This window comes from Nothoprocta perdicaria, unplaced genomic scaffold (genome assembly GCF_003342845.1).
Source record: "Nothoprocta perdicaria isolate Ctin4 unplaced genomic scaffold, notPer1 scaffold_10, whole genome shotgun sequence".
In the NCBI taxonomy this organism is placed as follows: Eukaryota; Metazoa; Chordata; class Aves; order Tinamiformes; family Tinamidae; genus Nothoprocta; species Nothoprocta perdicaria.
The window spans coordinates 7,300,910-7,357,334 of NW_020454094.1; the positions used below are offsets into that span (position 1 = coordinate 7,300,910).

At 44.4% G+C, this 56,425-nt stretch overlaps 3 protein-coding genes across 6 annotated transcripts in view; 1 reads left to right on the forward strand and 2 right to left on the reverse strand.

Annotated features, from left to right (window-relative positions):
- Positions 1 to 94, reverse strand: part of UBAP2 (ubiquitin associated protein 2) — an 88,385-nt gene extending 88,291 nt beyond the window's left edge. For all 4 annotated transcript variants that reach the window (XM_026039681.1, XM_026039672.1, XM_026039666.1 and 1 more), the window contains exon 1: positions 59 to 94. The gene's annotated coding sequence lies outside the window, so the exon portion shown is untranslated. The remainder of the gene's footprint in view (positions 1 to 58) is intronic.
- A 16,000-nt stretch (positions 95 to 16,094) lies between these two features.
- On the reverse strand, positions 16,095 to 35,408 carry DCAF12 (DDB1 and CUL4 associated factor 12). Its single transcript, XM_026040217.1, has 8 exons — positions 35,159 to 35,408; positions 26,730 to 26,936; positions 25,414 to 25,474; positions 22,798 to 22,991; positions 21,663 to 21,728; positions 20,943 to 21,105; positions 18,051 to 18,235; positions 16,095 to 17,254 (listed from the first exon to the last, which is right to left on the reverse strand). The coding sequence occupies exons 1-8, from the start codon at positions 35,321 to 35,323 to the stop codon at positions 17,096 to 17,098; spliced, it is 1,200 nt and encodes a 399-aa protein (XP_025896002.1). The 5' UTR covers positions 35,324 to 35,408; the 3' UTR covers positions 16,095 to 17,095.
- Positions 35,409 to 45,563: 10,155 nt separating this feature from the next.
- UBAP1 (ubiquitin associated protein 1) overlaps positions 45,564 to 56,425 on the forward strand; it is a 22,712-nt gene continuing 11,850 nt past the window's right edge. The window contains exons 1-2 of the mRNA XM_026040054.1: positions 45,564 to 45,650; positions 52,639 to 52,679. Coding sequence (XP_025895839.1) covers positions 52,646 to 52,679 — 34 coding nt within the window. The 5' untranslated portion in view covers positions 45,564 to 45,650; positions 52,639 to 52,645. The remainder of the gene's footprint in view (positions 45,651 to 52,638; positions 52,680 to 56,425) is intronic.

The following is a 56,425-nucleotide window of genomic DNA, read 5'->3' on the forward strand; positions in this document are numbered from 1 at the left end:
CGCGCCCCCCTCCCGCTGGTCCCCCCGGCCCCCCCGCGCGCGCGGCCCCGCTCGGTACCTGCCCAATGTGCTCACAAAGCAGCAGCGGCGCCCACCAGCGTCACGTGACCGCCCCTCGCCTCCCGCTCCCCCTCCTCCTCCTCCTCCTCCACGCGCGCGCGAGGCCGCTCCCCCGCCACGTGACGCGACGTGACGCGACGCGCGCGCGCCCCGGCCCCGCCCCTGACGCACCGCCGGCGCGCGCGCGCGCGCGCTCCGCCCTTCCGCCCGCGTCACGTGAGCGGCCTCAGGCGGGAGGCCCGCCCCGGAGCGCGACACGTGGGGCCGCCCGCCACCGGGCGTGACGTCACGCGGCGGCGGCGCTGGGGGCGGGCGTCGCTTCCCGCTCTCCGCGGCGCCCGGTCCTGCCGAGGGCCCCGTTTGAGCCCCGTGTTTGTGCCCCCGTTTCACGTTCCCGGGGGCGTTTTTGTCTCCCCCACTCCGTTGTGTCCGGAGCCCCGGGCTCTCCGCAGCTCCCGGTTCCTCCGCGGGGTGCTGGGCTGTCACCCGCAGCCAGCCCAAACCCTCCCCGGCGCTGGAGCGCCCCGCGGCACCCCGGTGCCCACACCTTCCCCCGAGCAGCCAGGAAATAATTTTGTGCTTATGTGTTTATTTATTATTACTTATTAACTTACTTTCTTGGCGCGCCTTGGCCGGGCTGGGCGCCTCCCCGCGGGGCACGGGGCCAAGYGAGACCCGCAGGGCGGGAGGCAGCAGGACTGAGCTGGGACAGAGCAGGAGCTGCCTGGGCCTCCGAGGAGGCTCCGGGTCGGGCTGTGGTCTGGGGAAGAGGAAAGGGGGAAAAAAAATCATTTATTTATTTATTATTTATTTATTATTATATATTTATTTCCTCCTGTGTCCAAAAGCCCAGCTGTGCCCTCATGCACTCCTTCTCACAGACTCACAGAACGGTTGAGGTTGGAAGGGACCTCTAGAGCTCACCTAGTCCAACCCCCCYGCTCCAGCAGGGACACCCGGAGCACGGGGCACAGGGCGGCATCCAGGCCGGTTTGGGAGACCTCCGGAGAAGGAGACTCCACACCCTYTCTTGTGTGGGAGGCCTGGCACATTAAAGGTGTGGGGAGGCGCCTTAGGCCCTGCAGAGATCTGTCTCTGTGTAGCAATAATGGGCATGAGATTTTGGGAGRCCTGCTCATCCCCTGGCATTTCCAGGGATAAATGTGCTCTGGTTTTGTCCCTCCCTGTGGTCTTGTTTGCACTGCTGCTGTTGGTCCCCCTCTGCACCAAGCTGCCCGGGCGAGTAGAGCAGGACATCAAACCTCCTCTTACTCCAGTATCTGAAATATAGTCCGTGTTGCTTGCGACTGCTCCGCTTAGCCAGAACACATAGATCTACAAGACCCAATTCCTTGATTTCTGTTACACAGATGGGCAGGAGCCACCACAGCTCCCACTGTTTGGATGCAGCACGACCGCTCCATCCCCATCTTCTCCCAATGAAACAGAGGGGCCTGTAGGGAGAAGTGGAGCTGCTGCCCAAACATCATGCAGGTCAGCTTTTCTTGAGGCAGCTGTTGATATTTTGCTTCATTGCTATTGGGGGGAGGGAATTAATTACAGCTCTACACAAATTTTCACAAGCTCCGTGACAAACGTGTCTGCGGCTCCGTAATCCGTGCAGGTTTAGTCAGCAGTATTAGCATTCTTTCATCATGACTTGGCAATCCTGTGCTAATCGAYGTGGATGCTTGATGGGCAGCACACGATAACAAAGGCTGAGAGCTCTTGGGATGCTCTAGTCAGCCGGTGTGGTGCCAGCTGGAGGGTGTCACTGAATAGCACACAGAATCCAGCCTGGGAGCATTTGGAATAAAGAAATTAAACAAGGATACCAGGACAAAAAGCAGTGGGGACTTCTTTCTGCTCTACATGGAGTAAATACAAAGGGGAAAGCAGTTTATTCTGCTAATGGGGCTTCCAGAAGAGAGCTAGAGACATGAAATAAGGGAGGCTCAGGGATCCTCACCCTGCTCTGGATTGCATAACATCGACGTGTTAGAGGAGACCCACAACTAGACACAGCAAAAGTTTGACAAGGCCTGACAGCCAAATCCTAYTTATTAGCTCCTCATCCTCTTTCTCTGTGAAGATTTCAGCAGCCTTTACAAGGATCTGCAACCTTCTGAGTTTTCCAACTACTAAAAAATACTCCAGGGGAGGAGTAGATCCCACTGGGCTGTATTTTTAAGCTTCTTTCAGGCGTGCTTGTGTTAGTCACCTATTGCAGATTTCTTAAATAGTCTCAGTCTGTGTACCACAGGSTGAAAGCCACTGTTGTGGTGGGGTGGAAATCTGCTTGTCAGTCAAAGTTAGTTTAGCTGCCTTTTTCTTTTTCAGAAGAAGAAAAGCAAAAGTAACAGCCTCCTGTTTCAGAAATTTGATCTACTTCTGTGCTATAGACAGAAATGGTAAATTCAGAAATTGATAATGGTAAAACAGACAGAGAGCCATCACAGGCTTGGATAGTAGTGACTAGCTATCCCTCCTGTTGCTACTGGCCACTTCTTTCTTACTGCCACCTCTCAGACTGTCCAGACAATAAGTTCAGAGCAGGTTTTTCTCAATTTAGCCCAAAGTTTGTATATTCTTTATGTGCCCTCATTTTTTTTTTTTCCTCTACACAATATCACTTGGTCTAGCAAGGATATTACTCTTCTCTACAAATTGTTTATACCCTTAACCAATCACACCTGCATCAACAGCACTTCCTTCCTCCAAAAAGGTATTTTGTAGCCCCAGACAGCCAACCAAATCCACTTATTCCCTAAATAAGGGAATAAGTCCACAGACTCCCTAAAAAAGATGTTCCGTGCTAAAGAACCAAACTTGACATCAAGATTTTTAGTTGAGTTGGCAGGAATTTAGTTCTCTTTTGGTTATAGTGCAACAATTGAAAACCTTGGAAGTACGTCAAGAGATGTTACTATTGGGTGTACCAGGAATCACTGCTGCTTTAATATCTGGGATCGGGTTCCTAAAAATTCAGCCTAGAAATTGGTTTTAATGCATTTATGTTAATGCTCATGTTGAAGCTAGGCTTCATCAGTGTTTGTACTTGAAGGARTTGCCATTTCAGGTATGGAAGCAAGCTCTTCTACTATAGATGCTGTTCTCTGACTTGGAATATTAAATGGTAGAAAGGGTAATGATAGAGTTGCCTGATCTTCCTGTAGCCCCGGCCATTAAAATTCCTTACATCCAAGGGCTTCATTAGTCTCCTGTGTTTAAGCATCATCCTGGGAATTTGCATTGGGTTGCTTGTTCATTACAACCCTAAAATCCTTGCAGAATTGGTGCCTTCCCAAGGGCAGACCATAATCTGTAGGTGCAGCCTGCAGCGCCGGCTCCAAACTTTCTAACCTTGTCATTTGGCTGCATTAAAAAGATGATGCGTTTTCACGTGACCAGATTCTGAAATTGCTCTGTGCAACTTACTTATCCTCTGTGTTCTTTTCTATTCCTCCCAACTCCCCCACCTGGTGTGACTTTGGGTTTAGTTCCAGATCGCGGAAAGGACTGTTCAACACATGGAGACCTGGTGTGGATCCTGCCGAGCCTCATTAGAAACACCTGGTTCAGGCAGGATGTTGGCACTTCCTAATCCACAGGGCGTGTGCTCTGCTAATAATGAGCACTGCCTTGTTCCATCACACTCCCAGGTTTAATTCTGACATCTTTATCAGCCACATAATCTCTAGGAATTAAGCAGGCTTTATTTCACAACACCTGTTTTATACAGAGTCATGTTGCCAAGAAATAGCTGTAGTTGTAACCTTGAATTCTTTATTAACCAAATCCCCCGTCAGTTTTCCTTTTTTTTTTTTTTTGCTTGCCTGTTACATCAAGGAGAGCATCTGCAGGCATCTGGTCACCCCTCTGCACCCTGCTCAAACAGTGATGCACTTCCCATCTCTTGTAATTTCCAAAGATTACAATTATCCCCATCAAGCCAGAAATTTCCTTGGCCTTCAAGAGATCTTGTGTGCAAATACCCTAGGCGCAGTGCCAGAAAAGCATTTTCTTACTGCTAAATGTTACTCAGTATTAGTCAGACAATTGGTTAGTAAATATTTTTGTCCCCCTGTGACACTAGCATAGTATCCTGCTTCTCAATGGAACAGATCTTTTTGAAATGCTTCTGCTTTTACAGTCATCTGTTAATACTTTTAAAGCAGTCTCCTGATGGGTCAGCGTGATGGCTAGGAATTGCTCATTAAAAGAGCTAACAAGTTGTTGCAAGCAAATGCGTCGCTTTGCTAGTGTAGCTTCGAACAGTTCCCGTAGCAGACTAATGCAGAGGCATTTGCTCTGTTTCTCTTCTAATTTAGTTATGGGCCACTCATAGCTTCTCTCTGCAGCGTATCTCCCGTAGCAGACTAATGCAGAGGCATTTGCTCTGTTTCTCTTCTAATTTAGTTATGGGCCACTCATAGCTTCTCTCTGCAGCGTATCGCGGTTTCAGATCCTCCACGCAGACGCGCGCGTTGCCTTCACGCGGAGCTATCGCGCCGCAGGCTGGGCGAGTAGCTCAGCCCCACTCGTGCAAGGCTGTTTCAGTTACCTGCTCACACCGACACGAGCCAGGCCGCGGCAGAGTTGATGTGCAGCTTTGGCCTAATGTTGTGCCCCGTTAGAGAGTTTTAAGCCTCCCCGTCTCGTGCTCTCCAGTGCTTCTCCCAGTACTCACAGAGCACCTGCCTTTCTCAGCCAAGTTCTGATGTTCCTAGGGGAATCTCAATGCTCCCTTAATCCAGACAATGGACACACGCCTGTAATTCATTGGTAATAAGCTGGTAGTGGAGCTAGAAGCTCCATTATTTGCTCTTTTCCCTAAATTTCGGCTTAGGATAAATGACAGCCATTTTTATCCTGTAGTGTATTTTAGAGAATGTGTAGAATAGAATGTCCAAGGATATTTGCCAGCTATAGTTAAATGCCAGTCACCTGCTATAAATTATAAAAGGCCAGTTTGAAGATGCATGTGACAGTGGTGGGAACAAATCACTGAGCTTGACAAATCACTGAGCTTGAGAGCACGAGACTATAATAGAGATTGGTAAAAAGCTATATCTGAGTTCCTTAGTTAGCAAGAAAGACATGCTCCTAGAAGGGCAAAGAACAAGTGGCCCTTACCCTAGAATTTGATTCCTGGAAGGGAAAAAAGGTCTCAAGGAAATGGCTTTAGCGACAGCAAGATCAGATATAGTTGTAACTTGTCAGTGCTTTACCTGGCACTATAGTTTACCTGGCCCAGCTGCTGCGAGGTGGCCCACATGTCCCAGCTACCACAGCAAGTGAAGACATGGGTCACGCTTCCATTCCTTTGCTAGAAAGAGTCCAAGCCAAGTCACGTCGACGTTTTGACCACAGCTCTGTACCTAAGACTGAAACTGGGCTGAAACCCTCTCAATGTTGTTTCTTTCTTTTTTTTATTCCACATAAAGAGGTTGAGGGGAACTGAAGAGCTTGGGAGACAAAGCGCTGAGGTGCTCGTCTTCAGTTCACGGTGAACTTGCTCCCTTTCAGGGACCTGACAAACGCGCTGCGCGTGTCCCAAGACCACTGCAAGCACCGTGTTCCCAGCATCTCCTCACTTGTATATCCATTTACAGGGTGTATCCCCTTGAAAGCCCCTGTGCTGGGAGAGGTTATTCTGGTTTTCCATCKAGCAGGGGACAGGACGAGCACAGCTATGGTCAGGATGGAGGAGCTCTGCTGCGGGCTTTGGCTTCCTCGCTCTGCAGCAGCGATGCCACCAACTGGCAAGAGCCGAGATCCCAAGTCACAAAGGTGAGAAACAAAACAGAGCCAAGCAGGGAAGCGACGACAGCAGCGCAAACCTGCAGCAGCCGGGCCGGGAGGCAGAAGATGGAGCGCTGAAAGGGAGGGATAACGTGCGCTGCCACGCTGCTTGTGCTCTTCAGCGAAGGCACCATCCATAGCAGCCTGGAGCTGGCACGGGCTGYAGGCCAGGGAATGCAATGCGTCTCCTGGCAGGGCTGCAGCCAGGGACTGCGGTGGCCACAGGCACACGCGCCAAGCACAYGGTGTGAGAAAACGCTGGGGGAACYGGCACCAARAAGCTTAAGGAGCGAAGCCTGAGAAGACTTCAACCATAGAAGAGTTTAAAAACAAAGCAAGCAGAAGAAGCAAACTCTTCCCCAACACCACCTTCCCAAGTCCAGCCAGGGAAAAAGAGGCAGTGAAATAGGGCAGCTGTACAGAAAACCCCACTTCTGAGCAATGAGGAGATGGAGGAAGATCAAATGCTACAGATACACACTTCTGGTGCAGGAGATACCTCTGAAATCCTTAGAGTCCTGCACTTGCATTCTGTACTGTCCAATACCCAAGAGGTATTTCCTTCTTATGAAAATAAAATGGTCAAAAGGAAACCCTTACCTCAGCAGGAATGAGGTACTGAACAAGAGTACAGGAAGGGGATGCTTTGAGATCTTTGCCAAAGATATTCTGAAGAGCAAAACAGACCCAACCGTGTTGTTAGATCCATTTCCCATGGAAGACGAGTAGTATTACTGCAGCTATGCCGTGGACAGGACTGATACTGCAACTAAGAAAAAACAGGAACAAGCTGAGAACGAGCTCTTGGGATATCGGTTCCTTTCACTTCCTTTGCATCAGTCATCTAAGCACAAAGGCCAAACTATTACAGAAAGAAACCAAGGCTACTTTCTCTCAGCGTGCTCTGGATTTGCAAGTAAAGGAAACCATCAGCCAACACACTATACAAATACATTTTATTTAGAGATACCCATAATAAGATGCACAAATACTTTTTGTTCACCAATTTTCAGATCACACAACTTCAAGTAGTGGAAAAACAAACTGCAGTTAATTACAATTATTCTATATAACAGGGCAGTAGTAAAAGATCCATTTGTCAGACTACAGCATGGTTAACAATACTCAGGTGAGAATGTACAAGACCTAGGTATTTAAAAAGTGCATGGGTCATGGCCACACACACTAACATGCTTTTCCAAAGAGCAATATCTTTCTGGCATGTGAACACAGTAACCCGGTTAATGCAAGATGGAAAATCAGGCTCTTAATTTGATTTGGAAATGTATCTATTAACAGTGTCACCCCAAAGAGCAAATTAAGAGTTGTAATTGACACATGGATATCAATCTGTAAGATCACTGATACACYGTCCATGTAGTCAAGCAACACGTAGATGACCTAAATGAAGTTCCAGCCCACACCTTGACAGCTCTTCTACCACAGTCATCTTCATGAGAGTTCGAAGTAGTTGCACTGAGCAAGCTGACAAAAGAGCTGTAATTAGAGATCCAAACTTTTGCACCCACACCAAGTTCTTTCGTGCAGGAGAAATTGTCAGTCCTCAAATTTCCAAAAACCCCATGTTCCACCTGCAGGCACACTGACTGGATCACATATTGCTGCGTTTGCTTCTATATTCCCATCTAAATGGAGAAAAGGTAGAAAATGGTGCTGATCTGACAGTAGCTGCATTGCTTTAAAGTTAGATTTAACACACATGGAATCTGAACTCTTCTCTTGAGCGTCTCTCATGCCAAGGAAGTTCAGCAGGTTCCAGTGCTCAATGCAGTCCCTTGTTTTTTTTCCCTTGTTTTTTTTTTTTTTTTTTTTTTTTTTTTTTTTTTTTTTTTTTTTTTTTTTTTTTTTTGAAATAGGGAAACAGTGTTGTATGATGCGTGGGAAAGACCAGCAAGGACTGTTCTGTGGATGTCAACACATAAGAGCAAGAAACAAGAATTGTATCAGTCTTCAGTTGAACTTCTTGCGTTGCAAACACAAAGTGAGACAGAGACTGACTTTTGCATTATAGTTGAGAGGCACATTTTGCATTGATCAACAAAACCTCAGTACACRTTGCAACTTTTTGTTGATTAGAACAGACAAATCTGCAGCTAAAGCAATTAAAAAAAAATCCCAAAATTCAAGTTATTCTGTTCTAGCTAGAAAAAAACAATTCTTAAGCTGCTSCCTTACCTATTCTACCCAGTGATACCTTTCCAATGCTGTGAAGGCAGCTGCTTTCTCCATAAAGCTTGTTCATTTAAGAGATCCTTGYTTCCATGCACCTTGGAAGACAAGTCATTCTGAGGCCTCCCAGGGTGGACCTCTATACCATGTTCAGGAGAAAGTTGAGGAAAAAAAGCCAATAGTATTTTGTACATATGCAGCAAACCTCAGAATAAATAAGGAGAAAATAACAACAACCAAATTGAAATAGAAAGTAGTGCAGGAGCTAACTCCTCCATGGAGCAGGAAGGAGTTTGGAGCAAAGCCTTTTGGATTGATAGGAGATACCGCTTCAGAGAGAGATCCAGAGCTGGGTAAAACAAGCAGGGAGCCTGTAAGCAAGGCCCCAATTCACAAAGTTACTGCTGGGTACAGAAGTCTCATAAAATGCAGCTTAAACGTTTGCCCGCAGGCTTTGCAGAACTGGTATCTGAAGTTGTAAGTCAAGAGAGAACAGGGGATCTGCTCAAGCCCCGTGGGGTGGAAGGTGGCCAGGAGCGAGTGAGGCCGGGACAAGMGGCTGAATATGGAGACAGAGCATTCAAACACGAGGGACGGAGCCCCACGGAAGTGTTTTGGTTTTGTTTTTTATTCCAGACATTTCGGCAATGGTCCAGCAAKGGTTCAGCAATGCAGGAATCACCTGCATTGAGAGAGGTGCCTGCAGCAGTAAATCCCAGGTGGCATTTACACCTGCACGCAGAGCCAGTGCTAATTCACTAAACAGCCACGTGGAGGGAGCTACACACAAGGCCCTTCCGTTCCATCATCCCAGCAGGAAGGACATGGAGGGGGCTGGTGGCAGCAGTAAAGGACAGTGCTCCTAGGCAATGATGAAACCAAAAAGGAGAGACAAGGGCTCTGGGAACCTCGAGTGACAATCATGGAATCATAGACAAGAGGGACAGTGAGTGACTAAGCACTGAAGAAACTGGTTCTTCCCCACGCCATCGTCACACCTTCCATGGAAATACTCTAGACACAACCTGCAGTCACATACACAAGCAGAAGGCTTCGGGGAACAAAAGCTCAAGGCTTCCATTGCTCAAACATTCACGTATCAGCTCATCTCTGAACACATCCAGCTTAATATATTATTATATTACCACTGACCAAAGCCAATTACAGCATCTTTGGGCCCAGGGCCAGAGTTTAGCTATGATTAGTAGTTCCGTTTTCTCATATCCCATCAATTTAGGAAGTAAAACAAGTTCTGTGGAGAAAGCCTTCAGATGGGATCRAGAATGAGCAGAAAGTCATCAATGAGCCTTTTGCTTTTGCCCCCTATATGAGTCCTCAGTTATGACCTTGAGAAAGGGTCCAAGGACGCAAGTCTCTTGACTAGAGCACCACAGATCAACACACCAGATGCAGAACCCGGGCACCTCCGTTTCCTCACCGGCTGGCACGGAGGCAACAGGCCCGCAGCTTCGGCAGAGCTTGCAGCTGTGGGAGTCACCACCCGCGAGTCAGCTAGRCGGTAACTGAGGTTTACGGTAAAGAAACAAAGCGATTTTCTACGTGGGACACGTTTTCTTTTTATTATGACTTGGTATTTTTCAGACTAAGCAAACAGCCTCGGATTGATTCAAATTGAATCAATTATTAAAGGTAAACTAGGGAAAGGCAAATTGGAAAGAAGAAATGCTGAAGATTGCAAAATACGGTGAAACCAATCTGTTCTGCTCTAAAAAGTGACTGCGTATAAAGATGGGACTTGACTGAATTTTAACAAAAATTCAGCAGAAACTAAAAAAAAAAACCCAAAGAACTTCAGATTAAATCTGCAGTAGGATACAGAAAAATAGTTAGAACAGGAAATACACACACCAAAGCTCCTTGGCCAGTGGCTAATGGATGTCTAGTATATATAATATAGTGACTAATGGAATTGATGACTAATCATGTTGTTTTTAAGAAAAAGTATCCTGTTGGAAGATGGCTGTACCTAGTTGCAGTTATGTATACACATACCCATTTAAGGCCACAATTGAGGAAGTGTTCCTGTTTCACGTTCTCACAATCAGATTATATTTTGGACTGGGAAGGGGTATTTTATAGCAATCATAGCATCCTCTGCTAATAGCAAAAGAGGCAGAAACTTGGCCCAAATCCCAGATATCCCATTGAGTTTACAAGAACAAAAATGTCTCAAAAACAAAGCCAAATATGTAATGCCTTAAAAAAAGAAAGTCACTTTTCAAACAACAAAAAGCAATTTATAAAATAATGCTGACTGGAGCTGCACATGCACACAGGTTAGAGTTCCATACTATTTGCAATTTTCCACAGCTTCTTCTACAAACTGCATCAATAGTTTTAAACAGTTCTGCCTTACATATAGAAACATGCACTACATTTGAAGAGAGCTGTTACTATTCCACTTGGCAGCTTCTGTGATGGTTCTGGATCCCGTGCCATTTCTGCCACAGCTCATGGCAGAAAGAGCAAGCTGAGACAGGCTCTGATAGGAACTGCAAGAGTTAAATGTGAGACCTTGGATTCAGAATGAAAGCCAGCAAGCACCAGCAAGTTCTCATTTTTCTTTCTTCAAGGCTTTGAACCTTTAAGTATATTTGGAAAAAAAACAAAAACCAAACAGTTTACTGTAGAATGTCCTACCCTCAGACAAGTTGTGATCACGGCACATTTTAAAACGCCTCATGTAGGTTTGTGCATCATATGCAAGTACATCATAGGCAATGGGGAAGATCCAGCATTTGTGTACACGTTAATATACAGGCAAGCACTGAGAGATGTCACAGAAAAGACTGATCTCGAGACAAACCGGTGCATTTGGTTTGTGTCTTACACCACATCCTAAAGCAAATGAGTCACAATTAACTGTAAAAACCTGTTGCAACTTCAACRTGTAAATCTTAGAAAAAGACAACGCACGTAGCCAGCCCGAAGACAGTGACAAGTTTGTGAGATAACTTTACAAAGATCAAGGTACCGTAAGAGAAAGGCACATTAACCTCTGGTTGGTCCGTTCTGTTGTTATTTGGATGAGTCAGTGATTTATTTACCCTGAGACTGTGGGAGGCCTTGAAAGGGAAAGGAAACCAGGTGAATGGGCAAATAAAAAGTACAAGTTTAATGAGATGTAAGATTCAGCACCTGAATTTTCCCTGTTAATAAGGGAATCTARAAAAGCAGTTCCAAGAAAACAAAGCATTGACTTTTATTGGGGGGACAGGAGGTCAAAGAAAAAAAAAATCAACATCTAAGACTATAAAGACATAGCACACTGCTTTAAGTGTATTATACATCCCTCTTAATTCAAAGACCAGAATTTGCATGTAATTGTTTCACTGCTTTATTTGTTCTGGGGGTAAAGGGAGGGTCTAGAAGTGGTCACACAACCCAGACTTTCCCAGCTCCAACCAACCTGTCACTCTAGTTTAGATCTGTCTGCACTTCCTTAGACCAGAACAGACCCAGCACAATAGTTGAAGGAGAGGCTACTAGAAAATGGCACCCCATTTTAACTGGAAGATTCTTTTCTATCAAGAGCATTCCTTTAATTAGCTAAGTACCCCATTGTCTTGATGAAGAAACCCAGTACTTCAAGCAAAGAGAATGCTKCCTAATTTAAATCCTTGAAAATTACACATGGGAAAACAAGAACAAAAGGGCCATCTACCTGACCTCTCTGAAAGCAGATTTCAGGTTCAGTCCTTTCACAAAATACCTCCTGAGCAATGAGGAGGCATCCTGCTCTGCATCAACTCCTCTGGTGGCCCAAGAGAAACCCACTTCCTTTTACTGGCCTTCCTCTCTTTCCTTGCACCCTCTTGTCTAACCTTCCCACTGAAGAGGGCACTTGCAGAGCCAAGGAGCTCATGTGCAGGAGAACCCTTCCAGCAGGAGGTAGCTGTGTTCTCTTTTCCACTGCCCCAGGCCTACCGCATGGCCAAACTCTTAGTGTTTGTCCTTCAGAGACCTGTGCACCCTGACAATTGCTCTTTGAGTTGAGGTCACACCAAGGGCTGTGCTCGCTGGGGAATTTTCACCTGGTTTAAGCTAGAGAGCTTGTGTACGGCTGGCATCGTCCTCCAGGGCTCAGCATGGGCCAGGCGGCAGCTTGGATCTGCATTTCACACAGCTCTTCAGCAGCCTTCCCTGCTATTAGCTCCATTTACTTCAATAATCTAGTCATTGCAGTGATGATAGTCATAAGAATCAAAAAACATGGAAAAATGGGCTTAAAGGAAAATAGGGGTATCAGACTACGACAGATACYTTCAAGTACCCACCCTGATGCTGAAGATGCTGCTTCTTCGTGGAGATATAGTGCTGGACAACCCATCTGCTCTTGGTTTCTTGCAAATAAGACAGTTGCTTCCACAAACAGTCTAACCAAACCTGCTTTATTTCATGTCTGCACCAAGGGAGGGACATCCATTAAGAAGGTCAGCTAGTGCTTCTTTGCTGAGGAATAGAAATTAAGACACCGAACTCCACCACTTAACATAGCTAGAACATAACTTTAATCTTGGCCTCCGCAGCTATAAGCTTTGTACAAAGCAAGTGCTCAGATGACAGAAGAGGATGAAGTTTTAGAGAAAAGGAACTGATACRTGAGTTTCTTAATCATTAAGATATAAAAACTGCCAAAAATTTCACACAGAGGTGGCGAACATTGCCCCATACCTAAGCTCAGGGGTCTCCCTAACTAAGTCATAAGTCTCTCTCACAATGTAAGCTCAACCTTTGTGGAGAGACTAACCACAGCAAGAGCACTGGGCACTCCTGCAGCGTGCCCACAAGTGGATCTATGAGGAAAAGCAAAACCCACTGAAACTAGGAACAAGCTTCTATTTACTACCCTGCCATCATTTTCATCCTGGACACTAACCCCAGCAGACTGATGAGGAAACAAAACAGAAGTTCACTCACTTGTTCCTTAAAACAACTCCAGAAAGCACCTTGGTTAGAGCAGCAGTGATTCTCCTTGGCTGACATTACTGTTCAAGGAGAARGGCTGGAGGAATAAAGTATTCAGGGAAAGAGGGTCTGAGCTTCCCTCACTGCTGTGCTCAGGCTAACTCAGCAAAGCAGCTCTCYCCTCCTCAGGAATGTCCAGCACAAGATACCTGACATCTGTTGAGGGGCTGCTACCCAGTAACTCATGAGCTGGGTACTACTGAACTCCTAAGTTACTAACCTGATTGCATGTAATTATGAATATTGTGAGTGTAATATCCAGATATACCAAAAGAATTCCAAATTAACATGAGTCTAGTGAAAAGAACTGAGATGTAAAAGTTAACTGCTTGCTATGCTCAGCTACAGCACTTAAGACCCTGCATTACTTAGTCGAACAGCAAGGAAAAAAAAAGCTTGACAGTCTTTGATGGAGATTAAAGGAGGTCTCCCTTGCCCTTCAATCCCATCAGTCAGCTAGCATGAAAATGCTACCTGCCTAGGTTCTAGCTCCAGCCAGCCTTGAAGATCTGCTTGATTTTAAAACAAAGCAAACTGAAAGTCTCAAACATGGCTTGTCTTCATGCCAGCAGGGCCATTACTGTTGGACAGCGGTCACTGCTGTAAGTACAATATTGCTGCAAGAACGACTGGGATGATTTGGGAGCAAAGAGGCACCACAAAGAGATCATTCAAGGAGGGTAGAAAAAACTGAGGGAAATAAATCTTTAAGAAACACTGTAAAAATAAAGACAGTCTGAAAACTCAACCCCCACTGAGTCTCAGCACAGCACAGTGAGTTAAGCTAGTCAAGTGTAGTCAGACTAAATTCTCCCCATCGCAGGGGTGGACCTGCTGTTTGAGTGAGGTCTGCCTGTCTCCATGCAGAGCCCAGGGCCTCCTTCGACTACCTTCTCCACCTCATTTGGAAGCCCCTGCCTTTCTCATCCTGACCCTAGACAGCAGTTCTGACACCTAAATCAGAAGGGCAACACATGTGCATCAAGTGAGAGCGTCTGATTTCTTCTTCCGCTTCTTCTGCAGTTCACACTGGGAGAGCCAGCAGAGCATCTCCTTTCTCTGCCTCACTTTCTACCAGGGAATGGATTGAAAATGACTTGTGACTTCAGCGTGAAGGGCTAAAAAGATACCCAACACAAAATATTTTGAAACAAAACAAATGCATTGTTACAGGCATTTAAAAATCACTGAAACAATCTGGAAGTGAAGTTTTCTTTGCCTCAGATTCATTTGCCTGCTCAGCAGTTCTAAAGTTGTTTGCCTCTTGGCTTTTCCACCATGCAGCATGGATGGCTCCTTCCAGGGGAGGAGTTAGTTTGGAGGGGCACAGGGATACTCTCAAAGCAGAATACACAGAAGCCCATGAAACCCAAAGGGATTGTGTTGTCCAGACTGAAAACTGCTGTAAGCTTCCTATATAAAAAAAAAAAAAAAAAAAAAAAAAAAAAAAAAAAAAAAAAAAAGACAGTAGAAGAAAAGGAAGAAAAGAGCACTCAAACCATGAGTCTTCAGGATCACAAATGAAGGTACCTTGGGGAGATCAGTAACACAGAGTTTCCAGAGGGGCTGAGCTGTCCTCTGCAGTAAACTACAGGCCAGCTCATCAGTCTCCGAATTTGGATGCCAAAGCTCAGGCCATATAAACTCCCTCCTTAGCCCCCCTGGCCAGACCTTAAATGTTTTAATTTAATAAGTCTACATCAGGGCTAGGATTTCCAGACCAGGAGCTTCCTGTGACAAAGTATCTAATTATTAACTGCTGTTTCTGAAGACATGAAGGAGGCTGAGGGAGACTCAAGCGTCCACTTTCTCAAAAAGAAAAAAAACTCACAAATCAAGCCCAAATAAGAGCCAAGCAGAACATTTCTTGCAACAGAAGCAACCTTACAGAGCAGCTGAAGGAGTTATCCCAGCAGAAAAACACATCCTGCCATATTCAAAACTTGTTTTTTCCTGCCTTTCTGTTCTTCAAAACCTCTAAGCTAACCAAAGCAACACAAGGCAGTCACAGAACAACATAAATGGTGTTACCATATTATTTAAAAATTAATGAACAACTCTACACAGAATTAGGGCAAGCTCATTCACTGCACTGCRCTGTGGTTAACAGCCACTTTATGCAGCCCAAGCAGCCAAGCACAGAGGGCTGTGAGCCCACTCAAAGCAGCCAGCCCACAAGGAAAGCAGAATGACAAAATGCAGCAAAAATCTTTGTCAAGCACCGATGTCAGGGCTCAGTTTAAGTAAATGATATATCCGGAGCAGGTGCACATCTCTCTGCTTGCCCTGGTTTCCACACAAGTGGGAGAGAACTGCATTCCTCCCAGGATTTCCATCCAAGTCTCAACTGCACAACCAAGCAGAAAAGCAGCCAGAGCTTTTGCTCTGCTTGGCATTCCAKGAGATTCTGAGTAAAGACAAGGGGGCCTTTAAGGACACGGGCAGAAACGCTCCAGGAAGCCTGGCAGAACCTGCTGCAGGGATTCGTGCTGCTCTCCCATGGCAGCKGGACCCTCAGACAGCTGCCACAGGAGAACAGAGCTCCTCTCCCCACATCCTCCTCTTTCTCAGCTTCAACCAACTGCCCACGTGGCCCCGGAGCAGCCAAGGTACAGGCACCTTCTCTGCTCTGCCAGCAGCAGGGACAGGAGGACATTTGTCCCAGCAGATGATGGAAGCATCACTAAAACCCAGAGCTCTAAAAGAGCAGCCTGGAGCCTTGTGATTTAGCTGAGTATTGGTAAGATCATGCTCCTCCCCYGGGAGGGCACCCACCCCTTTCCTGCCCACCCACAATCCCAGATGAGGCTCTAAGGGGTCTGAATGTGGAATGAAGGCAGGGAACTCTTGGGAAAGGCTGTCTATCTCCCATAGCAAGCAGGATGGCAACAGATGCTAATGTGAACATGAGCTACCTGCAAGTTACCTTGCCAGCAGAAAGCACTGGGAAGGCTGAGACTTTTCAGCCTTCGGGAAAGAACAACTTCTTTTTCCATGGGTTTCTTGGAGGCACTGGATAAAAACTCTCTTAAGTAGCCAAAAGGCCTAAAGTAGAGTTCAGAAAGCTTCCTCTACCTATGAGAAAAACAAAAATCCTGGATTTTAAGCAATTATGAGGAACCTGTGAGCTACCACGGTCATGTACTTGAAAGCTTTAGCCCATGTGGAAAATGGTCRATGTTGGTTCACTTACTGATGAGACAACTCGTGCCCCTTGCCTCCTATTTCCCCTCTGCCCCTCCCTGAACCTCAAACCCTCAGTTTCGAGGTGATGTTGCCCTACAATCCCCTTGCTGCAGAACAGCCTACCCTGACACTCCAGTTGTACAAGACAATACCTGGGATAGATAGAAAACATCATGGTTTTGATCAAGTTTTGCTCCTGGCACTGCTAAAAACTATAATTCAAATACAAATAYGCTGTTGAGATACAATTCTGCAGGTTGGGCTTGATGGGAAAACCCCTGGGAAATCTGTCCCTGGGTTCTGGTGAGTACAGCTGAAATTTACTGTATTCCTCTATGTATAAACAGTGTCATTAGACTTGTACTTTTAAAAAATAAGATCAACTCAGGCCTGGGCCAGGCTCTGCAGATAAAGTAGTAGCTTATCTCTTATAAATATTTAATATTTTTTTTTTTAATTACAAGTAGTCCTCACTCCAGGTAATGTAAGTGACAAAGTACCTGCACACACACAGCCCCTTGACTTTCACAGAAAGCCCAGGAGCAACCACTCTATAAGAAAGGAATCCTACCTCACAGCAAAGTAGGGGAGGGGGCATATGGCCAAGATAGCCTAAATGTGGGGGAAGAGTCATTTGGAGTAAATACAATAAAAAGGGATTTCAAAAAACCCTTCATATAAAGGATCAAGGAGGTTAAAGCAAAAAAAAATGGTTCAAAAAGATGTACAAAACTGTTGGAGACCAACAGAAAACTCTGCCAAAAAATAACTTGCATTTAAATCAGAAATCAATGGCATCACACAATTTCTTTGTTAAAAAAGGAAAAGTGGAAATCTGTGTAAGATCAGCATTTGTAAAGAGTTATTAGCTCCAGAGACCAGCATAATTCCCATGAAGTCCTGATGGAAGGGGGCCTCCTGCCACAAAGAGTTTCGTTCCAGACGAGTCGTAGCAGTGGGTGTAAACAGCATTTGGGAAGAAATTAATGTCAGAAAAATAATTCCTCCAGGTTTCATCATGATTCTGTTAAAGGAAAGTTCAGATCGTTATTATTGCCACAAAGCCCAAACCAAAATGAAAAAAAAAATTTGGATTAATACATTCCAAACTTTCCAAATAGATACTTTGGAAGATACTTTCCAAAGCCTAAGAATTCTTCTCTATTAATATTCCTGAAATGTATTCTGAAGCTTTAGACAGAAGACTTTCAATTAGAAGATACCAGGCACTTTCCAATTCTTTGTCTATGCAGGTTTATGCCAGTTATTTTGGCCAAGGTGGGGAAAGGAAAAAGTATCAATTTTGGTTAGTTTTAAAAGCTATATCACAATGATAGAAAAGGGAGATAAGCTGGACAAAGCCACTAACTGCTTTAAGATACAGTGCATGTCACAGCACTGTTTCAAGCAGCTAAAATTTCTTAAACTGTACAATTACCTCCTTTACTTTGAGGACCATGTTAGATTAGTACCTCTTTTTGAAAAAAAAAAAATGTATTTTGTATATGAGGTATCAAAAGCTAGAAGCCAGATTACATTCAGAAACTATAAAGATAAAGATACTATTTAGTCCATGGATAAACTAGTGCAGGGGAAAAGCAGCCTTCATGCTTTAGCGTGAAGCACCCTTGCATACAGCTTTTGCAGAACACATTTCTGCTGAAGTTCTTTCTTTCCCTCATTACAGGTACCAGTTGGCCCCAGGACTGCTTTACTGGGACTCATTTCACACCATAGCTCCCATTACTGTAAAATGAAGAGGTGCTCAGGGCCCGCAGCCCTCTCGCATTAAGGGGCTCCTGCGGCTATGCGCTACTCACCAGCCAACCTTTCCCCGTGCTCAGCTTGAGGATTTCACTCCCTCCGAGCTTCTGCTTCTGCCCGTAGCAGGCACGTGGGGGCTTCTCGTCCAGGAACCGCTGGGCCCTGATATCATAGAACAGCAGAGAGCCCTGGCCCGTTCCCACCGTGATGATGTGCTCGTAGAAGCTCACGGATCGAATACCTGCAGGCAAGAAGGACATGCAGCTCAGACGCGTGCTCTGGCTGTGCAGCATTGCTGTGGGATGTCTAGTATTTTGCTTTAAACGGAACTACTGCTATTATTCATAGAATCACAGAATCCTTAAGGTTGGAAGGGACCTCAGATGACCTAGCCCAACCCCCCTGCACACACAGGGTCACCTGGAGCGAGTGGCAGAGGATTGTGTCCAAGCAGGTTTTGAAGAMCTCCAAAGAAGGAGACTCCACAACCTCCCTGGGCAGCCTGTTCACTCTCACTGTTAAGAAATTTTTTCTTAAGTTTCTAAGGAACTCTAAATCCGAATCCTCAGCTAGGCAAGGATCCCTCTAGAATAGTCTCAGGAGGATTCTGTAGGCAGGAATTTGATTTGCTAAAGGCCTTGTTATTTCTTCACTATGTGCTGTGCAAATGTTTGTCCTGTGTATACATGCTATAAAGCTGTTCTTTTCAACAGCCCTTCGCTTTCAGTGTTCCTGGTGAGCACACAACCTGGTACAGGGTTATGAAGGTTGGTGTTACTCTAAGTAAGGCTGAAATCCCACTGAAACCAAGATAAAGTAAGTGAAAAGGGGAATAGTGAAAATTCCCACACCAAGCTGAAGCCAAAAACCAATTGTCACTGTAATCAACCAGGTGGGATTAAAAGTCACAAAAAATATGAATTTATCCATCAGGGCAGGCAGATTGTGGATCTTTTTTCTAACTGAAAAGAATAACKGAGGGAATTAGTGGTACAGGCACTGCTAAGAGGATATTTAGAGAATGATTCAAAGATGTTCCTAAAGGGCTGCAGTATCTAGGATTAATCACTCACATCATCCTTAAAACACAACTTGTGCCTACAGATGACCAAATTAAACCCACCAACACACCGAGCACTGAGCTAGGTGAGACCAAGAATAACTGAAGTAGCAAATGGAGTCTCCCTCTTGAGGCCACACATTTCCCAGGAGGAAGAGGAGGTGCAGCAAGGTGGGTTCTGCCCATAGGGAAGGGTCGGTCTGTGCTGCACAGGCTTTACCCATCACGCAGCCTCACTGCCTTCAGGATAAAAGTCATCCCTGCAGGAGAAGACCCAAACCAGGCACCGCCGGCGCCGGGCACAGTGAGAGCTGCTGCACATGGAGATCTCAAGTTCAGAGCCCTGCGTTTTTCCCTACGCTGGCTAGAAAACACCACCACTTACAACAGACACCGAARACTGCATTTTTATTGTGCATAGAGCAGCTGGGGTTCCAGTGGGGAAATGCCAGTCCCAACTTAAATTGTAATAAATTAGAACCCTCCTCTGGCCTGTGTTTGTTACAAGGACATTAATGATCTGCACATAACATGSACTTGCCACATTCAGCAGGTGTATTTGGAAGAGCCAGAAGGCAACAATTTAGAGCACATAAAGGTCAACCTAGATTTAGTCCAAAAATCAACAGCCTATTTTCTAGAGGTGCTGCACTGCACCAAGTCCTAGGGGGATCAAAATAATTTGAAATACTTAGCATTTGGGGAAGTAATATTATTTAAGTGCCTGCACCACAGCACCAATAAGTGTTTGATGACTGCCTGCTACTCAGAACATGGACTGTCCAGAAAAGTGGCTTTCTCCACACATCAACTAGTGTCCTAGAGCTACTACTATCTATACATACATAATTTCCAGCACAAATAATGACATACTCAAGGCAGAATTAGCTACTAACAACCACTGGGCAACAGTCAAGGGTTATAGAAATTCCTCCCCATGATAGCAAAGAGTAGCAGGCTCCATAGCACCCTCACTGAGAGCAGTGCAGGGCAGACAKTTGCTGTTCAAGTGGTAAGTTTGTCAAGCACCAATTCTCACATTGTAGAAAAWCCTCCCACAAATGAAGGAACAGCCCCGACATCCATGTAGGCAGCACTGTTCAAACACCAGTAACCTTCCAAACACTTGTCTACATACACTGCATTTTGCTAAATTTCCTCTTGGAGAAAAAGAGAGGTGCTCAGAGCCGAGCTAAACAAGGTCTGCAACTCATCAGTCATGGATTAGGATGGATTAAGTAGCAGGCTGCACCACAGCAACTTCTCATGCTTCAATATAAAAGGCAGAGGGAGAGGCATGTGGGACCATCCATGCTGCAAGTCCTCACACGAAGCACAGGTTCAAGTGTACAGGATAGAAAAGAGAAACCACAGGAGAAAACAGACCTCTCCAATCTGCACTGAACTCAAGGGTGAACACTTGAATTCAGTACTACCAGAAGTCACATTTGTGGCTTTAAAATCACGAAGGGAGCAATCACAGCATAGACTCCCAACATGACCGTAAAGCTCCACTCAAAGAGCAAAGTGCAAGAACAGAGTGTTAACAGCAGTGCAGACATTGGATTTATTTTCAGATGAAGTTTTAGTAACAGACTTATAGTGTGGAAGTAGAATGTACACATTTGTAAGTATTATGTGGATGGGGTACAATTTAGCTAAGCATGATGAAAGAGCTAATGTCGTCTACCATGTGATTTCAGGGATGCTCTTAAAGCAAACTAATCCTGGTACAAAAAGGGGAAACCTGAACACACTATTGATATTTTATTCTGCAACATGAAAAAGTCTTCCTACTTATTAGCAGTTTGTCTTCTTGCAACCTTAAATACAACCTTGACTGCTATTTCTGCAAGCAAACTAAAGCACCCTATGCCAGGTTCCTTACCACTGCCTCGTTCTTTGGAACAGACGGATTTAACATTGTGAGAAGGCTGCCTGGGATCCAGGAAGGAGACGTGGGCCTGTGATCCTACTGCATACACCGACCACTCCTGACCATAGGCCAAACACACGTTCTCCCTGCAGTATGGCAACTTCGTGGAAAGCAACTGGAAACATAGAAAAAAAGAGCAAGAAGTTAATAAAATAATTCCATAAACTATGTTCTGAAAATTTGTGGTGCAAAAGCAAAACGCAGCAAGGAAAGAAGTTTTGTGACAAACCTAACGGGTACAGCAGCAACCTGACCAACAGTACCTGGGATTTTGTTTCAAGGAGTAACAACTTAGAAAGACTTAAACACAAGAACTGAGACATCAGCTGACCCTTTGGCTCATACACTAGCCTAGGTTTGGCTGGTGTTGATTTATGAGTGCACTTTAAACAGCACAGCTTTTTATGTACACAGCTAAAAATTCATCATTCTCTACATAAGAGAATTCCAGCCCACTGAAAAAAACAGCTAAGATCACTTCCTATCCTCCAAAATAAGGGAGTGATGAAATTTCTTCTCAGGTTTAGCTTTTAGGAATTGATTTAATATAAAGCTTTCAAACACTTTCCAGGCTCTGATGAACATTCTTTAAACATTAGAAGTGAACAAAAATTTGAAAACAGTCTTAATTGCTAGATCATTGTTGAAATTCCACATCAGGCAGAAATGTACCTTTGATAGTGTGTGTTCTGCTTTCCAAAGATGGAAATATCCATCTAGGGATACAGCTCCCAGCTCCTGTAAGTTAAAAAAATAAAAAGCAGAGAAAAAAGTTAACTTCAGTCTGATCCATGTCTTTACAAACTCAGACTCTAAGCCAGGCTGCATATTCCAGGATAAACTCACCCCTCCTGTACAGGCTTATTAAGACAAGTTTTCATTTTGTATTGATTTTGACTGATGGAATGCAATAAAACACAACACAAAGGTGCTGGGTAACATAACAGTCAATAACACAGTAAATAACTGAATAATAACCTAAAAAATATAAATCTTGTCACCCAAACAATCAAATAATGAATCACTGCACAGTACAAGCCAAAGCTGGCAATTCTCTTCAGCAGCTCCCACGCTGGATGCTACCCTGAGGTAATAATTTATTTCCAGGCAATACTCTATTGAAAAAGCTAGATGAGGTCTGCAAAGGGGAGATTAATTAACAGCTACTGTATAAAATAAATAAAGCCCACAAGAGCACTGTCCTCCTTTAGAGGGCAGAGTCTTCGCTCCAAACCTTGCCTGTTCATTTAAGGGCAGAGACAAAAGCAGCAGAGGAAGAACTGCTGCTCCCACTCCCCTCAGTGGGATTCATCTCTAATAATAGCAAAATAAGGGTAGGGGATGGTTTGTGTTCAGCATTTGTCAAACGTCACCAAAGCAGGACCTGGTGTCTGCCTTGTGTCCGTCACCTCATTGCTGAGCAATCCAGCAACAACCCAGCAACATTCAGAACAGGCACTACCTGAGGGTTACCCACTCTTCACACAAGGAGGGAAGCACCCAGAGCAGGAGCCAAGCTGCAAGAAGTGTTTTGATCTACTTCCTGCAAACCGCTCTCCACCCCAGCCTCGTGCACACCCTCCAGGCACGAGACTCAACACCAAGCAAGACACCTTCCTTCTGACTTTTTCTTCCTCCTCCTCTGCGTCTTCTCTGTTTACTTGAGGCAGAAACAGAAATAAGACACAATGGTCATTGATACAAGGATGCTAAAGAATCCAGATGCATTTCCAGTATACCTAACCTTTAAAAAACACATATGGACACTTTTAGGACTTCTTCYAGCCACCTTGCTTATCTTACTGACCTTGTTCTTATTGTTGAAAGCCAATGCTCGAACTTTGCAGTTGTCAGGATTGGTGTTCTCCTTGGGAATATCCTTCAGAGCCCTGTGGGTTATGTGGGCATACACAGGAACTTGGGAGAGATTATGCCTGGCATCACTTTTGGACAGCACATCCTCTGTGACTTCCCAGAGACCCATCGAACCATCCCGGGAACCTGCATAAATAGTGTAAAAAAACGTTTCACAATTTCTGACATTTTTCTACAGTGTCTGAAAAAGAATAACATTACTAATCTAACTGAACATATCATCACTGCTTAAACATTAATAAGAAACGATCTTACTAAAATATTAGATTTAAAACATTGAACTTAGTAAGATCTATCATCAGCTACAGGGTGTTTAGGCAGCTCCAACGATCTCACCCATTTGCACACTGACAGCAGTCAGCACGAGAGGCAGTGCTGTGCAAGTCACTGCTACAAACTGACAGCACAAAATAAWCTTGGTGGATGGCTACAGAAGCCCAGGCACAAACATTTAGTCAGGCCTATGAACATCAGGACTTACTGAGCTTATTAAATCAGCATGAAACCTGTAAGAGAACTCTTAATTAGGTTCATGTCAATTTTTAATCATTTGGTTTGGGGGATAAGGTGGAGACACTGCTGTGCACTGAACAGAAACACCTATTTTAAGGTGTTGCCTTCAGTTCCTCCATTTAAATAGAAGTATTTGATAATTCCTAGCAGTCCCTTAAATTCAAATATTTGCTCTTCCACCCTTTCAGGCACAGGTGTAACTGCAGTCCGTGACATTAGGACAGTGTCAGAAGCCAGTTGCACTGGCAGCCTCCTGACCAGGATTCATTAGCCGATTTCAAAAGAACTCACTTGAGCAATCAGGCTTTCTAACCACGCTGAGAAATTTCCCCCTGCTATCTCACAAGCGTGGAGATTAGCAAGTACATCCTGTCCAAAACTTCATGGAGCAGAGAGGACACAGCTTTATTCTACTCACATTTCCCCTCCTGAGCACACAGAAAACATTCAGAGCAACACAGTTCAATTTCACATGCTGGCTTTCTTTATTCCATTGGGTCCTTATCTTTCCCCACGGACAGGTAATCTTCTTCACTCTTCAGGCTTACTGACTTTATTTTTTAATGCAGAATTTTAGTTCAGAGACTAACTCAGCATTTATATTRAATTGAAAACAAAAAAGAAAATCAAATCTCAAGATTAGCCACTTTTTTTCTTTTCTGAAAAAGCCTATCAGCCCAACAATTTTTGTTTGGGGGGTTTTATACAGAATAGTTTGCCATCTGCAGGCTGGCATCTCTCTGCATAAAATACTACTGTTGTCACAGAAAGCATATTAAAGTTATTCATGCATTAGCATATCATTATTGTAAATATACCAATAATATTTCAAGTTATGCTGATAGTCYATCTGGCTACAAAAAAGTCAGTAACCAGTGTTTTAAATTACAGGTTTCTGTATTAAATGCTGTAATGAATACACAGACTTCAACTAATGGATGGATAACAGACTTCATTAATCAGTTTTTCAAAGCAKTTTTCAGGAAACTGATACTGCTCTGTGGCATTTGCAAGTTATTAACTGTTAACCAAATTCCCTCTAGAATTTTCTCCTCTTCTGCAGAATCTTTAGCTAAAACTCATTAACTTCAGTGACCCTATCACAGTACCATTTAATAAAGAACAGGAATGTTTCTCATAGGAAAAAAAAAAAATCAGGACCAGGGCTCTGCAAATAAAACAAAGCACTGTCCTAAGACTGAGAATGGCTTAAATGGCCATGGTCATTTCCAGTGGCTTTACAGGCAGCTATCCCCAGAACACACACAGAACAACCTCTTAAAAACATAGTAATATAGCTCCATAATTAGAGAACAAATTGTGTGGTCAGGCCCAGTAAAAGGCTCCTTAAGACTTCACTTCCCATCCCCATCAATAGTTCTAACCAGGAGCCCAGGGATGGTTAATCTCTCTTTTAGCAATGGTTGTTTACAACTTGCAGGCCTCAAGAAATGAATGGGTTAAGGTATGAAACACATGGAGAAAATGCCTTAGTGAGGGCACTGCAAGGCTTGGACCCCTGGTCCAGGTTCWTCCCTCTGAAGTTAGGAATTTGTCTAACTGTAGGCTCCCTTCAGACAGCAGAGGCATCACCTCAGAAGGAAAAACAGACTGTGCATGAACTTCATCTCCCGCTTGGGGTAACTCTTTTCTCTCACTGATTAAAAGCAGTAAATATAATTAGGATCCCAAGTGCAGTCGCTCACTTCAGTGAACTAAACCAGAATACATTCAGACCCCATCTACTTCAAGTTCAATCATGCTTCCGTCCCGGTCATTTCCTCCTCTGGAGGCAAGCAGACAGAGCATGTGTCAACAGATGCTGCTCTAGGGAGTTTTAACCTTGTTTTCCCCCCTACCCTAGCTCTACAGTCCCAGAAAATCACAAAGGTTTGGGAACAAGGATACTGCCACGTTAATATCACTCTTAGTCAAACAAGGCTCCTCCTTATGCCTGGATAAATGCACCACCCTTTGAGCTATCAGGTGCTGTGCATCACTACGATATTCATAAAAAAAAAAAGCTTCACTTTACCAGAAACAGCCATAGTATCGCTGATCCATGCGATTGAAAATATCCAGTCCTTGTGCCCATCCTGAAAGAAAGTCAGATCCCTTGAGCTGTTATACCCTAAAAAGGTCTAAAAAGGACTGCAGGTATTTTGAACAATCTAGTGTTTGGCTCAGAATAGAAATATGTAAAAACATCTTACAAAACAAGAATATTTAATGCCAAATGCTAGACTAAGCGTATGATGCTCAAAAACCATTTGGTGATGAAAAGCCCAGGCTATCCATCCCAGGTCTCTATCAAAAACAAATTGTCCTCAMTTCTAAGGAATTACATTTTTTTTTCCCCTCTGAAAGCAGCATTTTTTATTTCAGCAAAATAGTTGGATACTTTCATTACCTCAAAAATATATCTCCACAATAGATTAGTAACAAAAATATTAAAGTACTATAAAACATGACCTACAGAATAACAGTTCTACATTAAAGATCTTTTTCCAAGACTTRATTTTCAAGAATCTTTTCTTCAATTAATCAGAAACCAGTGGGCAAAAGTGTGAGGCTTTAGCTCTGTTTGCCAAGCTGCAGTCACAGCAGCATGAAAATGAATCAAAATCTTGAGCTGAGCTTTGCTGCAGCTGGTTATCTGCCTCCACAGAGATTCTGACCTCTGCTGTTGCAGCCAACGTCTATGTGAAGTACTAATTCCAAAGGAAGGAGAAAAAAAAAAAGGAGAGAAGGGCTTATAGGACACCACTATACTCATTTTAGTTCTTTTATCTCTCTTTTTTTTTTTAATAAATAATAAAAGACTGGCTATTTTAAAAAGAAAGCCTCATAACAAAAATACTCTGGTCTGACTTATACCTAACTTATACTACAGGGCTAGGACAACTCCTCAAGGCAAGATCAGCCTTCAGAATAATACATATAAGCTGCACCAGAAAGGGGGAAAAACTCATTTTTTCCAATTTCTCAAAGATTTTTCATTGAAACTGGTTTTGTGGCTCAGTTTCAGAGGTCATCATCACAATTAGATTTTACTAGCATTTAGGAGCTTGTCAGGTTTTGATACTTAAAAGGAATCTAAAATGGACCTAAATGAAGTTAGAAGGAAGAAATCAAGACTGAGAGTCTTCTCACACATTTGGCTACATAATTATAAAAAACACCCAACAATTTCATTAGTAATATACTTGCTCAGATTTTCAGAAATTCACCCTTTAGTCTATTTTCTGATTATCGGATTCCCAAATCCTAACCTTGCTCTGACTTTAGGCCCTTCATAGCACTAACTTTTACAAGTCACAGAATAAACCTTCCCCAAATCCTTCCACTTACGTCTCCCACGCAGACAGGATCAAGTGTAGGCAGGCGATAAATTGCAAGACTGTTGGGATTGTCTCCACCTGTGGCCAGGAGGGTCCTGGAGGGATTGAGCTCGATGGCATGAATGCCACAGCCCTGCTGGTTCACCATGCCAGGTTCCCGATCCTTCAGAATAGGGATCTTGGTGATTTGACCGGTCTGGACATCTACCACAAACAACTGAGGGGAAAAAAGACAAACATGCAAGTTAGCATTGGAGAAATACATATATATACATACACAGAGTCCAGYATGACTAAATATTCTTGAGATTTAAATTGTAAGTGCTGCAAAAGTATAACGAAAAAGATGAGTTACTGAATTACTTCTCAAAGTAAGTAAAATACCTTCCTTTCAGTGGGTTTTATTTGAATGATTCCACTTGATTTCATCATAATGAAAGAGGAAAGAGATGTAATACAGGAATTGTCAAGAGGGGTTTCCCATCTCAAGGAACACAGAGTATTTTCTTCACAAAAAAATTGTCTTCAAGCTTCCCTGAACAGTGAGCAAGATTGAGACTCATCTCAAAACAGTCACTAACCCCAGAATCAAGGCACTAACACCAGTTTCTCCCATCCCCGATAAGTTACCGTGAAATTTTCACTTTGTTGACGTCTTATAAATTAACACAACTGGAGTTTATCATTTTGGGGTGATACACAGAGAATGGCGACTGCATATAACACCGACAGGGTGGGCATCCCTCCTTCCAAAAGATACCTAGCTGCATAAATCCTCCTGCAAAATCCTGCTGATAGGAGAAAGCAGAAATCCACTCCCGGTGATCTGTGCCCTAGAGCTCTAAGCTCCATCTTCACCCCACAGCTGCCCTTCCACTGTAACCAAGAGCCTTGCACAGACAAGCAGGGTACAGCTCTTAGTCACTGAAGGTTCCCGTTGAGGCCTTGTGGTTTGTGTGCAGGTGSGGGTGTCGGGCAGGAAAGGCCTTTCCTCACTCTGAGCCTCCCCRCAGAGCCACCCGAGACCAAGTGGTGTGCAGAGCAGCCCTTGCCTTGCCATGGCCCTGAGACCCCCCGCCTGCTGCACCAACACACAGCAGCTCTCTCCTTCAGCCTTGTCCTCAAGCAGACACAGTCTTTTCTCCTCAATTCTTCTTTCCAACAGCAGATACAAATCCCCTCCATCTTCTAACTGCAGGCAGAGAAGCAAAACAAACAAAAAATACAGCACAACAGTTAAGCCCCCGAGGCGAGGGCTTGTCAGCGTCASCGGCAGGTGCCAAAGTCGGCACGGGAAGCGCTAACTGGGAAGCGCATCCGTGCCCCGGGATGTCCTGCAGACTCGGGGCAGCCACGGCTCAGCTGCCACCCAGTCACACTCCAAAGGGCATCTCAGTGATGCAAGGGCTAGAATTCAAAAATCCTGGATATTCAGTCCAGTATCACCTGTCTCACAGCCTTACGTGCCATACCCARGTGTTTGATACTAGGTTAAAAGCTTAGACTTATTCCAATTCAAGTTCCTTTCACAAAGCTAAACTCAAAGTAATTGGACTGAAAAGTTAAATATTTTACATCTTGAGCTCTCAGAGACTTTCACACTTCTGCTTGTCATCCTCAACATCATTTTCATACAAGTTTCTACRTTAACACTCTCAGAAGAAACCAAACCACAGGACACACAATATCCTGCAGGGTTTTCTTCTGCTCCTAGCCCAGTCTAATTTGCCTTCAGCTCTTTAACAGCTTCTATCAAGTTCTTATTTTCTCCTCCAAGTCTATGGTATTACATTAACCAAAAGAGCAACCGCTCTAGAACAAGAAGCTTCGCCTAGCTCAGGGTTTAGCTCTGTAGTTTTCAACTGTAAAGTTTTAAGCAGCAGCTTTTCCACATGCTGGGTAAGGAACTTCACACACCACGTGCAGGATAAGAGCAACCATCACCTAAGAAAAAGGGAAGCGAGCCCAACATGCTCCGATCGCTGCATCGGCCAGGGCAGCACAGGAAGACAGATCACACTTGAGAGCTTCTCATTGCCCAGGCAGCTTCCCTGCAAGTCCAGCAAGCAGAAAGCCCAAGAACTGWAACATCACTCCCTTTTTTACTTAAAAAAAGGGCCTAAAAAGAAACATTCCCTGATAAGAGGACAAAAAAAGCAAACAACTTAATACTCTAAGGGCACCGCAACAGAAGTCTAAAATATTTGACATCTTAAAGCAAGGATTTAAACAATCTTAAGCATTTACTCAGAACTAAAGTATACAATGGAAAAAAAATGGGGGAAAAAAAAGAAAAAGTTGATCTTCCTCCAAGCAAACTGGTAACTTCACTACATTGAAATAAATACATCTGCAAATAATTCTTAAGCAGCCTGATCTGTAGGATTCTTGAGAAAGTGTTGATAGCTGTGTTGTAAAACCAGTCTTTATCTCAGGTGGGAATAAAGCTCTCTTCTTTAATAGGGCACTGTATGTGAAAGTCATCATTCCAACTTTTACTGGCTGCAGGAAGCCACAACAACCTCCAAGTCGTCAGCCGTGCCTATTTGTGCCTTTATTTTATAGCTTTACACACAATCTGGCTCCTGCTGACAGCAAGAAGTTTGCATGTCAGCCGTGAGCACGCAGCACGATTTGGGAGCTGGGAGCTGCCAAGCAAGGAAAGCTGTGGCCTCTTGGCACAAGCCAGGAACTGCTCCTCACCTGTGAAACATAGAACAGGCCTTGGCTACATTCCTCGCTGCTGGCCAGCCTGGCTCTAAGCAGGAAAAGGGCTGGATGACCTGATTAAACAGAATCCATCTTCAGCTCTTTCCTCTTTTTTACCCGCCAGGAATTCCGAGCCTGCAAGAGCTCTGTCACTCAAGGAGCTGGGCAGACTGGCAYGGCCGGCTACTCCATTTGTCACAGCCAAGAACCTTCCTGATCCGGATGCAGTTTTTACACACCATGAGACTGTGTCCTTGTTTTTATTTCGTATTGCAGCAATGGCTAGAAGCCCCTTCAGCAAATTGCTGAGAAGCTGTCTCTTTATCAAACTGCTTACAAGCAAGTTGATCAAGAAAYTGCCTGTTTCATAACTGAAGGACTTAAGCCATTTGCCAGAAGTAGGGAATGAAATACCTAAAAAACAGAAAAAAAAACAGAAATATCTTCTCATGTAGAGTATTGACACCAGGATCTGTTAGCCATGCTCCTCCAGCCAGTCTGTTTCCATCCTTGAGTTGCATTTCAGGGACCACAGCTGAGGGAGGAAAAACAAAAGCAAAGCTACCAATGATTAAATATAACTTTCACAAACATCTTCTTTGGTTCAATGCACTTGGCTTCTGCAAAGCAGCAGAAGCTGTTTGTGCATGTGCTTCTAAGCAATCTACTTCTACATTAGGAAATGTTCTGGGCACGGGGCTATTCATTTCAGTAAGGAAAAAAAAACACCTAAGTTTGAAAGTCCTGATCTTCACGTGAAGAGCAAGAAAAAAAAAATCAGGCCTACAAAATGCCAGCACATAAGACTGTCTGATGTCCTCTGCTGCTGCCCCCGCACACAGAACTGCAGGTCTATCTTTTACTTGATAAGGCAAATCAATCAGAGGGTGCCACCCTGAGCTATAATATGTTTTTACCACACAAACAGGATGGATTGGATTTATGAGGCACAAGAGATGCAAAGTGCTCGCTCTTTGCGCAAGAAGAGGCGCTAATGATATATTCTGCACTCTGGTTCTTCAGATACTGCTGTCACAGAAATCAAAACCATTCGAGCTATTCACATTAACATCTGAAAGAAGACCCAACATATTGCCTTGCTAAGAGCATAGTCCCACCTGAGAGACAACAAAGGAGTTGTGAAACTGCATCCCAGTTGAAGCCAGCGGTGAGGAACCCACACGCTCCTCCCCACCCAGTCTCACCACCTTTCTGACAAGGACTTGGTGCTCAGGCACCTCTCTCTGGGGTCAGCCAGATCCTATCTCTGCCCTCAGTGAAAACTAACCCTACAAGAAAACACGTCTGAATGTAAAGCAGACAACTGATGCAGGTGAGTGCCCCGGGCACCGGTGCAGTGGGAACATCCTGTTCTGCAGCAGTGCAGCTCCCTCGACCAGTTGAAGCTGCCCACAAAACCTTCACCCTCGGCCAAGCTGGAGAAGGACATCCCTGCACTCCTTCAAACTCCTCTCTGCTAACAAAGGAGCCAGAACAAGGCAATGCTTAGTGGCATTATGCTAATAGCATTGCTACTTACCCTGAGCAGCACTGTCATTATTCCAATTTCTCCATTTATTTACTCAGATTGTAAACACCTTCACGTTCTACGTTTGTAAAATGCTCGGCATAAGGTTTTAAGTTGTATGGCAACAGAGACTTACTAATATTTGCCAAGCCCCAACAGAAAACTCAATCTTTAAAGACAAAGCTCTCAAATCAGAACAGCTCCTTTCCAGCAGAGATCAGCCCATGCACTAATTTTAGCACAAAATCCACTTACAGCACAAAATCCAACTCACTTGTTGAGTCCAGGTGGCTCAAGCGGGTAATGACCTTACACCTTCCCTGAAAGGGTCCAACGACAGAAAATGAAACAGTGCAGAATGTAAAGGATTGTCTGAGAAGTGAGCAACAGTAAGAAGCCAGGGAGCTGCCTGGCTCCAAATCCACCTTCCCAGAGAGGACAGTGCAGCCAGGCACTCCACGTTGCTGCCAAACCCTCAGGCGCTGCGGGCTATCCCACACGCACTTTGGTGTCACTGACTTTGCTCACAGCCAAAATCATGTTTGGCAGTTTGGATTTCTCTTGTCCTCTGTGTTTAATTTCAAGAGGCTGGCAGACAGCTACCACATGCTGGCAGATGGCAAAGGATGGAGAAGCAAAGGACTCAATCTGCTGAAGGGCAGCGCTGCCACCCACGCCAGAGCCAGCAAAGAAACCAACAGCCTCTGAAGATCGACATGGGYATCACGTGTAGCTGACAACCAAACACTCCCGAGAGACAAGAAACATCACCTTGCTATTTACTCAAAAGCCACCAAAAGAAAGGCAGAGGTGTCAGAGGTTTATTTACACTGATTTTTGGTCAGTGTTCAGGGGATTTAGAGGAGAGTTCCTGTAGGGACATGACTTCTCATTCTCTTGCTGGTATTGGGAAACAAGCASCCTTCTGATGGAGTCTTCTTGTCACATGGGCAAAAAAACACAGAAGATGCATTAGCTTGCAAAGCAAATATATCACTTTCCCTATACAGGCTGTATGTAAGAATAACTATACATCATGTTCTCAATACTACAAGGTCCAGTACTGCCAGACTAGATTACAATTACAAGGCATACACAGAACAGAGGTGGGAGCTTCAACAAATGACAGGTCCCTACAGAGAAACAAGAACTGGCCATTTGCAGCAGGGAATCCAAGGCAGCACATGGATCTATCAAGGGCAGAACAAGTATGAGGGAGCATCCAGAAAGCAAGTTGTTCATGTCTCGGAAGAGCCATGAGAAAATTAGCAGAGCACCTTCAACAAGAAAATTTTTAAACACAAGTCTGTTGGATTTTGGAGAAAAAAAAATATTCAGGAATATTGGAGCCCAGGCACCCGCAAGCTATTTTTTTTTTTGTGGTTATTTGGGGAATGAYGTAAAACTCTAGTGTTTTTCCATCTTTCAACTTCAAAATTAAAGAATGATTATGTCTGAATGCAGACWGAGGAAGGCAGCTACAAAACATGGATTTGAAGTTTTCAGAAGCAGCAGATTTACCCTCCACTGTTCCCTGCAATAGATACAACTCAAAATGAAGTCCAGCACCCAATCTTCAATGCCTTTTTCTGCATTAAGCTTGTCTCCCACATAGTCTCTAAGTCTCTCTGCAAAGCTGGAAGAGAAGACACTAATAATAGGCAGTATCTTCTCCCGAGATTTCATGGTATCAGCCTCCGGTATTTCCATACTGTGGTGACACACACACTAGGCATCTGCACCTCTCACAGATTTACCTGCTCATCAAGTTCTTTTTAACACCATTAAGAAGCCCAACATATGTAAGAASAACAGGATTCTGGCAAACATGAAGCCACCTCACAAAACCCGAGCTGATTATAGTTGAATTTTTAGCCACTTAGACACTTGCATAAGTTCCAAAATTATAAATCAAAATGCAGCTTTAAGAAACCTAACTTTGTTTTACAGAGGCCAACTGTAAACACCTGAATTCCCTGAAGAATCGGGTTTTCAGATATAGAGTCATAACCCAGGATATTTAGGGAGATTTAAAAAACTMACCCCAGACCACTGAACAAGAAAGTTACAATACTCAGAACTGAACAGTTGACAGAGAGCTCTGTATTCCCCTTGGTGTTTATAGTGACACTGGTCACTACACTGCCAAGTGGCTAAAACAGCAAAGCTACTCCTCCCACAGACAGCAGGATGCTTTTATTAAAAACAGTGAAGCCTTCTAGCCCAGCATGGCCAAAGGCAATTTATAAATTAAATGCTAAAAGCTCTCAGTGTCCTATTCAAACTTTGATTAAAATAACTGCTATGGCTTATATTTTCCTGTTGAATTAGCTTTAATTATGTGCAAGTCCTATGTAGCAAAACCCATTAAAGTTTACCAGGTTGTTTTAGATTTACACCCAATGAAAACACCACTATTTCAGTGTATGAGAACCAGCAAAGGAACTCATCTTTATTACGTTGCTTACATGGAAGATGAGAGAGAGCGAATCTTATAATTATGAATGTGGAGTTTAAAGCTCTGCTTGTTAAAACAGAGACACAAAGCAACCACGCTAAAGCTCCTACTATAATCTTAATTTGTATATAATCTTTTCCAAGGATAAAGTTGCCCTCTTTTGCAATCACTACATTTTGCTTAATCAAACGCCCAGTCCACACGTAACCACGACCAGGTTCAGCTGTGGAAACACCCACTTCGTTGCAGCGCACGCAGTGGGAACAACAATATGGTCGAATTCCTCTTCAGTTCTGGGATTGTTTGGTCACAAACCATTTTCTGCAGGGTTGCGCCAACAATACCCTTGCCCATTTATCTTGGCTGTCGCRGTGAGGGAACTAAAGCAGTTACAGAACGCAGCAAAACTGTTGTAGTCCTATAAAACACACGGCAGTCTTGCTAAAGTAAGCAAGATTTCGAGAGCGTGCGGTGCAGCAGGAGTTTGTCTCCTGTAAGCTGTTTCATGAACACTCCTGGCTGCTGAGTAGATGAACACATGTAAAAAAAGGCAGCAAGCTTCGACGTGAGGCTTATTCTGTTATAAGATTGTGTTGTTTATGCAGCTAGGTCTGGCTTCCTTTTATGAGATACTTCACTAAAGCTTCCTGCTATGTGACTGTGAACTGCTGCACCAGGTGTGAAATGAGAAAAACGGCGCTGCCCTTTACACATCACAGCAGTGAGCACAGCATCTATATAGAARTAAATAAAACATTTTAAGGCAAAGAAATAAACACAAACCCATAAGCCCTGAGGTGTATGAGCTGTTTCACCTATGCATTTCTTACAACATCTGATTCATTGCTATGACACAAACTTGCAAAAACCAAGCGCTGGACTTGGCACTAATTCAAACAAGAACTCCATGCGTGAAATGCCTTTTCCATCCAGTGAAATTTGACTCATTCCAGACAGGGTATTACCTAGAAACTACGATCTTTTCCACTTCTTATTTACCTAGGATATCATTTCACTATTCTTTAATAATGTTTCAAGTCAAAAACACCACTGCAAGTATCTGAGAAGGCTTCTAYTTTTTTGTTAAAACAAAACAAATTATATAAACCACAGGACTATTTGAAAACTCAAAACAGTTTTAGAGTGGAAGAAACACCACAAGTAAAGAAAAATACCATAAGTAAAGTCCTGAAAATGAAATAAAGCTTGTAGTATTTTATTAAGGTTAGGGATTAGCTCAAGTTTAACCATCGCTGTTTCGTAGGTCACTTTTCCAAGCCATCAGCACAGGCGAGGGAAAAAAGAAAAAAAAAAAAAAAAAGAAAAAACCACACAGAGAAGCACAAAGTGCAAGACCGAGCATAAGGGGAGGGGTGGAAGGGGGGAAGGCAGAAAGCCTGCATTTACAAAAGCTAAAACGTTCGTTAGCTCTGCCATTTACAGGACAAGAAGAAAGATTCAACTCCATTGTTATTCCCCTTCCCTCCAACAGAAGCAAATTGCTCTTCCCAGACTAGAGAGGCTGCATCTCGGCCTCACATTGGGGTTTTTCCAATGAGAATGGGTCATAGTTAAGTAGCACGTTCATTCAAAATTAATTACGTACCATTCTGACTCCACTCATAACGACTTCCTAATATTTTCCTTGGCAGTCTACCCGCTCTGATTACGGGAAGCACCCAGGGGGAAGCGGAGGAGGGAGTAAACAACCGAGGAAAGAGAGGCAGAGGGAGGCTGCACTTACTGTGTTGCACTTCGTCCCACAAACCACTTGCCGGTGGTTCAGCCACTGGGAGGCAAACACTTTATTCAGGGTCCCGAGATGAAATTCCCTCTCTTTGAGGAGGCCGGGAAGCTGCTGGGCTGCGTATCCGTGCAACAGGCGGTGGTAGCTGGACTCGTTCTGCATCCTGACCTCTCTGCCTTTCAGGTAGTAAACGAGAGACCTCTTCACGGGGGGGAGCCTTTTCCGTTTGTGAACTGAGTGATCCCACCCATACTGTGAAAAATAAACACGGGGGTTAGAGCGAGCAAGCGGCAGGAACTGCCAACAGCAGCCTTCCGAGCTCAGGGGCAGGTCTGGGGGAGCCAACAGCTGAAGTCCTCCAAACCAGGGGCGAAAGAGCACACAAGAAAATTAACTTCTGGAACTGGTGCGCAGCCGTTCAGGGGAGCGGGAGGGGATTAAGCGGCGCGTTGGGGAGCACGGGCGGCCCGAGCAGCCCCCGCTCCTTCCCGCGCGAGCTCGCCCCGGGCACAGGGGGGACGCGGAGCCGCTCGGTACCGACCCCGGGGCCCAGCGGCCGCCTGCGGCCCGGCCGGGACCCTCCGCAGAGCATCGCGCGCGGCCGGGGGARGCTGGGCCCGCGGCGGCAACGGCCCGAACGGCTGAGCCCAACGGGAGCAGCGCGGGGCGGGGGAGGGGGGACCGAACGGCGCCCGGGCTCCCCCCCCCCGCCACGCCGGTGCTACCGGGAGCGGCTCCCCCTCCCCCCCGGCCGCTTCCCGCCCTTCCCCCAGCGGGCAGGTCACCGCCCGCCTCCCTACCCGGTCCCCCCCCCCCGGCCCGGGCCCTACCTGCTCCCCCTGGAGCCCCCCGGGCCCCGCGGCGGCCGCCGCCGCCGCTTTCCGCTTCCTGCTAACTGTTTTCCGGGCCATAGTAGTAGTACAAGGAGGAGGAAGAGGAGGAGGAGGCGAGGCCGAGAGCCCGGCCCGGGCCCCACATGGAGCAGCAGGGGGAGGCGGCCGCCGGGGGACGGGCCATATAAGTGCGGGCAGCCGGGCCCGGTCGCGCTCTCCGCCGCAGGCCCCGCCGACCGCGCGTCACGACATCTTCCCCCGCAGGGGTTTTTTTTTTTCTTTTTTTTTACGGCAGCCGCCGCGCAGCTTTACGGCCGCTCCCCCAGCTGGCCCCGCCCCTCGGTCTGTGGTTGCCGAGCAACGCCCCCCCCAACGCGCTGGGGAGGCGGCGCCCCCTGGCGGCGGGCGGGGGCGGCCCCGCGGCCTCCGGAGCCGAAATCGGCCGGTTTTCGCCCAAATCGCGGCTCCCGTTTCCTCCCACAGCCCCCCTCAAGTGGCAGGGACCTCAGTGGGTTAATACAGCGAGACCAGAGCAGGGCTGAGGGTAAAACAAAGCATATCGGCTCGTGCAGTGCCCACCTGGAGCGTCCTTGCCCTCAGGCTGCCCCAGAGCAGCGCCAGGCTCCGAAACTGCCCGAGAACCAGAAAGGGTCAAATATTCATGTGCATAAATATACAAACAACAGCATAAATATTGCCCTTTGGGATGCTATGGAAGCAAACAGCCGCTGTGTTGTGCCTGCCAACCCAGCCTCAATCATTTGCTCCCAACACGAGACTGAACTGGGCGCTGGGTTGTGCGTCCTGCCCRTGCAGGGGCAAAATAACCTGTTCTCTGTTAGACCGCCGATTTGGGAYGGTTATGGAGTGCCCCTCAATCCGAAAATACATTTTTAAAGCATCTTTTCCCTCRTGGGCACAAGGGACATGCTGTAAGATGCGTTGCTGCTCTGCCCTGTGCTTCTCTTGCGCTTAATGCTGGAATCAGAACAGCTCAAAGCTAAACCCTGGATGCCTCTTCTAGGAGCAGGGGGAAAAATAATAGCAGTAATGATAATGGCAATGGTAACAGTTATAACAGTAACAGCTAAGCAGCTGACACCAGGCCGTTCTGCTGGTGAYGACCCCGGGCTCTCAGGGCTTCCAGGATGGCCCTCTTGCAAGTGACGCTGCAGAGAACAGGAAAGGGGGAGAGGAAGGTGYCTCACATCCCATGGAACCTGTCAAGGCTTTATTTTCCCCGAAAGAAACCATCTTTCATGATTTCTTTTATGTGCCGTCRGGCACTTCTCAGCCCAACGCTGCGAGTTACCACAACTCGCGCCACGTCCTGCTCGGCACAACCGCCCTTTTGGGTGCCGGGGCCCGCGGCAGAGGGGCGGGGCCGCGGGCGGGTGACGAGGCGGGAAGGGCGGCGGAGGGGCCGGGAAGGCCGCACGGGAGCGGGATGACGGCGACGGCAGCGGCCGCCATGACGGAATGGGGACGGGCCCGGTTGCCATGGCGACTCAGCGCCCCGCCCAACGGGTAGGGGCGTGGTTTCCATCTCCCCGCCCCTGCCCCACCCGCCCCTCTCCCCGGGTGGTGACGTCATGGCAGGCGCCTCCCCATTGGGCGGACGCGGGCAGGTGACCGTGCGCCGTGACGCCAGCGCGTCGCCGGGGAGGCAAGGCGGAGGGCAGGTAGACAAGATGGCGTCGCCCGGGTGCGGGGCTGGAGGCGGCGGCGCCGCGCGGGCTCCGTAGGGGCGGGTGGGGACCGTGGGAGCCGCGGGGCCGGACGGAGCCGCCCGCCGTGGGGCCGAGAGGTGCCGCGCAGGTAACGGCGGGCCCGGGGGGAGGGCGGTGGCGGCGGAGACGTTTCCTCGTCCGGGGCTGGGGGCGGCGGGTCCCGGTGGCGCCTCTCGCGCGGRCTGGGCCGGGCTGGCCCTGGCGGCTCTGCTCCACCGGGTGTGCGCGCACCGCGGCCGGGCTGGCCGCCTCGGGAAGCGGCGTTTAACGGGCGTGAGCCCGGCCGGGCCGCGCTGAGGGCGGCGGGGCAGCGCCGGGCCGGGCCGGGCTGCGGGGAGAGCTCGCTGCTGCCCGGGCCGGGGTTTGGAAGCGAGGGCTTCCCACGTTAAGGAAGTCCGTGAAGAATTCCCCTGTGTTTGTGGGAGGCGCCTCGGGTCCGGGCTGCCTTRATTTGCTTTTCTCTGGCTTTGCGCTGCGAGAGCCCCAGTGCTCGTCTTGCCTCTGCCGCGCTCGGTGCACAGGTCGGTGCACAGGTCTCTGCTGTGCTGGCTCTTTCACTGTGTCTGCTCCGCACCCGAAAGCCGCAGCTTCTTATTCCCAGTGGCTCGTAGCTCTCCATGTCTTTGTTAATGTTTATTTCAGGATCTGTTCTAGTTAGCTGTTTCGCTTCTGAATGAGGAGGAGGATGCTGCCTTTCTCAGCACTGGGGAGGCAGGCAAGCCAAGGGTGTGCTTACCCTGGTGTAAGAATGAATCCGTCAGTCAGCTTCTAACTTCCTGATATTGCCGTTTAGCTCAGCGCTCCTTAGAAGAAAATAGTTAAGACTTTTGTGGAGCTGCTTAATGTAACTTAGAGTCTGTTTCTTTTTTTTTCCCCTATGGTTTAATAGCCCAGAATCTGTCACTATCAAGGGGAGGTAGCATTGCTTTCTTTTTTTCCAATACTAGAAGTTACAAGGAAACGAGTAACTGCTTTATGGAATATTTTTATTACCCAAATTATTTCAAAAAAGTCTTCCAAGTAATCAAAAAAGAAGAAATCTTGCAGGATGTTTATGATATTAATGCCGTCTCATTAGCATAGAGATAAGGAGGTAGACTCTGGCACTTGGCTATAAAATGAATGTACCTGTTTTTCTGGAGTCCAGCAGCTCCAAATATTGTATTTATCTTGAACTTCAACACTTTAAGATGGATTTTCCTAAATAAAAACTCGATATTGCCAAATTTAAGGAACAAATGAGTAATGGATGCTGATATAATTTCAGTTTCTCCCATGTTATCAGCCCCTTTTTCTTCCTTGTGTGGAAGAGCCCTGGGGAAGGGAGCAGGRCTGAGGGATGTATGGGCAGCAGGAGCCCTGCAGCGATGGGCTGAGCTGCTTGATGCTGTTTGCAGCCTCATGCTTGGCTAATATTTACGTGCTGCAGTAGTACTGCTGCTTAATGCCTTTAATATGCACACTGAGATGTCCTTTGAATGTGGCTCTGCTGTGCTAGATCATCACAGCAACTGGGTGGCTTTGAGTTAAAGCTTTGCTTAAAAAAATTAAGGACAAGGAGAGAGAAAATAGGTTACCTTCCTGTGGTACCGAAACCTCTGAAACAAAACTGAAAGTAACTGTTTTCCTTGCTTGCTCATGGGCTGCGTCTGGCCCATGAGTTTGATCACAGAGGATTTTTTCTGTGCAGGTCCTTGCGCAGCAGAGGAGTCGGGAAGATGTTGCTCTTGCTCTACACAGAGGCTCTGTATAAGTGCAGTGAAAATAGAAACCTCTCTTGGGTGTATAAATGAATAAACGTCGGTTTCTTTTTAATGACTTGAACTTCAGTTCTAGATTACTGTTCTGAATAAATTCAGCTGCACTGCTTACTTAGTTTTAGCTTAGTTTTTAGCTGCAAAACTTATTTTTTAGCTTATCTTAATAACTGAGGGGTAGAAATCATCAAAAACACATGGGAGAACTCTGCCTCTGTTGTTCTCACGCTGTCTAGTAAAGCCCAGCACTTGTTATTCTAGAGATAATCTCTAATCAGCGAGAGAGGAATTGGATTTCGGGACCTATTCAGTGGGTCACCTCATCCAGCCCTGTCACACAAGTTGTTTTGGTTGGTGCAGATAGGAGAGGTGCTATAATGCCACAGCAGGCATTGCTTTGCCCATTTTTTATTGTGTAAATGTATGGTTTTATGTTGCTTCCAGTGATTGATAGTTCAGATTATTTTCCATGTTGTTGTCAGTATCTGGTCAWTGTATGATAAATTTCTGGCATCAGCTTGTTCCTGAATTATGCCATTTGTGCCACCTTTAAATTTATCACTCCTCAATTAGTCAATATTTGTTTTATTTGACAGAAGCTTCTAGACCAGACTCCCCTTGCATTTTGTTTACAATGTAATTACCCACAGCCTTTTCAGTCTTAAACTTGATAGTTTCAAAAATCACTGGACACGGATTTTTACCCAAAGGCTTTACTGACTTTATAAAATAGACCTGATTAGTTCAAATCAGTGACACTGTAAAGGAGATGCGAAGGAACTGTGGTTGAAAAGCTCTGGGAAGATGTTTTGAAAATTCTTCTTTGAAGGAAGAAGTGATGGGGAGAGGGATGTTTACAAATTATAAATAGCTTTTTGTATAACAAAAGTAGGTCTTCCAGAGTGCATCAAAGATTTAGGTTTCTTTTCCCTGTACTGTGTCTGCTTTCTCTGGTAACTAGGAAGGCARCATGATTGATCTTGCACTTTGGAGCAGCCTCTGACTGATGATGGGGATTGCGGTGGATTGGTACAGGCCTGAGCTCATGGTTTTTCTGTGTTAACTGCCTAGGTAGGTAATCCTCTCTGGTATGTTAGTACCCTGCTTAATGCTGTGACTGTCTGACTCGGTTTGAGTAAGCTCCTGCCTGGTGTCCCCAGTGACCTCTTGCAGTCAGGGTAGCCTTTCCTGGGGTCTTCGAAGAGAGAGCTAGCATGATTTTTCTTCTTTTAAAAGATATATTTATTCTCATCCTTTCTTGTGTGGAAGAAGAGATTTCTTAAAGGTTGCAGACTATTATCTTTTCCCTGCCTAGGAATTCTGAAAGAACAGCTTGTACATCCTGACTTAATTGTGCCTTTTTTTTTTTTGTCTTTAAAGGGTTATAAGCTTTCTTCAGAATCCTTTAAGCTTACACCATATTCATTTGAAATATGCAAGTATATAAAAAGGGGACCAGAGTATTAGTGCTTTGGCTTATATTTTAAATCTCCTTTAGAAGGAAAAGAATATTTGTATCCTTTAGAAGGGAAAGAACCTCATATCTCATCAATTGTGCTATAGTCTCCATCTCAGCTATTAGATTTGAAATAGAAATTCTAGCTTGTGCATTCCCAGCTGCCTTTTGATCAGCAGATTTAASAGAGGGATAATATGTTAACTAGAAAATTGGCAAAGCCAGAATTCCYGTCTAAGTAGCAGTTGTCAGTTCTTCGTGTGCAACATGGACTGAATACRAATATGCTTGAGTTATTTAGCCACTGGGAATTGGTATTTGAAAACCAATAATAGAGTTGTGAGCTGCTGTTTAAAGTCCCCTCTTTGTAGGATTCATCATAGCTGCCTGCTAGATTATGTGAAAGAGATCGTTTAAGCCCTTTCCTAATGTACGTTTGTGCTGTGTTGCTTGACCTCTCTAGCCCAGCAGCAGATGAAGCCGTGACTGAAATGACTGGAGAGATTTATCCCCTGAGCTTTGGAGGCTGGATTTCTAAAATTCTCTATTGCCAACTGCATTGTGTCAGTGGTAGGGTTGTGCTTAATCTAGATATGGAGATGTTCGGTGTTCAGTTTGGTTTGTTTCATCAGCTCTGGACTCCAAAAGAAAATTAGGCTCTTCATTTATGAGCACCCTGCAAACTAATTATTACAGAACGTGCATTTCCTTCGCTAATGTAAGCGAGCTGCACTGGGTTCCACCCTAGTGACTAATGCTATCGTGTGGTGCCTTCGCACGGTAATGAAGAGCAACTTGAAAAAGAAGTATGAGAGGCTCTTGTAGTGGAGAAAGGCGTTTATACAAATAATCATTAGTAGTCTGAATAAGATTGTCTGTAGGGGCAAAAAGAATTGAAAGGCTTTATGATGCGTGTAGTCTGAGAAAAGAGTATATATGTTATCTTTTAGTTATTAGGTGACCACAGGCAGTTTATTGGCAATCTCTTTATTTGACTTCTCAGTAGGAAAATGCTGAAAGGTATCGATTTCATTTTGCTTGCTGTGTCCACAGCAGTGTTAAGATGTGTTTTTTTTCTAATTGTGSTTTTCAGTAAATGTATTTATGTTCCTTATTAGGAGGGATGAGGAATGAGTAAATTAATGTACCCCCTAAGGCAAGTATCAGCTGAGCTTTACAAACAAATGGTTGGAGGAACAGAGGTGGTGCAAAACAGTGTTTCAGTTGGAGGCTGGTGTGCCGTAGGGATTTGAGGGGCAATTTTCCACAGTATTATATGCAGCTAAGACTTGTCAAATCAGTTATTAATCAATCTGTATTGTTTAAACAACCAATATCCAGATAATCATTTTAATTTGTAAAGATTTGTATGTGTGATTGTGTGGGGAAATACTTCAGGACTCTCACATCTGATAAGTCTCCTGCTGTGTTAAAACAAGCACAAATGATTGGGTRTGAAATGTTCAGTAGTGTTGAGAGTTGGAAAAGCAAATTCTTTAGGCCACAGAACTGTCTGTGAAAGAACAACTGTCCTGTTCTAGAGCAGAGTTTGGGGATCTGCAGKTACAGGCTTCCTTCTTGTTTGATTTCTGCCAACTTGCCAGAAATTCTTTTAATGGCTTGTAAAAAGTCTCTAAATTAATTAATATTTCTAGACCAATGAGTGTCTGATCTTAGTGATATGATTTCTTTAAAAAACAAATCCAGATAAAAATAGTAAAAGGAAAAAAGTTTATTGCTTTTAAGTGTCCATTTTTGCTTTATTTGTGTGCAAAGTGGATAGCAAATTCAAGCATGGACATTAATGCTTTTATATTTTATATAAAAATTATTTCATAGTTTCTTCCTGAAGATTTTCAACTGSAAAAGTAAATACAGTCAACCAAATGTGTGTTCCTTTGTTTTTGGGATGTGCTCAGAATAAAGTGGTATTGGGCAGATAAGAAAGTTCCTCTCTAGCTGCTCTTTCCCCCGCCAAGGAAGGCAGCAGTTGAAACAAGCCAGTACAAAGCGYAGAAAGTTGGCTGTATTCTGAAGAGGTTGTACTTACTAATGGAAAGGTCTTCCTTCTTTCCTAGTCTTCAAATTGAGAGGAATTTTGCATCGGTCTTACTCCAAGCCCTTTTTGAGGCATATTCCTCCTCCTTTTAAATTACAAACATAATTTAATGTTATTAAGGAATTGATGCTTCTGTCGTTAACACGCAGCACTGGATTTGTTTTCTAAATGAAGTTTCATTGAATTAGCCGTGCTGGTTAAAAGGGGTAGAGAGGACTGATTCTCAAGCAATAGGGAAGGTGAATATAACGATTTAGTTATGAAATATGCAACTCATAATATTTCTGCTTACGAGGCAGCAGGAAGTGCTTTTTATTTTATTTTTTTCTTCACTGTAATCATCATCTATCTACTGAGATAGATTAGTACAATGTTAACAGTCCTGTGTCGYTACTGGTGGTGAGAAAAAGCTGTAGGCAGAGCTATTAGATGGTCCTGGGGCTGTTGCATCCAGCTACTCACTCCAGTCTAGTTCCAGAATGAAAGAAAGGCCACGAGTTGCCGAAGCTGAGTCAAACTTGCTAAGATTTTCTGAGAAAAGGGGGCTAATGCATTTCTGAAGGCTTCTCTTGCACACAGAATGAGCAACTGTTTGAAACACTTGGAACTATGAATAGCCAGTGCTTGCATTCGTTACTGGTGCTGTTGAAGAAATGGCTAATATGCAGGAAAAAATTATATAGGTGGGTAAGAACGAAAATAGCATATGCCAAAATTGCAAATTTAAAAGAACTTCAAATAGTAATTTAGAAAGTTCTTTGAATAAATACAGATTCATAAATGCAGAAGAAAAAATGTAGGGTTTTGGAGTAAGATGAAAAGCTGAGTGGGAGTGGTTTAAAAGGGGAGACTGAAGGGCAGCAGTGCTGGAGGGCCAGACTTGAGAGGATGCAGTGAAATCCTTGGGACAGCTCTGGGTTTGGSTTTGTAAAATACAGTTCTGCTCTAGTTTTGTTGCTGGAAGAGCTGGATCACTGCAGGCAAATGGTTTAGCCTTGAACCTTGCTCCTCACACCTGCGAAACAGGCATAGATTTTATTTCTTGCTAAATGCCTCAAATTACCCTTGCGGGAGAGCTAGGGTGGTGCTATGTGGAGCTTCAGCAAAATGACTTTCTGCTCTGCAGAAAGTTTGAAGGTTCAGGGGGGGAAGTGTGTGCACTGACACTCGCTTCCTGGCCCTGTGAATGCCCTGTAGCCTTTCAGATTTCATCTGGGGCTGTGTCTTTAAACGGTTGGGGTGTTCTTAAACAGTTGGGGTGGTTTTTACCGCTTTCATTCTGCTTGAGCCTGAAACTGTAGCTCACTCTGTGAATGCTCTTATCTTTGGGTAGCTGGCAATTGTGTTTCCCTGTGAGAGATTCAGGGCTTTCTGGGTTTTGTTCTGTGGCTTCCTGACTGAAAGATCATGGTGTCTGTAGTGCAGAGCAGGTTTTCAGTCTAGCCATGTGCCCAAATGTGTCTGCAGTGAACATTAACTCCTATTGCATGATTGCTGTGCCAAGGGAGTAGATAGAATTTCTGCTTTAAAGCAGACTTATTCATAGTGTGTCCTTTTTTTCCTTCTCTCCACTTAGTGAAGAATTGCAAACTTTAACATGGAAATAATTGGAATTATGCGTATAGGGTTCATTTTATGATGCTTAAGGACCTGCTGAATATCTTGTTGCCTRTAACTGATTGCTTCTGCTTGTCAGGGAGGACTAATGCCTGTGATAAAGAAGGGCTTTCTGAAGCGGTCTTTAAAAGCAAGTTTACAAACTGAAAGATGTGGCCAAGAGACTTGGGAGCTGCTCTCCTTTGCTTCCCAAAGGGTTGTGGGCTATTGGCAAATGCTCGTACGTTAACTACCTTGTTTAACTGACATAGTAACTTTTTTCCTGGAGCTCGTTGCTTCCTTTTCTTAAATCCACCGTGCTCTGACTGAAGAGCTTAAGCAGTCCCAAGCACTGGCCTTAACCAGTGGCCCGTGCTGCCTGAGAACCAAAATCGGGAAATTGCCAGGAGGGAGTTTGTTTCAGCCCTGGACTCGGCTGCCTCCAGGTAGCACAGGCTGCTTTGAAACTTTCTTATCTATAGTTCGACCCTTCATATTCCAGTTTTGCAGTGAACCAACTATTATAGCTTAGGGCAAATTCAGTTTGACTTTTCTGCGCAAAGCTAGATTCTTCCCTTGTTAGACAAGCCCACTAAAGACACATTAATTTCTTGTGACCCAAATGAGTTAAATGAGGTGTGTTTGGTTTTGGCACCACAACTTTGTCTCCTGCTGGTTTTGACTTTGTTTATACCAGACAATGACTCTTAGATTACTGTATTTTATAGAGCAGGACTTGATCTTTATTTTCAGTGTTAGTCTTTTCTTAACAGACCTTTTGAAGAAGCAATTAAGGTCTAACACCTGAGGTATAAACCTCCCCTTTGACAGTTTTGTGTTCTTTGTGCTCCATTATGTGCTTGTTCTGCATTTAATTAGACTAAGTGGAACTGATTTTTATTTGAAGCATGACTTCTGGTAGCAGAATTGGTGTTAACTACTCATATTATTTCTCTTCTAGATCATCTTTTTAACAACCTCATTCAGGCCTATTTGGGAAGGAAAAAGCATGAAAGCAGGCTTATCTGGAGATGAAATGAGATTGCAGTAAGGTCTAGGTAAGAACCAATGGGGTGTTATTTTAGCATCTTATTGCATTTCTAGATTTTCAGTTTGGTTTCCTGGTTTTGTTGTGTTAGCCTGGGAAGGAACGCAGTATTGCCAAGACCTCAGCTCACTGACCTTGTAAAAAAAGTGAATTGTAAAAAGTGAGTTTTCACCTTTAGTGGTCAGTTTTTCATCAGCTGTCAGTTTCATTCACCAGTGCAGCAAAGCTGGCAATCTCTTCAGCTGGATATTTCTGTCTATGCTTTTTTGCCCCCAGTCTCAGCTTTACAACTAAGGTTGGATAATGATAATGACATTACTTCTAGGCTGGTAGATATGAGTTTAGGATAAAAAGAGCTGGCACTGAAAGTTGAGACAGTGCCAGTGACATCTTGATTGCTGGCCAAAGCGCTTAAAACTCTCCAAAGGTCAGGAGTGTATGGAGATCTTTTCACATCTATAGTACCTAAAACAGAGCTCTGATCTCCTTTCCTAAGTTTGATTTGTCTATGTCTTGACAGTAGTAAAAAAGGTAGATCATGAATATCAGGAAACTTTGTTTCAGATGTTTAACCCATTTTTATAAATACTCCCTTTACACAAAAATTTTTGATAAGAAAAACTTTCTTGGTAGCCTATGATCAGCTCTTGGGCACTTCAGTAATAAGTTTTGAAACCTCATATGTCTCAAAGTACTCTCTGGATTAAGTGAATTTAACAAAAATTTACATTCTTGAAATTTTTCTCTCCTATTTAAGAGAAAGGAGGTATGTTACCAAATAACTAAAGCTGTTGCTGGTAGCCTTATGTGTACTTGAACTGATTTTATTTGCATTGGGTCCAGGCAGGATTTTGAAGCAGTAGGTCCCATGCTTAGTTGTAAATTTTAGCCTACAGGGCTGAGAGCTGCRTGTAGGTGGAGGGTTAAAGACTGCATTTTCTGTCATGAMTATATTGAGTTTTGCTGGGAAAACMCTAAGCCTGTGGTGAGGGTGATGTGCATGTGATGGGCAGATGGGTGAATTTACAGCAGTTTAACACTCCATTATTCCTGCAGGGCACAGTACACCTATTTTTGGCTGAGTTTGGGTATATGAAATGGTAGCTGATGTTTGGCCTGCTAGCAAATTTTAGTCTTCTGTTTTAACTTCAGTTCAGTTCAGTTATCTTACACAGTAAGACTTATATTTTCTCTTTGCTCAAAGAACGTTAGAARAAAGGTCAAAACTGCAGTTTCTGTTATTTCTGCATAAAAGAGGCAGGGTGTTCTGCTTAATGGCAAAAGTTTTATGTTGGCAGCATGTTGGAAGTGCTTGTCTAAGGTAGCTTGGGAAAGTCTGAAGTATTAACAAGACTCRTGAACTTCATGAACAACAGCTGTTGCATATTGAAATCTCACTACATCATATTTAAGCTTATTTAATGTAAGCTGTTCTGAGTTCCAGCCTTGTATTTTAAATGTGCAGAACGTTCTAGTATTTTTTAATCTATTTTGACCAAAACACAAAGTGACTTTAGAAGAGGCTTAAATTAAATTATTACTTTTCCTCTGAAGTAATTTAGCTGGCGGAGTTAACGTTTATACCTGACTCTTATCTAATGCTGAGACTGCTGTTAAAGATTTGCTTCTTTCTTAGTAGTATATCTTGTACTAATTAAGCTGAAGCAGTTAAACTTGTAGTTATTAGGTGCCTTCCACGTGATTATTTTAAGCTCTCAGAAGTGGTAGATATACACTGTGCAAAACTTTAGGTATGAAAATGGTGGGTTAAAGCAGTTATTCTGCTCACCTGCATTGCATCAAATTTAGGATTTATTTCATTGTTATTTCRTTGTGCAGTTTTTATTGCTCTCACTGATAGTGAGAGGTCTGGATAATGTCTTTTTGCGTGCGAGTTTCCTGGATTGTTGTAGGAATTGTGCAGTCTGTCTCTATATATTTTTGTCTGTAATTTATCATTTGAATAGCTTTTGTGCTTCTGTAGTGTACCAAGGAGGGGGAAGACAGACTTCTGTTTCTAGTTTGCTACCCTTTTCTTAGTGGCGTYTCAACCATTTTAGGCCAACAAAGCTGATGAGAAGCAGCTGATGATGTAAACACATTTCTGCTCCCCACCCTTTGCTTTTCTGTTTAGATGATCTTAAATAACTTAATCTAAGTCAGTAGTAGAAGCTGCACCATAAGACTTGGCAGAACTGGAGCTATCCCCTTATTTTCCAAGGATTTGGAATTGAGGCCTGTCTTAAACACTAGTTGGGAATGGCTTTCTTTTATGATAGTCCTTCTTTTTAGAAAGCTGCTTTTTTAAATACGTTACATGCTTGTTGACACAGTTGAACATAAGCTTAGAATAGGTGCATCTTTGATATTCTTGTTCGCCAAGACAGTCTCTGGCCAAAAGAAGAGCTTGCACTGATCAGATATGTCCAGTACATGTAGTAGGTGGGTTGTTTATTTTAATGCTCCTGTGTGAAACTTGCAATTCTGGGGGTTTGTGCAGTTCCTAAGTTCCAGCTTCCCTGGAAACTGCCATGGCTGGTATCCCAATTAGGTAATGGAAATCCTGGTGTACTCATTTACTATAAAATTACTGCATTTTTTTTTCCCCCTTATTAAGGGGTGAAATTTAGGGCTGATTACCTTATAATCTAATGTGCAGTCAGGACCTTAAAGAAAGAGGCGACTTAAGTACCTTATATCCTTAACCAACTCAAATACGTGCTTTWAACAAGTGCAGTGTCTTTAATGAACAAAGTGGCACATTGTATGAGGAGAGCTGCAGAGATGTAGCTGCCCAAGGTTCACTGCAATGAATCCATATGGAACAACAGAGCGAGAGAGGCAGTGCTTTTCAGACACTGTTGAAGAGAGCTCTCTCTGATTTAATTCCYCACTGATTGATATGTCCTGAAGCAGGGGCTGTAATTGGGCACTATGTCACATTAAGCAACCGCATGATTTGAGGAATCCATTTCTCCTAATGCTCATCACTGCTGGGAAGACTGTTCAGCATCTGTGTGATGGGCTCCTTAATGGGGGCTGTCAGCATCATTAGAGCATGTGGTGTCTCTAATCCAGTGATGTGATATGTGCATAGACCTGCTCTGCAGGGACTCTTCTCTCTGTCCTTCTCCCTCAAGTATTCTAGAAATGCTTTTAAATAACCACCACTTTAGCGGTTCTGGGTCCTCGTCCCTCAGTCATTTCACAGTCTGTAAGCGTCAAATTAATTTAGTTTGTCTTTAAACAACCCAAGCAACTTTTCATGGGAGAGATCCAGGCTTTGACGTGTGCATGTTGTTCGTAGTGGGGACATTTCATTCCCAGCTCTTCCCTTCTTCCCACCCTCCTCTTGTCACTGCTGTAATAGCTACTCTGAAACTGGTTACGTGTAGCCTGATCACATGTATGGCAGGAGATGAAGGCATTTCAGGAGATTTATTTTAACTGGTGGCTATTGAAAGTCAAATGAGAACTTCATGCCTGTATTGGGTTCAGTGATGGTCTCGTTTGAGGTTCCTTGGTCCTCAAATAGAGGACTGTCCTGCTTCTCTCAGCTCCTCGCTTGGCCTGYGCAGCTGAGTGGTTGTCAGGTCAGTGGTGAGGTGCTGGGGGCCATCCTGTTCATCCTCCTTCTCTGTGCAGTAGAGTCCTTGTTGCTGTGACACGGTCTCTGTGCCAGGAGCACTCAGGACCCTGCAGCTGAGTTCCTGGCTTGTTTGGAGCCCCTTAGCCTCCAGCCTCAGATTTGTGTGCTATGAAGAGCAGCTTTTGCACACTCGGGTGCTGCCTTTTCTAAATCAGTTGCTCTGTGTCATGCCAATGCAGCAAAAAGGTGCTGCACTCAGATATCCCCTTTGGTAGCAGGGGGAGTRGAGTGACTTGAGTGATACCAGTTCTGCAGAGCGGATAGGAGTGAATGGTCAGGGCACCTGAGGCCATCTGCATCCGTCCTGGGCATTTGCTCTACGTGTTTGCCTGGCTGTGCAGTTTTAGGAAGCTGYTGTGATGTGGTGAAGTGACAGGTGGACCCTTGTTTTCCTGCCCACGTGTTCACACGCTGCTTCAGGGCTTGTGGATGCTAAAATGGCTCATAACTTTTGCATACTCAGAGTTGATCCCCTCTTCAGAGGATTAGCTGGAATTAATAAGCTCAATAAAGCAGCAGAGCAAAGTTACCCGCTCTGAGTTCCCATTACCATAGACTTGTTCCCTTCAGTATCTTCCAAGTCTGGAAATCAAAAGCAACAGTGATAAGGCAGCAGTGATTCATTAGCTGGCTTTCAGTAAGGCTTGGGGGAAAAAGTCCTTTAGGTTTCCAAAGATCAATAACTAATGTAACATATTGTGTAATGTACCAGGCCTAAGCAAATATTGCTTGGGCCTACAAACATAGTAGCCAAATTAGTATTAAAAATGTTAACTGACTGTAGACTTTTTTGTTGTTTTTTTTTTCTGCTAGCTGGCAGGTAGATGAACAGCAAGGTGCTTCTCACAGAGGCCCCYAAATAGCCTCTTGGCTGATTGAGTTTGGAAGACATTGCTTGATACTAAACCCTCTTTGGAAAGGAGGTGCTGAAATGTGGATAGCATTATTTTGCTATTAATATGTTTTGCTATTAATGTGTAGTTTAAAATAGAGTAGCTTGCAGTCAGAGTGCCTGGTCACCCCTCAGATTTTAATACAGGATTGCCAGCCAAATCAAGACACTTGTTCATGGGGGTTATTTTATTTCAGCAGTCAAGTTACATCTGAGACTTTATTCAGCATCAGACTCTTACACTAAAGCCAAATCCCCGTGGATGCTAGACTTGCACATTTGCTTTCACAGGATCTGTATACTCTGCTTTTCATGTCCCTGGAGGAAATTAGTGGTGTCCTSGTCGTGCAGTGTTCCTTTAGCTGAGGTCAGTGTGCAAGACAGTAAATTCAGTTTGTCTCTACTGCATCCTGGAGAGGGGGATATAAATTACTGTTTGGCAAATGATATCTGTGAATTTGTGTTGTCCCTTATGCTACTGAAGTCTGGAGTAAGTCACCTCTGGTAATTGAGGCTCTAGGTAACTGTTGATGCGCGACAACAAAATCCAGTCAGTTTGCTGGCATAAGGAAGTTACCTCCTCTTTGTCAAAATTAAACAAATACAAATATTGAAAAAAGACCTAACTAGAAGAAATAAGAATTTTGAGGAGTTTGGGGACAGACCTAGAAGCTTTGCCCCTGCTTTGTCTCTGCCACAGTAGTTGAGGACAGGCGGCCGGAGGATGTACATGCAGAGCCATCTTCTCTGGGCATATTGGAGACATCTGTGGACATGATCCTGTGCAGTGTGCTCCAGGTGACCCTGCTCGAGCAGAGGATTGAGCTAAATGATCTACGAATGAGTCTGGTCCAACCTCACCTGCTCTGCATCCCTGTGGCTTTGCCTTTGCCAGCTGGCACGAGCGCTCTTTGTGAGGCACTTTTGCCGGCCTCATTTCTCTGCTGCTTTTGGAGCTGCACAGCCTCAGTCCCGTGGGAGCAGCCTTTGCCAAAGCCAGTTCTCGGACTTAGTGTCATGTTTCTGGAAATAACACTGTGTTGAGAGAGGTGATCAGGTGTGTTGAGATCCCGGTGAACACTGAGCAAAACGGCACAAGGATTTACGGCTAAGGAATGGTGGAGTTGCCCAGTGTGACTCACTTGCAGTAGCTTCCTGTCAGCTTGTGGTGTTTGGACAGGTTTGTACCAGGGTAGTCTTCTTATGAGAGCTTTGGTTTTATCAGTGTGTTGAATCCCCATTAGCCATTAGGATTGATTTGCCTGTTTTTTTAGTGTTGAAAGGGACATATGCCCAGTTGCAGGGGCTCCCCAAAAATACTTGAAATTGACTCTTCTTGCCCCTTACCATTCCTGAATGTGTTAGCTGCTGGTGGGAAGAATCAGAGCTAGAAAACTGTGTAATCCTCACCTTTTGACACCTTTTCTTTAAAATAAGCTTTGCAGTTGGATCTTCAATGGAAACATTGAGGATAAAGGCTAAGACCTCACTTGGGGAATGATTGATGTGAATGTTAGTTCTGTCCCAAATTAGCTCCTGAAGCAAAAGGCAGCTCTGATTCGTGGTCATGTGCAGTGTCGAAGTAGGACTCACAAATTCAGTTATTTAAAGAACTGAGCTGTGGTGTTTGGAGGAGGAGATCTTGCGACGCGCAGCGAAAGCAGCGGGTGTGTTGCTGACCATACCACARACCTCCTGGAGCAGAGTATTAGCCGATCAGTCAGCTAAAACACTAGCCACTTGTGTAAAGCTGTTCCCTCCAGACAGGCCTGCTTGGTGGCTAAAAGCTGTGTAGATGCCCATTCCCACACTTAACATCTTAGCCTTGCGGTATTTGCTTTGATTGCTCAGAATAAAGAAGTTATTGGTAAAATTGCATGGGCAGTGCATGCTGGCTCTTGTTGGTCTTGCTTGTTCTCATGTGTACCAAGAAGCTTCTGCACTTTGGCCAAGTTCTTCTCACGTGGTACCAATCCGTGGGTTGTCCAGTGTATCTAGACAAGTGCAGTGCTGGCTGACTGCACACTCGGTACCATGGAATATCTTTTAGATCAAGACAGATTAAACTGAAGAGGATCAGTGTGGTATTTCCAGTAGGAAGAGCTTTTCTTAATTCCAGGGAAGGCAGAAGGTGCTTAATTGGGGCTTGGAAGGAATGGGCTCAGTAAGCTGAAAAATCTAGGAGTCCTTCTATGCTCTCCATACCTACCCAGTAGTTCTTGGCTTCTGTCATTTAGATTCAGATCCTGCACCAAGTTACCTGTTTTCTCAGTTGTTTCTTGGAGCTATAAAATGAGTTTGTTTATGTAATTTAGGAASAGCAAAAGTAGAAAAAGTATCTGAACTGACCCTTAATCTAGAGTTAAGGCTCTAGCACTGTGGAGAATTTTGCTGTGCTGCACATAAAAAGAAAGAAAAGAAAAAAAGTTATTAAAGCTGTTTAAAAATATTTTTCAGGTTCTAAATGGCTTCTAAGAAACTGGGATCCGATTCTCATGGTAAGTGAAACTTGGTATCCATTTTCTATTCAAAAGGATGAACCTGAGTATTATATTGCTGTTTACTCATGTCCCAGGGCCACAGAGTAACAGAGACAACTCTCTTCGTTCCTCACATACTGCTTGGAGGCTGAACTGCCTTGACTTCCTATTTTTTGTGGTTGCTGCAGTGCTGGTGCCGTGGCCGTGCTCCCATTAGGCTGCACRGCCTGTGGCAAAGCAGCATCTCCCCCTGCCCCCTCCAAAGTCAAAGCTGAACTGCAGCTGTGATACCCATCTGATGTTTATTGAGGCAGACGTGAGATTTGCGGTTCCTTTCTATTGGAAGTCGAGTGAGAAACTGGATTAGTGGGAAGCTTGCATTTTATCCCTGAGTCATGCTTGCTTTTTGCTTAGCAGTGATTTTTCTGCAAGTTTGGACTGTATCTCAGTGGCTAGACTGGGTCTGAGTAGTTTGCAGTTAGGTGGGTGAAGGAGAGAACTTCCTTGGGGTTTAATTCTTCCAGCATTTGGGATGTGCAACTTCCTGCAGAGAGTTGTTGCCAGAAGAATTGCTCATCTCTCTACCATTATCTTTCAGAAAATAGAGTGTAAATCTGGGGGGGCCAATATTTCTGTGGAACACTGAAGTGATTTATTGCACATAGGTAATGCAGCCTCTTCAAATCACTTATTTAAGGCTCAATTGGTAGGTTCGTGTGAAATTCCTAATGTGATTGTTAATGCCACAGGGATTTCTGCTTTTAGAAACTTGGACTTGATCTGTTTGGATTATCTTTCAGATAAGGGAGTCCCACAGCATTCTCTTTGCCCTGGGCTTTGTTATTCAGGGTTTTTAATTCATTTTTGCAAGTGTAAAGCACTTTTAAGTGTAARCTACATAGAGTAAGGAGCACTTAAATTAAGCATGTGGCCAAGAATYAATAAAAATGGTCCATGAAAACTTGATTTTTAGATGGCCTCCTGTGTTCTGGACCAGTAGTCCTGTGGCAGGAACAAGTCCCTAGGTGTCTGCCAGCTGTTAGGCAGTTGCTCTCCTGCGTGTGCGTGGTCTCTGTGAATGCTCTAAACTGTTTGTCTTGGAGCCTGTTTTCTCTGTTCCTAGTGATATCAGCAGAGCCGTCGCTAGCAGGACTGTTTGCTAGCAGCAGTGAAGCAACCTCCTGGGCTTGTTATGTCTCAAAATGATGAGGACAATTTTTCAAGCTCCTTCAGGATCTATGGGAATCAATGCCACTAACTGAAATTCAGCTTAATGTRAAGTATGTGGCCCAGTAGCTACCTTCTAGCTTAGTGGCCCTGACAGGCTGATGGAAGGGGGTTGCCATAGCTAAAATATTCCTCACACTTGCTGTTGAGCTACTTGCTGGGTTGCTGTTGAGGTGAACACAGGAGCTGCAGCTGGGGAGGAAGGAGGGAACTCCTTCCTGTCTTGGAGGGTGAACTTAGCTTATATCTCAGCTTCGAGTGCTGGCCTGGCACTTGAATAACAGGAAGTTCAGGACTCAGCTGTGATAATCAGAGGCATCTAGAAATGCAGCTTTCWTCTGGTGTGCAAAGGGTCTGTGAAGTGCAGTGTGATATTGCTGTTGTATCGTCACTACTGTTGTACAGTTTGAAAGCTTTTGATCCCAATTTCTGGAGGTTAAAMGTTTCAAACTGTTACCTGGTTATGATTGGTAACTGTCTTGATCTGAACTATTTTCATCATGCTGTCTAAATGGAGAGTGTGTCTACAAGGTGGCTGGTGATTACTGCATTACACTAAAGTGAAGAGAAATGTAATCTCCCCTCGTTATTTCTTGGGCCCGGAGTATCATGCACTGCGTGAAATCATAGATCAGTTTGGCAGGTACAGTTTTGCCAGGGCTATTCTAAGACCTTCCACAATATGCTTTTAAGTCCATAAAAAAGATGAAGTAGCTAATAGCCATATTAAGTAGCAGGATTTTTTGAGCTATAATTGCTTCATTTGAACATGTGACCAGTAAAACACTGGTTTGCATGATACTCTRTAAGTGGGATTTTTTTAAACAGCAAATTCTCTAAAGCAATAAAGTGAAACTTGTGCCCTTCCCCATCATATTTGTGCAGGCAGAAATGTTATCCCTCTATAAAAAATAAAAACTAATAGATTGATTACTTTCTTGGATTAGATTTTAAGTTTAACTAGTATTCTTTTGGTTAGGTTGGAACAAAAAGGATGTTCAGAAGAGCTTTTTAGCRGTGTGCTTGCTGCTTTTGCAGCAGAGTTTTCTTCAAGACAAGGTTATAGCAGGAGTCATTATCAAAAAATTATCTTCCTGGGAAGCAACTGTAGTCTCTTTTTTAGCCTGTGTTAAACTGAGGTTAAATTGGCAGCTATCAATTCAGCCCGTCTAGTCCAGAGCTTGTGTGCGTGTCCCCTCAGGGGTTAGTGTCCCCCAAGATGAACAAGAAAACTGGGTAGGGTGAGGTGCTTTCCTCCTCATCTCGTAGATCTAGCAAGACATGTTCTTGTGTACTGAGCCCATCAGGCTCTTCTGAGACTAGTGGGGAGAGAAGATCCTCTTTCACTCGCATTTTTTTGATGGTCCTGGTTACATCCAGGCTAGGACCAAGCAGGCTATAGGAAGAGCAGCTGGGCTGGACACCTCCAGGCAGTCAAGAGCTCAGCTCATCTCTGGGCTGTGAGGTGCCAGACTGACACATTTGCTATCTCTGCATAAGCAAACACCTTGAAATTACCCAAGTATTCTTAAATTGCCAGCTCAGGTGCAGTTTGTTTGGATGTTGTGTTGTAATAGTGGTGCTGGCTGCTGGTGAGCTCAGCTGATGACAACACATGAGTGTTTAACACCAAACTAATAAGATGTTCCTGTTTTTGAAAGCTGCTCTTCCTCTTGGAGCTTGTGGCTGCATTACTGTAGGTGAGTCAACAGCAAAAGAACACAAATAATATTTAAACTGTTGCTCAAGTATRAAAATAGGTCAGTTTAAAATGACCATCGTAGTTCACAGAGGAAGAGGTTAGTCACTGAGCAACAGCGAAGACATTGCCACTCATTTCTTGCTGGATCTGGAACAACCAAAGAGAAGTAGCACATGAGGACTTGAGGAATACCTCAAGCTGTTACACACAGCTAGAAATCTCACGTGTAACTATGAAAGCTTCAACTAGTGACCCAAGAGACACCTTTCAAGTTAAGCTCAAATGAGGGGACATTCGTATGGTGGGCTTTCTAGTTCTTTTTCACAGAGTTTTAAGAGAAAACAAGCCTATAGGCTTATTGGAGGTAACTGAATTCTTGTGATTCTTGTGAGCTTGCAGGATGCCTGAAGAGATAGTTTCTTTTTAACTTTAAATGCCCCGTGGATGTCATGGATACAAAGGACAGATAGAGGACCCTGAAATAAGTCTGTGGCCCCTTATCAGAGTGGTTGCAAACAAGATAGCTGGTTGTTAGATTTTTTGTGTGTGTGCTTTTTTTGTGTGTGTGTGTGGGGGGGGTTGTTTTGTTTTTTTCTCCAGAAATCTGAATTGTTAAGTTAAATAGCCCTAAATTGTTTCACTGTGTTTGAGTTTAAAGTGGGGCTTGTTTTGACCCACTTTGCCCCCTTGCAATCACTTTTGACCAAATATTATTTTACACATATGGGGAGAAGATGGATTTTAGCCTGTTTGCTCTGCGAGAGGTGGGTTGGTTTTAGGCTCTGCGAGAGGTGGGTTGGTTTTAGGCTCTGCGAGAGGTGGGTTGGTTTTAGGC

Bases quoted from the DNA above. Each gene is read 5' to 3' on its own strand.
- DCAF12 (XM_026040217.1), bottom strand. From the start codon at position 35,323: ATGCAGAACGAGTCCAGCTACCACCGCCTGTTGCACGGATACGCAGCC. The intron at 18,236-20,942 runs GTAAGGAACCTG...TCTTGCCTGCAG, and splicing joins TTCCAAAGAACGAGGCAGTG to GTATTCGATCCGTGAGCTTC. The intron at 17,255-18,050 runs GTGAGTAGCGCA...TTCCTTTAACAG, and splicing joins GCACGGGGAAAGGTTGGCTG to AATCATGATGAAACCTGGAG.